The sequence below is a fragment of the Chrysoperla carnea genome, chromosome 1, assembly GCF_905475395.1.
Source record: "Chrysoperla carnea chromosome 1, inChrCarn1.1, whole genome shotgun sequence".
Taxonomy (NCBI): Eukaryota; Metazoa; Arthropoda; class Insecta; order Neuroptera; family Chrysopidae; genus Chrysoperla; species Chrysoperla carnea.
This window is the reverse complement of record NC_058337.1, coordinates 47775402-47847490: the sequence shown is the minus strand read 5'-3', so window position 1 is coordinate 47847490 and position 72089 is coordinate 47775402.

Here is a 72089-nt window from a genome sequence, read left to right as displayed (position 1 = left end):
ATAAGCTCTATCGAAGAACACGCGATAGAGACACATGCAGCTTAAAAAGCGATACAACTTTGGGTTCAGAGAGAGAATTTCGCTAGTTTATTGCAAGAAAGTTATTGGTAGCTTTTCCATCGTCATAGTTAGTGTTTCAGCGTTTCAATGTTGCTGTCCATTACATTAAAAATCAAAAATATTTGGAGATCTTTACTAGTTTCCTCCCAATTAATCTTCATAATGAAAAAGATTGGAAGCTTCTGCTCGAATAAATAATTTTGGTAAATAAATTCAATGTGTTCACCAATACCATAAGGGATTAATTTTATTAGAGAATCAGATAAAATGAGATGTGATCTAAACTATATACATATTTTGATCTATTACCTATTTTTAGTTATATTTTCATTAAAATGTCAAAATAAAAAATATTGTATGATCTGTGCAAAAAAATAAAACGTATATTTTGATAAAGTTGAATGAAATAATATTTTGAAAATAAATATTTATTATGAAGTTTGTTTAAACGAATCATAATTAACTCTTCTCTTATAACTTTCGCAAACAAAAATCGCGTGCCAAATTATTATATTGTAATTTATAATACAATATTCCCATTCCACCGATATATTTTATAAGGAAAAAACTTTTTGTCTGTTTATTTTAGTTGTGGTAGTTGAAGCCTCGTGCTTGCGTGTTTACTAATTGACTTCATACAAGACATACAGTTTTACAACTGCTGATGCATGCATTTATTTCAATATGTCTATCAATACAAAAGAAGAATGGTATCACTACTGAAAGACAGAGGCATACGATAAAAGTGTTTTTAACTTCTAGGCGAGAATTACTTTTACGTACAGTCAAGTGCAGTCAATATGAATTAATCCATGTTTATGGTTTGAGGACTAGGCGAGGAAATTTAACGCAAAAATGTCCAAACCGCGAAAATTTCCTAAGTAAGGTGGATTGAGATGGGGTTTTTTGCATTAAATTCTAGAAGGTAGCTTATAACCTTTGTGGATATTGCAGATTATAGGTATATAATTTCCGTCGTTTGTGCATTAAAATTGCATAAGTCCCACTTTTATAAAATGTGCATATGACATAGTAAATAATGATTACAAAATGAATTTTTTCAAAAGTAACTTTACGTTTCATGATCATTACAAATTGTTTAAGATATTAAAAAAAAATGAATTTTTTTGTCTCAGTTTTAATAGAATGTACATACATATAACATAGTAGGTTAGGTTAGGTTATATTGGCTGTCAACGAGAGACGCACTTAGGCTAAAGAGCCCATTGTGATACCATATATGTGTTTTACTACCTTTCCGCTGATAATTTCATTTATCAGCTCCTTAATTTCAGAGGCTGAGTACACGTCCTTCAAGCATATACCATGCACAACACCAGCCCATCACAACTATTAATTAAATTAATTTTGTTGCAACAGCGGGAATCGAACCCGCTACCCTATGCATACCGAGAGGAATTGGTTACGCCTTAACCAACTAAGCTAATAGGGCGACGTAGTAAATAATGATTCATTAAACGAATTTTTGTGAAATTTTGTTAATATCTTTACGTTTCAGGGCAATTACAAGCTTTTTACCAAATTAAAAAAAATTAGGATTTTTTTCATAAATTTTTTTAAGCTCTGCTTTTGATATCAGGTTGCCCATCAATTTTTGACATCGGATTCGTGTTCAGCGACATAAATGAGTATAAATTAGTAGAGTAAGTCACTGATTTTTCATGAATTGATTTTTGTTTGGCTTTATTTTATGAATGTAAACTCAATGCTATTTGAAAAATTCATTAAAAAATTTTGAATATACAATTTTTTTTTTCATCGAAATTAAAATAAGTCAAGAAAGAAGCGTGGATTAAAATAAAAAATAAATAAAAAAATTGTTAGAAAATAACAAATTTAAAATGTAGTATTATATTATTTTGTAGGGTGAATAAAATCAGATAGTAGTCAAGGAAGTTGACGCACGCGTTTAGTTCGGTGTGATGGGTTCGAGTCCACCCATTAGTAGGTATAGTTTGTATTTTAATTAAATAAAATTGCAATTTTTAAATATTCTGGGAAAGTTATATAAATAACAATCAGATAAAGAATAAACAATTTTCTCTTGAATATTATATTTTCCAAAAATATTTATCCAGGAAACAAACATTTCTAAAATATATTATTGTTTACAGTAATACAGATACTGGAAAGATCTATTAAGGCCGCAATATTCATTTTATATTATACTTATAGATAATGTATTTTGTCTTAACTTTAATTATTAGTATGAGGTGAAATTTTCGATTTTTTTATTTGTGTTGGGATTCTTATACAAATCTTAGTGTTTTTGCCTTCTAGTATAAAGACTAAATAAATATACGGCGTCTTTATAATACAAAAATAAACTATCAAATTTTTGTATGCCACCTTTGAAACGATATGAGGTTGTCTCAACTTCATCGCAAGATCAAATATGGTGAATTGTTACGAATGTGTTACAACCACCGTACGGGGTTGAGTGGTGAAGTTGACACAAATGCATTAGTTGTTTGTATGAAAGTCATATACTGTCTAAAAATTTTCAAATATTGTTGTCTTGAAATGCAACATAGTTTTAAACTATCTTTTTTTGATTGGTTCTACCACTTATAAATAATATAACAAAACACTTATGTGATTGTCACAACTACATGAGCAGGTATAAACCTTTTATTTAAAAGAAAATAAAGGGTTTATACCTGCTAATAGGCTTATCTAAAAAAAAGATAAAAGAAAGTGTCCTAAGTCTATCGCTTAACCAACTGCGATACCGCTGCTTGTTATATATATACGAAAAAATATGGTATATATTATAAAAACGATTAATAAGTTTATTTCAAACTCTCTGCAAGTTAGTATCAACAATCTTCATGTAGTTGACACAATCACATATAGACTAGACATGATAGATATGTGATCATAATAACTAAATCCTCTATTTAAAGCAAACGTAAAGAAATTTTCTTTTAATTCATCGATTCGCTTTATTTAAACGATTATATATTCCAACTGAGTACAATATTATTTTCCATCTATAAAATGCATGACTTTAAACTAAAAACAATCTCTTTCATAGAAGTAATGATTTTGTTTATTTAACTTCAATCTCATTCTGTTGTAAATAAAAATACTTAGCTGTACTTGTTCCAATCATTAGAAATTTGTTTGAAAGTATTTTTATTTTATTTCAATATGAAACGGCCAATTTCGGGTTGAGGTTGTCATTATTTTAATTTTTTTCAGTGTGACAATAGATTATGTTACATCATGGAGGCTGGTGTTTTAGGCCACTTATTATACAGAAAAAAAATACTTTTAATTTTAATATAATAAAACAATAATGTTCTTTTATGACTCAAAATCAGAATATTTAAATATATTTCTACATAAATTTTAATTATAATCAAATTTCATAATTTATTTTTCATAAGAAGAATTCACAAAAACATACGTTTATTAACAGTAAATTGTGCTGCCAAGATTAATCTCAAAAAAATGGAAGGCTACATAATGTAGGAACATAAAAACTGCAGGGAATGCGATGAATAAGAAGAAGGACAGCAGATGACTGTCCTTAAACAATCCTGTGTGTTTTTAAACAATCGAGTCTTTCAATCTTCAAGTACAATGTGAGGGTAGACAGAGGATATATTGTTTTTTCGTTTAGCAGCAACATTAGCTATTATTCAAATTTAAGTTTAAAATAACGAAGATATTATGTATGCATTCTTGATAGAATGATAATAATAAATATATAATAAATTCATAATCTGCATGTTATTTTATGATCTCAATAAGAACAACTACTGTTCTTTTATAAAACCATCTCTCTACTTTTTCTGTTACTCGCCTACATACCTTTTTCAACCACTTTACATGAAATATCATTATTGGCTCGTTTGGATTATTTATGATATAATATTATAATCCTAATAAAACCAACTGGACATCTTCATTGAGCACATAAATATTTATGTAAAGTATTCAGGTCTATGGTATTTTCAATATTCATATTTCATATTATACACGTTTTTTTTACTGAATTGATTTTGGAATGGATACAGTTGAAAGAAAAAAGAAAAAAAGAGCATATATCAAGCAAAAAAGATGCGATAAAACCATGAAACAAAAAAGTTAAATAAAATTTTTTAGGTTAAAATTTTAGGATTATATATTGTAGTTGAAAAAGCGATGTTGCTGATAAAAAATATTAAAGTACGTTTCAATAAATTTTATTATCGCCAATCGAAAGACCAACAGCGAGCTAAATAACTGATATAATAAAATATGGACTTTATAAACGAGTATCTCGTTTTTTAATAAAACAATTCTTCAATTTTACAGCCCCGTTCGGACAATTTCACACCTTTCGTGGATCTGGCATTCTTTGGTCTGTGCCAGCACGACAGGGGTGTAACACGAGCTCCAAAATGATATTAATCGCGAGTGAAATGAGGTTAAAAAATGTTCTATAATTAACTTTAAAGAATCGATAACATGCGCGTCCCTTGTTGGAAAAGAATATTCGGTTTCAAATTACTACAATAAATGCTAGTTTATTCTGAATGGAAGAAATTTTACTATTGTTCATTGAAAGGACAAACACAGAATTGCATTCAGGTTATGTATGACATGGTGAGGCGTCCCTAAGTGAATTTCGTTATGCCGAACGAGCTCAACCAATAATTTACTGAAACAAAGACTTGAAGAACGAGTTAACTCAGCTAACTCTTTCTTTTGGGAACTTCACGGTGGAAAATTGATATTCAAATTTCTTAAAGACATATATTGATAAAATATTAAGAGCTTCTTGTACATGATCTATTTTTGGAATGTCTTGTCATCTGTTGTTACCTTATTCGAGGGACACTAGTGACGGCTACAGGTGTTATAGAATGATATGTATTTTAGAGGTACTTTTGAACATATTTTGATTTAGGATAATACTTATTATCAAAATTTTGATAGCATCTGAAATAAAAATTAACAAATAGTAAAAACCTAATAATCTGTATGCGATATCAGCCAGCATTTATCGAAAATTTTATTAAAATATTTAAATGCACCATTCTAATAGATAACGATCATTTAAGAATTAGATTTAAAATATTTTGACAGAAATATCGGATTTTCAATTATTAATACATTTTTATGGACACTTTTTTCAATGCATCTAATTTAACTTACTAGAAGAGCGTTTCTTTGTAAATTGAGCAATCTGTTGTAAGCATGTTGTCTAAGAATTTTTATTAAACAAATCTAATTAAGGCAATATATACCCACCTGTTTAATAATAAGCAGTAGATTCACCAGAAAAATTTCTATTGCTTTAGAAAATATTGAGCATTTTCTGAAAAGTCCTGTTAAAGTTTTAGGGACTGTTGATACGGGGACTGTATAATTTGGTTTCTTTGGAGTAGCACAAAATTTAATTAAGTCAAGTTATTTTGCTGTGCACAGGGAATATTAGTTATCTATTAAAATAATATAATTTATCTGAAATATAAATATCTTATATATTATTTCTCTAATCTTTTTTTTCGTTTCTCCGCGATATCTTCCTGATTCCTTTATTAAATTCGATGATTTAGCTCTCATTAACTTAAAATGCCTAGCAAAAACAGGCTAGGGAAAGAATATTAAGATTTAATTTTGTTCATTATATAATTTGTATATCAGATCTGTAATAAAATTGCATTTTAAATAAAAAGAAAGTAAATTACTCATATAAACTGTAAACTGTTACAGAAGAACGCTTGTGCAATACTAAACTAATGTCGTCGAGACGCCAATGGAGGCAATCGAGAAAACTTCAGATCATTTGAAATTCCTTCAATTCAATTACGCAATAGTTTAAGGCATAGACTATACGTGTGGTGTAATTTAAAATATAGGGACAATAGGACTCTACACAAAATGCGAGGTCAAATTTTAACACCTTTTTTTTTAGTTTTATATCATGATATTAAAAAAAATAAACAGGTATATTTGATAATGTTGTAATATTTATAAAATAACCACATCATTTGATAGATTGCCATAGTTAAATTGATTTAATTAATTTAATTTAATGCAACCAAACGAATTTGATGCCATGACTGGCAATGCTTTTTGATCACTATAAAAACTTTAAATATATAAAAGAGTCAACTATGAAATAAATAATAATTTTTAGGTACATATATTTTATTAAATCAGCCCATGTTTACCACAGTTTACAGAGAAACGCCCAGAAACACATCAATAAGACTTTTAAAGAAATTTTTTCCATAAAAATAATTTAAACATCATTTTAGACATGTATGATCTTATTTGTTTATTCTCCGTTTTGGCTCAATAGAAGACCGAGATCTTTTTTATTAGTGTATAGGTACTCTTAATTCAATTCTTAAAATGTTATTTAAAAGAGTTTCATAAATATACTCCAGCTAAGTATAAAAATAACATTCAAGAAATGAATTTTTCTGACAGTAGATTGATTATCCAAATATACGGATAAAATGTTCAAAAACTTCTTTTATTGTAAGCCGTTCTAACTTTTATCACTAATATAAAAAAAAAATCATTAAATTACGTGTTTTACTGTTTTGTTTGTTCATACAAAAAAGCTCCATATTTCACAAGGACCGTACGTACGTATGTTTTATAAACGTTACATCCTCTGTTAATATTTTATTCAGTTTACTTACATCACAGAAAATTACATTATGTATAGACAATGAATGTATTTTAAAAGACACAAAGACGCTGCTAGATGATAGAAGTATTCCACATAGAACTCAACTAAAAACACAAATGTTTGTAGTAGATAGAATTTTGCTCCGTTACTATATTTTATCTTTATGGTATTCTTTGCAACGCCGTTACGTTGAAAGGGATCAAAAATATTATAACTAAGTTAATTGGGTTTGTTACGTTTATGATTATAGTTTTATGTATAAAATGAATACACTCACAAGTTTTGTATATTAAAACACTATCTGTAATTATGAGTAAAATCGAATCCTTTGTGACAAAACCTGAAAATGAACAAAAACGGATAATAATAATTTGATGTGTTTTTAGATTAAAATATACTGCTATTGTGTGACGCTTTTTCCCGATTATCGAAATTTTCTTTTTGAAACAAGTATCGTTTACAATGATACAATTATTATCTTGCCAAGGCCTGTTTTAAGTTAATTGCTGTTAAACCCACGATATTAAGTCTTCTTATGGATCTTCCACAAATTTATACAGGCCAGTGCGACAATCATAATATCAGTGTATATCCGGTAACTATAGACCGCAAAAGCAGAAGATATACATTGTAAATCAGAAATATAGGATACTGGGATTTCTCTAGGAAATTATATTTTTTGATTCAACAAATTACAAGCTTTATTTACATATTTCATGCAAAATGATCATAAATATTTAAATAAAAAATTCGTGTCATAAAAACAAATATTTATTTGTGTTTATAAAACAAATGTCGCACATGTATGTCGAATTAATTTTAAGTTAAAGAGGAAAAAATACACGTACGAGGTAAGAATGGAAAACTGAATATCTTCGTGCATTCGCGACAAGCATGATGTAAGAATTAAATAAATGCATTAATTGCAAGATGCAATAAAAACTTATAAAAATTTATAAAAATATTCATTCTCCAATTATTTGTGGAATAAAAATACACTTGTCTAATAGAAAAAAAACCAAAAATAGAAATAGACCAAATAGATTATTGGAAATAAAAAATCTAAAAAATCCATGCGTCACTCTATATTTATGTTTAACGCAAAGCACTTAAAAGTAGCTATAATCTTTTCCATATGTATAATTTTATGTTCTGTTTGTTTGGCTCATCCTGTAAACTTATTTGTAGCTTGATGAATTTTAGCAATTGAGGCATATTATTCAATTTCCCCTAGCCGTAGCTTAGGACAGGTATCAAATGCAATTTCATCATTATACAACGGCTAGTGATTGTTGGAGCATGGATATTTCAATATACAGTAACATGTTTAGCTACATAGGTGTCCGTTTGCATCACATATTTCTTAAAAAGTCTGTTAAATATACCTAATACAGGTAATACATTTGAAAATAATTCATCAAATTAATTTTGTAAGAATAAAGAATTACATCAAAATTGGTTTGTTTTGTTTGTTTGAAAAGCGGACCCATTAACCGACCGGCTGTAAAGTATCCCTTAGATAGGAGGTTGTTTAAGATTTGTTTAAAGCGCAAATTAAAGAAGCTTCTTTTGTACAACAAAAACACACACTTTTCATCGCAAAATTTGTACCTTTTCAACATTGAAATTTCGAACATTTAAAAAATAGTGAACAAAAATCCACTTACAAATGTAATATACATTCGATATTACAAGAGCAGCAGAAAGACCAGCCTGAAGTAAAACTTTCGCTTATATGATACAGGATTGAAAACGTCAAAAGTTGATACACAGAATAGATAGAATCTATAGAATTAAATTTAAAATATACTTAATTTCAAATATACTCGTACTTAATAGCCTGAGGACACATCAAATTTATCTCATTGATTACAGAAATAACTTATTCTTCTCATACGCCAAAAGTAAAATATTTTCAGTGGAGCTGTATAGTAAAGCATATAATTATATATTGTTGTGTACAAGAGACTCGAAAGTCATCTATTCCTTTTAAAATCAAATAGCTTTCTAAAATCAATTTTTAATATTTTCACTACAGATTCTGAAAGTTTGAGTCTCAGGAAGTTTAAAATTAAAATTTTATTACCCTGTAACATTAAAACGATACTTATATTGAAATATTGTAAGATTATATCGGTAGGTAAAGTGTCTTAGAATGGAAGACAATACTCTAACAAAATCCTCAAAAATTCATCCAGCCGATTGAAATGGTACATGGTAACTAATTAAGAATACCACAAATATGCGTGGAAAACAAAACTTATGAAGATTAAAATAATACATTGGAGAACGATATTTAAAATGAGTAGGTATCTTTTGGCCCACCCTGTTCTTTGAAGATATTTAGTCTACGGTACTATGTGTAGATAACATAGATGATGCGTTTGGTGGTATGTTAAAGCTGTTTTGGTACAACTTATCATATTATAAATCCCTAAACAATTAAAATTTAGTATTCACTTGGAGTGAAGTTGATTTAACCAGATCAAGCAGAGCTTTATTTGTAAAAATTTGTAAAATCCTAAAACATTTTCTTTAACTACTAGGTCAGGTAAAATTAGGTTCAAGGGCTTAGATCGCTATATGTCCGTTCACCACAAGATATTGGACTATAATTTACAAAAAAGTTATTTACCTATACTTTTTAATTTGGCTAGAAGTTTTTCCAGCTTCAATTACGAAATCATTATCTTATGGTGTTTTACCGCTGCTAAATTTTGTAGCTCCTTTTGTAAACTATATCACATTATGAATGAAAATTTGTTTTTCAACGCTCACGTCTAGTTAAGTACAGAATAAACCGTTTTTATTCACTATGGTCACTTATACACGGTGTTCTACAATTGACTGCAGAATTAGCTGAAAAAAAAGAAGGAAATGTTCTTTAACAAATTTGGACTTGAGGCTTTATTTACGAAATAATTAACCTACTCTTGTATTAATAAATTAGTAAAAATTTATTCATCAAAATAAATTTCAACCAATAAACCACTGCTTAAACAGAGGATGGCTTTATCATAGTGTGAAGGAGTTATCTAAATGCAAAATTACTTAAAAAAAATCGATTTGGCTAATTATATTATTATAAATAATATTATTATAAACAACTAATTCATAAAAAACCCAGTTTTATTACACTCCCTTTCTTTTTCAATTAATTTAATACGCAACCTATCCTGCAAATATCACATACCTAGCATGTATTTGATCGAATCGGATCGTGTACTCATGGACAAACCACACTATGTATATTGTATTGAAGTTGTAAGTTGATACGATGTATTAGATTTTGCTATAGAGATTTTGCTTTAATTTTGCATTTAGATCACTCCTTCACACCATAATAAAACACATCCTCTGTTTAAGTAGTGCTTTATTGGATGAATTTGTTTTTGATGAATGTATTTTTTTTTTAAATTGATTAATATAAAAGCAGGTTAATTATCTCTTTAATTAGGATTTAGATACAAATTTGGTAAAAAACATTTTCTTCTATTTTTTCTCAGCTTTTTCAGGAAGCGAAAGTTCTGCACTCAATTATAGAACACTCTGTATATAGCTCGTCACTCATGTTGATTTTTTTTTGTTTTCTATATTATGAACTTGAGTTCTGCCTCGACCAATCGCTTGACATTTCCCATTTTAAGACTATACTATCGTAATTTTTGTGAGATATAAAAAAAAGTTATTGTAATAAAATTGCTAAATATAGTTGATTAATAATTCTTTACTAATATTTATATTATTAATTATAAGGAGATAAAAGTTATTTGTTTATGTGCAGAGGATAATTTCTGGAACATTGTACTGAAAATTTCTAAATGATGTATAACAAACGGACTTCTTCGTTTCAGATGTTTGATGACAAAAGAAAAAGTAAATGAGTAGCTTCCACACATGCTTTAGTTTTTATCACTTAAGGAAAGCCAAGGTAGTAAAACAAAATGAAGAAGGAAGACGGGGGCTAAATTGGAGACAACGAATCGGGAGTGCTTAACGACTAATATAAAATTTAATAAATTTTGAAAATCCCATTTCTAGATAAAAATAGCTATAAATTTTTTAAAATATGGAGGTGATCATTTGTTTGTGGTAAATTGCTAACGATTATTTTTTGATGGTGAACCTCATATGCGAAATTTCCCAAGGCTCACACATGTAAAATAATATTATTTATGTAGGTAATTATTAAAAGCTTTAAAATATTTATATTTTGTTCGTAAATCGAGTTACGACCCTACTCACTTTACATAGTCAAAAATATAATATATTTTAGTTTGTTTTTCTACATGAATCCTTACGTACGTACCCATTTATATACGCTAGGGAGTAGGTGATATAGATGTAATGTAGAACCATATAGCACGTACGTTATACATTAAAGAAAAGTTGATACTATTGATTCAAACGACATTGAATGTAACCAATATTGCATTTGTATTGGTTCACTTATTGTGAAAACCATTACTGTTTATGTACGAAAATGGAAAAGTTTATAAAATGTGTATTGTGACTGGGTTCATGTACAATCATTATGTAAGAAAATTCGACGTAAAAATTACAAAAAAGCGAAGCTAAAATTTTACATCATCCGACCGCCTAGTATTTTTAAATAACCTTTTTCGAGTTGAAATTTCCACACTTATTGGAGCTTGAATCAAAGGTTTATTGACAGGTGGAAGGACGAAGGTTAACATATTGGCAAACACGCCACCTTGCAAGTGCAAAATGTAGGCCATATTCAAGATCAATACCATAATAGCACTCGATATAAAGAGCATTATTTGCAGAATTTTTATTTTATAAAGAATACATTTAATTCTATGCAGTAAAATCTTTAAAAATTTGGTATATTAATGAGTCTTAATTAATCATTCAGGTAATATATGTTGATATCAATCATACTGAAGAAATTCTCAAATTTAACTCAAGCAAGGCCTTTGTTGAGTTTATTTAGTACTAGTTGCCAGCTAGATACCCACCCGCTTCATTGGGCTTAAAAGTAAAACCCACCACTTTATAGCCTCCACCTCTCTTGATCTCACTTATCCTCTATCCATAACACGCGAAGGGATTGTTTTATACAGTTAAAATGTATGCGCAATTTTCAATTTTTTTAAGAGTAAAATAGTCATCATTCATTGACTATTTCAGAAAAGATGGCCATGAATAATTTTGCATTTAATATTTTAAATTTTTACAAAAATCTGTAAGAAATGGTCAAAAGTAGAAACATAAAAAAATATATCTTTATAAATTATAGCTCATGTGTTAATTCTGATGTATGAGCAATATCCTTTCGCTAATTTTTGCGTGAAAGCGTAACAAACAAACAAACATCCTTATAATATAATAATCGGAATCGGGATAAATAAAATACATATAAGGGACTGTGGTCAATGTTTTCCAGTCATTTAGGTGCAAAGTATTCTGCAATTTTTTAGGTTTTCTTTTAAAAACCGAGAACATTTTGTTTTTTGTGTGTGTGTGCCAGTTAACTTTTTCTTGACATAACAAATACATTACAAATTTGAACAATGAAAAAGAATACATATTTTTTGTTCAGATATGTTCAGGAAAAGTTTTTGACAGTCTATGAGTTGGTAAGCATTTACAAAGAAAGGGAAAACATTTGATGGTCAAACTGTATTGTGTGTTTCATGTTTGAAAACTTTCAAATAAGAGATAATTCAATTCAGTAACGTGTTTGGTTGTAGTGTTACGCAATGTGGAAAGACAATACATTTGTTGGCTTTCAAGCAGTCAATATGCTGACATAAGCAGGCTTAAAACGGGCACTTCTTATACCCTGAATTTATGAAATATATCAAGGTTCAGTCTCAAGTTTGTAACGATTAAAAATATTGATGCTATAAACAAAATTTTGGTATTTCTGTTTATAAAACCACATAATTAGTTCATTTTTGTATGTTCGTCTGTTTACCCGTCCATCAAAACAATTGCTCAAAAATTTAAAGAGATATTCAGCTGAAATTTTTACGGCGTTTTCGAGACGTAAAAAGTGACTTGAGTTTGTAAGCTAGCACTGTAGGTCAATTTATCATTTCATCATTTAAATCGGATTCATCATTTAAACCGTAACACATAGAACAAAATTAAATACAAGAAATAAAAGCTAAAGTACTAAAAGCTAAAGTACTAAAGTACTTAAAAAAAATGAACAATTTTCCTTTGAAACACTTTTCAATAAACATCAAAACATTACAAGATTTACATTTTCTCAAAAACTATCAAATTTATGCTGTAATGTTAAAGGAGTCAAATAGAATTTTCGAAAAGGTTTCCAGAAGGCCGCCATTTTATCCTACATAAATGTTTTTGTTTTTTTCAACTAATATAGTTTATAAAACAATACAAGGTATTTCAATACAGAGTAATTCAACAATTAACTTAGTCATTTTTTTATTTGCACTAGTTTATTAGACATTATGTTCATACATATGAACAGTATTTGGGAATTTTTAATGTATATATATCTATTTACTTATTCAACGACTGCTGAAACTCACTTAGAGCCTGGTCTAGTAGGAAAGCTAAAGGAATGGTGAAGTGATTTTCCCTATTGTCAAGATTGTTTCATCAATTTCCGATGCAACAAAATGCGAGGAATATAGAAGCAAGTCATTTAATTTGTCGGAACTCCTATTATGAATAATAAAACAGAAAATTTCCACCAATTTAGTTTCATTTCCACACATCATTTTCAATCGTTTTTAGCCAACCTAGACAGCAGGTCAATTTGCGATATCAAAGTATCTATTTTTCCAAATTCTTACTACACGATGTATGGCAAAATTTTACTGAAACGGACAAAAATCGAAATGTTGATCGACCATGACGACATTCCCATACTTTTTGTATTACTAGAATGTACATTGTCACAGTCAAATTATACGTCAAATTAAAAGACACTAAGTAATACCACAAAAAATATTTACAACATAATGAATAGAATTTTGTAATTTTTCTACACACATTTAAGTGCATTCATTCAATTCACTGTCTTGAAAGCCAACTAATAGCAAACGAACAATTGTTTAAAAAAGACAATAAAAACCAAATGATTGCTTTTTTTAAAAAAAAAAAAAAACTTTCTGTTTCCTTTTCTCTGTTATCAATAAAAAAAAATAAGTTTTCGTAGTCATTTGTTATATATATACACATATATATCGGATGTCAATGAAAACCTGTGACAATATTGTTAATTTGTTAACATTAAAATAGAATGGAGTTCGCACATTCCTACATGTAAAAGGCTTTTTAAAACTACAGATTCTGAAACTTCCTCCTGATAAAAACTCAATAAGAATGAAGTTCCAAAAATTCCGAGTTTTGGGATGTGTCAGTTCAAAGTACAAACACAACTAATAATACATGTCTTCGAAGACGTGTGTTTACTTGGCATAATATTTATCTGAGAAGAAAAATTAAATTCACTAGAAGGCCTTATTTTTATTTTTAAAGGTCTATCTAAAACATCGCCCCTCAGTTTATTCACAAGATGAACGCAAACGTTAAAAGAATAACACATAGTATACCAAAAGTTTCCGAAGAATTGTATTGTTCCATGATTATTGCGAAACATCGTTTCTATTTATATTTTGACCTTTAATTCATAAATTCTACCTATACCTTCCAGATTATTTAAAAATCAATTCAGACTCATATCTCATAAGGGAAGAACACTTTCAATTAGGATAAGGTAGATTTGTAATAATTTCTAAATCGAATTACTGGATGATATAATTATAACAAAGGCTACTTCTTGCCAAAAACATTCGTAAACAGAATAAGTTTGGAAGAAATTGATTTCAAAATTGAAATCTGTTTTCAAGAAAATGTCTTCAACAAAATTTGTTGGTTCTTTTTATACAGACCAACTTTTTAATTGAAAGTTTGCTCCACCAATCTCCATTAAACCTACGTAGTGTTCCGAAAATATTTTTTAAAAATATTATATTAAAAATAAAGATAAGGACAAATTAAAGAATGGAATAAAATTATCTCCTTTGAATACAAGTGCTTGAAAGATTTTTTTTTTGTAAAATTTATTTTTCAACTACTCTTTTGGATCAATTAAAAAAACATCCTGTATCTGAGATGGGCGTACTATATTTTGTTTTTCCCGTCGACCATTTTCTTTTTAATAAAAACCAACAACGACTACTTTTTCAATATACTTTCTTCAAAGATTTTTATTACTTAAATTTCTAAGTAACTTTTTGAATATAGAATAAACAATCTTTTTGTTTTGTTTTTACAGGGGTAAACTTAAATTACGTACATACAAGTTATTATGGTGTAATTGATAATAATAAAAGGAGGTACAAATGATTCAAAAAATTATGGAAAATTGTGATCAATACAACTATATGCTGCAACAAATATAATTATCAGGCATATTAACCGAAGTTTATTAAATATAATTAATTAAGATACAAAAATTAATTTGTATGTCAATCAACGTTGATTAAACATTTAATTTAATTATCCATTTGAGACACAACAGTTTAGTTGTCAGTGTCATCATTCAGTCGCCGATATCAAAGGCACGTTTTATCTTTGTCTAATAGTAAATGATTTTCCCCACAGTAGATATCCATCTGACTAATTTTACTACTAATAAGTTAATAACTCATAATTACACTTAAACCTTATCTACAGACTATATATATGTCGAAGCCAACTAGCTTAATTAGCCGTTCATTGTCGTGCATATAAAAATAATTGCATAGAAAAATCAGACTTTTATCTCACTCGATTTGTTTGACAGTTCTATTTTTTTATTCAACTGACAACATAATTTTCACAAAATTAACTAAAAAATGTATTTACTTTAAAAATGTATATACCGATACAGTTTTTAATGCTAAATGCAAAAAATGTATATCCAATTGCATATTTAAATTACGATAATTCTGCTTTATTTACGATAATTTACCGGTACGATAAGTTCCTCACTTCAGGTTGTGAACACTGGGCCTAAGCATCAACCAGCCGGTTAATTAAATGTTGTATTAGACGTTACGGTTGAATATCATATTGGACCGCTAGTAGAACGGCGCTCTAATTAAGCTATTTGGCTGGGACATATATAAAGTAAACCATTTTAATCTTAAAAGAGTATTTTTTAAATAATTTAAAATATAAAATATAACATATTTCGTAGATGTTTTGCAAAAACAATACTCCACATTACTCTTAGCAAAAAATAGGGACAATTCTACTAATTTTATGTTTTTCTCAGGGAATGAATGCTATTAGTATGCTTAGGGTAACGGGTTCGATTCCCGCCGTCGCAACAAAATTAATATAATTAATAGTTGTAATGGGCTAATGTAGTTCATGGTATATATGCATTTTATATGCAAGAAGAAGGTGCACCCAGCCTCTGAAATTGAGGATCTGATAAATGAAATTATCAGCGGAAAGGAGGTAAAACACATATATGGTATCAGAATGGGTTCTATAGCCTAAGTGTGTCCTTCGTGGGTAGCCAATATAACTTAACCTAACCTAACCTAGGGAGAACGGGATAGAGTATCGAAAAAAGATTAACCCCATTCAAAACGAATCGTATGGTGACATTATAATACTCTAACCTGCGTGTAGCTCACACTTATTGATCTACACTAATATTTACTTAATATTACACAGTAATAGCAGGTAATTTTTGAACATAACTGAAGTAAAAGAAACAATTTGTTTGCGTATTAAAAATAAATTAATGTCAATATTTGCCGTAGATCGGCAGCTTGTTGACAAGCTGTGTTGATCTTAGCTGAGGTCTCGATGGTTTCAATATCCAGAATCCGGATCGAACCCGGGCGGTTGCATGTGCTTTGGTATTTGTTTCTATAAAAATGTAATAAGAGCCTTTCCTTTGAAATTTGTCTTGAGTTGTTTTACAATTTTGTCTATTGTTTTAAATATTTAATACTGATTTCATCTTCAAAGTCATAAGTAAACCTTAAAATATCGTTTCGAGAGTAAAAGATGTTTTCGACTCGGCCATCAAGATTATTAGCACACTCCTTGAAAATAGAACTGAATACCAAGATCATTTTTTCACACTAATGATCTTCATCAATATTTTCTCGCAGACCAAAGGTCATTCTCCATTTGCATTGTCTTAAAATTTAAACACTAAACACATAGAAATGACTATTATAAACACTGAAACGCGAATACAAGATACTTGAAAACATGAATATTTAAATAGGACACCGTATATAAAATACATGAATTCATTTATTCATTCATATATTACCCAATATTATGCAAATAAAAATAAAACTAAAAAATTTAAAAAGCCATTTTTATTAATATTTTATTTCACGTATCAAATGATATGACTAATCATCATTGAATGTATTTTAATCCAGTAAAAGTAGTACAAAAATGTGAAGGTTTAAAAATCATTCTGACTAAAAATTTAAGTTTTATGAAAAGTTTCTCTATTTTTACAAATATCTGAAGAAAGTCTGATTTCAAAACAAAGCGGTAATATACGTATGCAAGCACAGATCCCTATCCCCATTTTATATTGAAAAAGTGAAAGTAAGTAAGGTCGTTTGTTTGTTACGCTTTCACGCAAAAACTACTGAATGGAGTTGAATGAAACTCTACAATAATGTTGCTTATACATCAGAATCATACATGAGCTATAATTTATAAAGATATAAATTTCAACTCTTACGTAAGAATGGGCTTATCCCCTCCGCCTCAAATAATCGCATGTATAGATTTTTAAAACTCCTTCTCCCAAAATGCTTACGTAGTTAATAAATGACCCCTTAAAGTTCAAATTTTATTAAAAATTGAATGAGCATGCTAGTAGATAAGTCTAACCAAAATCATTTTATATCTTCGAAGTAATTTACGATAGGATAATTTTCTAAATAATCACAAAAAATTGGAACTTAACCTTTCTTTAATAATAAAATAAGATTTCCACTAAAAGCATGTTGGGTGGGAATTTTTATGAAATGATAATCTAATTTGACTGGATTAAAAAAATATTGTAGACATTAAATAATGCAAACAAAATGATTTGTATAAAACCTGAATGTATTAAACAAAAGCCGATTGAAAATATTTTGTATCAATAATAAGTATTTTATTTTTATTAAAATCAGATTTTAAATTATATTAATCCGATTAAATAAAATATATTGAATAAAGTTGACATAAATAATAATTCTTTAAATATAAATACTGCAGTCGGCAGGTAACAATAAAGGTAACTACCTAGAAACTGTTTATCATAAATTTCACTAATTACAAAATAGAGTGTATATTTCTTAAACTGAGTACCTATAACCTCAAATAAAATTTTTAGTTTTTATCAAACATTAATTCCAAAACTCTGCGTTTAAAGATAAATTTTTGAAAGTATTTTTATAATGGTAGAATAGAAACAGTTAAGGCGATGGTATTTCAATGATAGTGGAGTCAAAAATTTGTTTTCATTTGGTTACCTCGGCCTTAAGTTTTTCTTTTTGAATAAAACTGCCAAATCATTGACGTGGCAAGCACATGCGTTTGGGCGCTTTTCCAAACAGAGGCAATGTTGATAGTCTACAATGAAGCTACGATAAACAGGTATAGCCTCAGTTTGATAACCATGATCTACCATGTATATTTCCTGACTTAAGCAAGACAAGCCAGTTTTGATATTAAATATGATTTATATGCAACTAAGATTATTTTTCACGTCTCTTAAACTTTTAAGAATTTTTGAATTTTGTAAAAAAAATGCACAATGAATTCAAAAAGTTATTTCAGTTGAAATATACTACTTTATTCACTCAATTCAGTCAATAGAGCACAAAAATCAAATTTGGTTATAAACAAAATAGTCATTTATATTAATTTAAAAAAATGTTCCGTTCATATTTTAAGTTCAAGGATAAACTACAGACAATAATAGATTTGGTATAAGTTCTGTAGCATTGCATATATTACCTACAGTGTAATGTATAGAATGTGGCGTACACGTCGGAAGCATGTCAAAGAATTCAGACATATAAAAAATATAATAGAATGCTCCACAAGAAAGAATGTCTTCTTACTATAAATATATACAGGAATCATGATTTTTCATGCATAGCCAGCTTGGAAAGTTGAAATAAAGAAAGTGGAAATAAGCTTGAGTTAAGGAGATTGTTTATCAACATTCGGTATCATTGAATTTCAAACTGATGAACATTCTTCGAAGTGCCAAATAGTATCAATTGCCAGCTGCAACTCTCATTTTATTTGTACTTTAATGCGCTCATAAATGGATTTTATGCTACAGGATTTTCTGGCGTTTAATTAAGAGATTCATCTCTTCTGTAAGACGCAAAGTGTTCGAAAATCATCACTCAATTATCTATCGGTTCTAAACATGGCAGCAATGTTATCTGTATTTGCTAGGTCTTGTGCTTCTGTTTAATGATCTAGCTTAGTCACTGCCCTTACAATCCAATAGACCACATAGAGAAGTGTAATGTCTCCGTGGTTATTATCCTTTACATTGAGTATCCTTTGATGGATTGGTAAGACTTCATTAATCTAATGTTTAGATTTTAATTTATCCAGGGCCAAATTATAAATAATGAAAACTAATCAGATACCTGATTATTTCGGCTGTGTTAACCTTTTCTCCGGGTAATTAATTATTCTTAACAATTTTAGTACTTTTAATACCTTCAACTACTTCCTTCGATGATTAATTCGATAGATCTTGTGTCCATTTCTTATTTTTTATTTCCCATAGCTACCAAAATTTTCCATGGAAACGGAGACGTAGCCACAAAATAAAACACATCTACTAATACAATTGTTGATATAATTATCTCGTTAATAACATATTTTTTAGAAAAACTTTATTACCCAAAATTTTATGCGATTTATACGGAACACTTTATACAGTTGGTTTTCTTCAAATATTATCTCCTAAACATACAAAGTCTAAATAAAACAAAGTCAATTTTCATGGATCAAGTTAGTTAGGTTGAAAATCATTAGTCGTAATTTATTCAATAGTTTAAAAGTTTTTGTGGAGTGTTTTATAATATTTTTAACGATATTGCTATGACATACGTACCACTTATATCTAAACGATGTTTATACAAATGAGAAGGTATCTGCGCATTCACATCTTACAAGATATAAGGTACACACATATATCATGAGTATAATGACAATATGCTTCTTAGTTTAAGATATTAAAATGAGTTGTAAGTACGGGTGTAGATAACATTCTTTTGTTTTTGAGTATAAGTTTTTTTTTTTTTTTTTTATTTTAATGTCTGAACCGGAAGAAGTCACATTTCTAAAAGTAATATTAAGATATTTTTTGTTTTAACACTACAATGAATATTTTAATATTTCAACAGGTTTTTGTATTTTTTATATTCATTATTCTGTAGTAGGTAGGTGGGTACCTACTTTAAACTTTGTTTCAAGTGAAACATTCAGATATCTTTTAAATATGACATTATCATTTATTTATGCTTCTACTCTAATAAAAACTACAAATAAATTGCAAAATATGCAAACTATCTCATTGATTGCAGTAAAATTATAAAGCCGCATCACATCACGAAACGTAACCAAACATTTGGAAGATTTCGTCTAACAGCAAATGCCGAGAAAGAAAGAGGAAATGAGTTGCCTTAGTAATAATAATAATTGGATTTAGCCTCCGTTTCTCAGACAACATCTATAACAGAGGCCACCCACACCATTGGTGTTATCTTTATTTATTTGTTAAACTATATCCGATTATACAATTAATTTTATAATGTGGGTGGAGTCGGTTACTTCGTTCTTATCCAAGCAACGACAGTGAGATCAATTTACCGCCCCATTAACTATTTTTGTTCACACTACCGCTGCCTAGATTCGAATCCGCAACCTCCCAGCTAGTAGTCAAAGCAAGAAAAAGCCTTAACTCGCTTGGCTACTGTGCCGGTTTGCCTTAGTAAAAAAAAGTTTATAGATTTATATAAAGTCGAGGCTCCTCAACAAGTTTTTTGTTCGAAATGTGGATCAACAAATTGACTGAAGCACTGTTGATTTCAATTGCTGAAATTACTTCAAACAATAGTTTTAGCTTAGGTCGATAATTTATATCCATCCTTACCTGGAGACATAACAGTAACCTGGAGACAGATTAAAATTTTAACTATCTGCCATTTTAAATACTGGTTAAGTGCAGAAAACTGGATTGAAATTGATAAATTAATTCCATACATAAAAATCCTAAAGTATAAAAGTGTTATAAGGACGCTTAGCCGGTTACTGCCGCTAATACTTTTAATTAGAAAAATTGAATAATTGTTTTATTTAATAGTTTCTTCCTGAGCTTTCTTAGGCGCAACGATTTTTTACTATTCAAAGGTGTGAATCGTGTGCTATATATGATCCAAACTCAAAACGTTAATATTCGATTCAGATTAAGCAGAGTATTATAGCATTTAATTTTTTTTTTCTCGGGTTTATAATAGCTTTATTTATGAATTCCTAAAATTTCATAATTTTTGACCGTTTAGATCGCGAGATATTTAAAGACAAAGTTCGCGATTTTGAGGGTCATGTTCCATTTAAAGCATGTAAAATGTCCGGTCTCTCCAACTATTTTTAATGATATTATTATATATTGAAGAAAAAGTAGAAAAAAATGTTTATACAATAAAATTCTAAAAAAAAAATTTAGAAATTAATTTTCACTTTCGAGATATTAATTTTGACGTAAATTGATCGAAATTGGGACGTTGGCATAATTATTTCCCATTTTAAACGGTCAAAATTTCTGAAACTTTGGGAATTAATAGTAAGCATTATTAAATTCTTAAATTTAATTTTTCGTTAAATTCTGTCGAAAAAAAAATTGTACCATTGCTTTAACATAGAAACTGCAAATACCATGCTGGAACATCGTTAATCATTTAAGCATTTATTTTTACTTGTTTGCAGACTAGTTTTACTTTCCAAAATGTAAGCAATAATAAATTTTAATCTATATGCTGAACAATTTGATATCTGACTGTTGCATTCATGAACCATAATGATACCTTTAAATAATGATAAACACATAAGAACCACACCTGTTTTCTTGTTTCTTTATAGATGTTCTATTTGTTCGTTGTTAAAGTTGTTCATTGCCATTTGTTTCACTTATACATCAGGTAATGAGGACCAGGTGCATAAAAACATGTGTCCAACTTTAATTTTTGATCAAAGTGTTTTTTTATTCGTTTATTGTAACATTTCTTGTAAGAAGGATGGAGTAATCATGTTCAAATAATTGAGATAATTTAGTAGAGTCCGTTCACTAAGGCCGACCAAGACAGAGTGTAGATATGCATGTATACAAATACACACTCATATTTATACTCTCTCTCTTTTTCGGTCGACTTGAATTTCAGTTTGAATAACCTCTATAATTTCGTAAAGCTGCAATTAACTGAAGATGGTGCTAACTTCACACAGCTTAAAAAACCACTCGCACCGGAAAAATTGTTTTATTTGAAAATGGGAAATACTTCGAAAAATATCGTGTTAACCAAGGTAACTTGTATATACATTTTTTTATCCTTATCCTTATCACAATTCTAATTATTCATTGAAATGAATCACCTAGTTATGAAAAACACACAAAAATGAATTATTATTTTTTTTAGTCATCATTAAATTTCACCTTGATATTAATAAAACAGCTCATATAAAATTAATGATTTTATTTTATAAATAATTAATAGATTAAATTTCTTTGCGTGGATATGGTCTCTTAAAAATTCAGTAAACATTAACGTTAAAATTTTCTGAAATATTTGCAAGTAAGAAAAAAGTCATTAGTTCACATTTCCCTGAACAACTCCACCGGTGGCCATTGAGTGAATAATACAAAAATTTTTTATTTAAGTATGTGCTATCAAAATATGATGGCTTTAAAAATTATTTTTTTTTAAATTAGTTGATAATTAATTTATTTGAGGTTGTTCAAGGCACAAGAGATATTTATTTTACGAAACGTTGAGTTCCTTCAACTGCAATACAAAAATATTTTTTTATGATAGGAGTAACACAGAACTTAGAAGAAAACAAACAAATAAAGGACATTGCAGAATTCTTATGAGGAACTTCGGAATTAGAAGAATGGCTTTCGACTAAGTTAACTGAAAATTTGGTGGAAGGTAGTTTTTAGCATGCTGATTAATATAGTCTATCAGAACAAAGTTGAGTAGCTTTTGAGATATATGAAGTCAAAGATAAGACCTACCTCTGTAGGAATTATATTCGAGTATTTTTAAGATTAAGCAATCAATTAACGCGCATAAAGTTCATTCACGAGTAAAAAATTTGCATATTCTATTCCGTTTATTTCAATACTTGCCAATGTCTGAAATTAAGTTTTTCCAAATTCAAATAAAAAAATGTAAGCAATTCAACATTTATTTTGAGTGAAAAAAATGGAGAAAAGGTGAGAGTGTAGATAATTTTAATTGAATCTATCTCATCTATTTTTTATTGGATTTTTCCGTCCTACCGAAGTCGTATTCAGCAATGATTCATTGGGATATTTTACTGTATATTCATGCCTCAAAAACCCTAGGTACCACAAAATACTGGCTACATGAACACAGGCGCCTATGTTTCGTACACCCATCGGGCATGTGGAAGGAATATCAGAGTGGAAGAAATGAATAGCTGGTGTTTTACTACATTCCAAAATCCCAAACAGATTCTTATTCTTAAAAATCTATCTTCAACAATGTTTCCAGCTATACCCTCCTGTATATAGGGTGCTATATAATTGTCTGCAAAAGTTTCGCTTCCTGAATAAGCTGAGAAAAAAAAAGAAAATGTTCTTTACGAAATTTGGATCTGAGGCCATATTTACAAGATAATTAATCTACTCTTATATTAACACATTAATAAAAAATATATTTTTAAAATAAAATTTATTCAATAAATCAGTACTTAAACAGAGAATGTGTTTTATCATAGCATGAAGGAGTGACCTAAATGTAAAATAACTACATGAGATTTTGTTATAGATTTTTTTTGTAGCAATTTCGCATTTAGGTCATTCCCTCTTTCACACTATGATAAAACAAATCCTCTGTTTAACTAGTGTTTTATTACATGAATTTTATTTTCATGCATTTATTTTTTATTAATTGATTAATATAAGGATAGGTTAATTATATCGTAAATTAGGCCTCAGATCCAAATTTGATACAGAAAATTTTCTTTTTTTTCCAGCTAATTCTGCAGACAATGATAGAATACCCTGTATATAAAATATATATCAGGAATACTAATCTCAGTCCCTAGTTTGTAACGTTTAGAAATATTGATGATACGGATAAATTTGTGGTATAGGTGTTCATAAAAGCAACTAACTAGTCCATTTCCGCTTGTCCGCCCGTCTGCCTGTGAACATAATAACTCAAAAACGGAAAGAAATATCAAGCTGATATTTTTACAGCTTGTCCAGGACGTAAAAAGTGAGTTTGAGTTCGTAATTGGTCAACATAAATCAATTGAATTTTTCAAATATCTTTCAAAATCTCTCAAACAAAAGTTACAATTACAAGAGCCTTTCACGCAACCTCCATCACTTAAACCCTTTTTATATTAAGAATTCAAGAAGTTTTTAGTTATAATCTTAAACTGAAGTTTATTGAGGTTTTACTGTATTTATTCCAATGACAAAATATTTTGAAATTATAAGACCATACATAAGAGACTAAATAATTTTCACAAGGTATACTTTGTATTTATAAAGTTTAGAAGTTAAATCACGTGCTCATATTCCCACGACATTAATATATTATCCACGTACACCGCCCGTCTCCTTTGTCAAAATGTAATTCTTAAGTAATGTATTTAATAATATGACTTAAGTTTAACTCATTTTAATATTATCACTTATATGTATAGTACAGCTAAAACAATAATTTTAATTTTAATAATTTATACTTCGATATCGCACAAAGAAAACTTATTTTGATCGTACTTAGTGTAATTTATTTAGTCAAGATGAAATTAAAGTTATTTTCACATTAATTGTGTGACACCGTGATAATATTCTGAGAAATAATACGACGGGCATAATTTTAGAAATTTTTTTTATGTTTTGAATAATTATCTAAATCTCTGGTGTGCAGATAACATCTTAAAATGATGTTATCTGTAAAATGATGTATTCCTAAAAAGGTTAATATTCTATTTTAGAGAGGGATATAGAAATGGTTGATTGTCTAGCTATGTCTCTAATTCGAGACAAATTTAATGAAAGGTCGGATCATTAACACGGAGAGCATAGGAAAGGTTGTGTTTTAACAAGTTTTAAATTCTAGAAAAAAAAACTGTCAGAAATTTAAAAAAACTTACTGATTTATTTGTTGGGAGTTAAAAAAAAGAAAAACCAAAATGGTTAATCATTGTTGAAATATAATAACGCAAAGTTAATCAATTTTATTGTTGAACAGAAACTCCTTAAGTCAGTGTATTGTGGTTGTAAAGAGATAACTATATTAATAGAATTATAAACTTCTTTTCGTATAATATATAGTGTGATAAAAATTGAGTGATAGAGACAGAAATTACACACTATTTCATTACGACCTTACCGCGGACATAATCCAAAACTTTTTTACAATATTGTAGGGAGATAAACACTTTAATATAGAATAAAATCCTTTTTGCAGATACATCTTTTTATCCATATACGGCAGATCTACGTAATATCATTATTTTAATTAAAAAGTTCAAGCAAAGGTGTACGTCATAAAGCAAGTTAATTATTAATCTACAGCAATTTCCTCCAGGGCAAAAGCAAATATTGGTCCAATTTCATTTACTATGTGAGTAGATAAGCCTCTAAAGAGTGAGAAAGAATCAATTTTATTTTTGAAAATAATCGTTGACTTTTTTTCCTAAAATAAAATTACAACTTTATATCAATCGATCTCCATTAACACAAATTTATTTGGTAAAGCCTTCAATTTAATTATTTTGCTGTACTATTAATAATTTAATATTCATATATTATTTACAAAACAGTAATGCTTACGTATCCCAAACACAGAAATCTATTAACATAATAATAATTTTTAACCTTAGTTCAGATATGCATTCAGGATCTATACGGCATATTTTTTTGACATTTTTTTTTTATTTCTTCGTTTTATATATTCCTTCTTTTTAACTGCGAGGGGTATATAAATTTTAGTCTAAAGTTTGAAACGCTTAGAAATATTGATGGTATGGTTGGCTTAAAATAGGTACTAAACTATTTCTAAATGTCCCTCTGTCCGTCACGCGTCAACAAGTTAACCCAAAAAAGATTATAGATGTGGTGGGTCTGGTGTGACCCTTGAGATACAATAACTTCCCAGCATAAGAAATAGTTATAAAAAAACAAATCAAAATTTGAACACATTTGTATGTTTATAGGTCACTACAGTATTTTAATACTGAATTTACTAGTTTTACTTTTTTGCATCATATTGCCGTTAATACCCTTCGATTGACACTTCAACGAATTCGATATCATTTTTTGTTCGCACGATATCCATCAGGGAAAATGACAACAACAAACACACACGCATACTTTTTCTCCAGATTATGTTATGATACTGTTTAAACTTGAAAATTTTAAAATATGTTGAAAACCGCGATTTTTATGATCGGATCCATTACAATAACTTTCCTATAGCCCAGGAAGTTAACAATCTAGCGAACGTTAGTGTTCCATTTTGTTTGAACTTTTAGTACAAAACACTTTCATTTTTGTAATTTGAACATATTTCTTTATCAGATAAATAATAGGCACACAAAATGTTTATGAAAAAGGTAAATCGAAACAACAGAGTTGGTGTACAACTTAAGCAATAAACAAAATTATGTGAAATAAATGAAAAAGTTGGGGACATACTAATAAAACTCATTAAAAATTCCCTAAAGGATTAATAGGAATAAAATATAAAAATTGGAACTTCATAAATTAAATACTCAGATTATAAATAAAGGATAACAGTAATGATAAATTGCAAAATAAAATTAATTGCTATATATGAATATTTAACAAAGAGGAAGGGTTTTACTGGACTATGTCTAATCTGAAAAATGGATCGGGACTCTGGTTTGGACGCTACTCACATAAATTAACGTTTACTGACGTTTACGTGCTCATTTCTGCATCTTTTATCTTTGCATCTTTTATCCATATTATAAACAGCATCCGCGGAATCCAACTTGGGTAAGAAAAAAAGATCCTTAAATAGTTATATTGAAGTAAATGTAAATGAAAGTTATCAGAGCAGGCTTTAAATGCTTTTTTTGAGGGGGGGGGGGTTTCGAACAATTGATCAAGATTGACTGAAGCATTTAAAAAAAATGATTAAAATTTGATGGTTATTTGACAAAACCTAGTGTTTCAGACAGGAAAACATAAGATTACAGTAGACAAACCAAGCATTTTATTATGTCAACGAACATCAAGTTAAGAAATGCTTATCTTTCGCTTGTAAATCTAAATGTCCTGAAAGACATGCCATCTGAATCCTTATCATTAAAATAAATTACGTTTCAAAAATCTTTTTACTTTGAAAATGATATTACCAAAACGAGATTTGAATATAAATCTCAATTGGAGTTTTAATACAAAAACCAGATTTGAATATAAAACTTTACCTAACGATTATCCTTTTTGGTAAGCCTTTTATAGGGGGAGAGGTCGTCGTAAGAGAATCACCGTATAATATGGGTATTTATTTATTGAGCATTAGTACCAAAAATAATGAAATGAGAATACAAACATATTTAAATTTATTATAAAACCAAAAAGACGCCAACACCAACAATATATATTATTTCTTAAAGCCTCGCAGGTAAAGTGTTTGATTAATAAAATTATACTAGTATTAAAGTGATAAGAACAAAGAAGCCAAGTCTTTTATAACTATTTGTATCTACTTATGAACCCCGTAGCTATAAATACGTTGTTATTATTCTTCCAGAAGCAGAAATTGTCTTATTAACACGCAAAATGTAGCAAGATCAATAATTTTTAATTACTTTTTATTACGACGCTAATCAAATATTACATACATACTTTTTATTACTTAATAAATTAAAACAAAAAATTATTTAACGATCGTTTGAATCATGTGACCGTTCAAAACGGCGAAAATAAACGAAAAGATTTTAGCGAAAGTTTGTTAAAATAAAATTTATTATAGTATTTTGCTGCATTATGTGTTTGTTTTAATGTTATCAGTGAATTTTACAAATTAACGCTTTTCGATGTTAAAGAAAACTGTGTTTTCTAAACTATGGTCGTTAATAAAAATATCTTTATGAAAATATTACACATTTACTTCATTTGAATATGTGAAAATAATATAAATTGCGGAAGATAATGCGTTATAATGGAAACTTTTATTCAACTTAATTGTGCAATAAATAATTCATGTTTATTGCTAGAGTATTTGCTATTTAAGATATCCTGTAATTATAGAATGATCATATTTATAGGCGTACTTACAATATGAATATTCATATCTGCACACTTACCTGAAAAAGACAAATATAAATTTAGTGTATACATTAATAATTCAAATAGTAAAATTACATATTTAAGGGCAAAGTACAATATGATAGATCTATAGTGGAGTAAGAAGTAGTCTAAGAGCTGAGTGGCTTTTTAAGTGCATATTTGAGGCACATTGAAAATAGTAAAGTTGATAACTTACTATCAACTGCGAATATGTGGATTGTGAAATCAACAACCAGCTGGGAGGTCGGGGAGGGGGGAGGGGCGTTAGTGACCTATGCAATTTTTAATTTGCAATTTTTCCTATGCAAAAAATGTTCTTGAGGTACTTTGAAACTTACACTAAAGTCTTATATTCAATTAGACGAGTTATCATCGCCAAGCATGATTTGATGGGGGCTAAAATAGCCTTGCAGATGATTTAAATGCACTATTTAAATCATCTGCACTATTTAAATCATCTGTTAGGCTATTATAGCCCCTATCATATTATGCCAGGCGATGATAACTCGTCTAATTGAATATAAGACTTTAAAATGGTGTACGTTTCAAAGTGCCCCATGAACATTTTTAGCATAGGAAAAATTCCATAGGTCACTAACGCCTCCCAACCTCCCAGTCAGGTTGTCGATTTCACCATCCACATATTCGCAAGTTATCAACTTTAATATTTTCAATATGCCTCAAATATGTACTCAAAAAAGCCAGTCAGCTCTCCAGCTAAAGGTGTTGTTGGATATGCGGGAAATAGATTATTGTTTACGAGAGTGATTGTGGAATAAAACAACCATGAGTTTTTATCTATAATGCAAAATGATTTCTCTGTTTGTATACGATTTTTCAGGCAAAAGAGATGACTCATTACCCATTGAATTCTCGAAATTTAGTTTACTCAAGTTAATACGCAACGGGGAATTTGCTATTTCTCTCACGGAAAGCCATGCGATCACATTCCAAATAAGTACAAAAATTATATAATGAAACAAGGTTTGTGAGAGAAATTTAAAAAGCCCCCGACAAATTTTTCGGGTATGGTACTCCAAACTCGCACTTGAAACATATTTAAGAACACTCTCCATTAAATTACCTAAATCACATTGTCCTAAAAGCCTTTCCCAAACTGAGTCGATTTTTAAGATCAATGACAATTTTTTAGTTTTTTCGGATACGGAACCTTAAACTCGCACTTGAAACAAGAAGAACAATCTCCATTAAATAACCTTTCAAACAAACAAAAAAATCAAAATCGGTTCATCCATTAAAGCGCTCGACGAGACAGACATAGCAGTTCACTTATAACACCCCCTTTTTTAGTTCGGGGGTTAATAAAAATTGTCGAATTAAAATTTTTGTTCACACGCATCGTATTTCAATATCAACTGTATTTCAGTAACTATTCTATTGCCAGATATAAGCTTCCAACTACGAATATGATTGCCGAAGTTTGTATCCCCATATCTCAAACGCTAGGGAAAAAATTCAAATTCGAAATAAATTTAATAATTTGGTCATGTGCGGACCGGACTTTGACACGAAGGGTTCCGTACCAACGTGCAAGATAAAACACTATATACTTTTGTAAATGAAAAAAAGAAAGTACGGAATCCTAAACTTGCACTTGACCACTTTTAATTATAAAATACTATGTACTTTTGATTAAATATTTTTCCAAAAGAAAAAAACTACAGAACCGTTCGGATGCGGAACTTTCTACTCACAATTTACCAAATTTTTTAATTAATTTGCTTTGTTATAGCGACATTAGTAAAGTATACTCAGTTAAAATTTCAACTAGCTATTGCGGTTTATGAGATAAAACCGATGACAGATAGAAGTCTTAACAATAGAGTTCTGTTGATTATCCTTTGAGTACGGAACCCTAAAAAATTAACTAATTCAAGATATGCAAGGTAAAAACATCATTACAAAAATCCATTAAATTTAATCAGTAAATTGGAAATATTTATCAAAAACATTTTAAATTCATTATTGTAAAGTTTTTATAAAACTCTGAAAACAAGCAGGATTAACGACAATTATTTTTCATCGAAACAAAATAACATATGATGGTAGGTATTACAAAAAAAGTTTTACAAAGATTCGAGTTTGGGGGTGGTGTTCCACTTCGGTGACATAAATAGTTGTTCGGTGACACAAAATGAATAAAGTGTTTACTTTGTCGATTAAGTTTTAAATATTTTTAATTATAAATCAGTCAATCATTATTTTAATTTTTAAACAGTCAATCAATTATTACCAAATATAAATAATTAAAATCCCTGAGAAATGTTTAGATTAAATATTTATCTTATACCGGGTGACTCCAACTCCACCTCATTTTTTCTTAGGCTGCAAAATTTTGAAAAAATTAAATATTCGTATAATCATTTTTATTTTAGTTTATTTAGATTTGTTAAGTACATAATCCAACTTTTGAATTTCAAATGGAGCGCTATTTTTTTTTTGCAGATTTAAAAACTATAATTTTTTTTTCAAAATTATTTATGTTTTTCGAAAGTAGTGTCACTTTTAGATGTGAAAATTTTAGCATTTTACCATATTACCGTATTTTTTTAAAGAATCTGTTCTTTAGTTTTAGCCACGCTTAGATAAGCCTTAAGAGTGAATTTCCACGCTTAATTTTTAGTAGGAAAGAAGTTTCTTATCTGTAGTAGGAAGGTATTTATTAGCACATGTCCAGTTTAATAGTCAATGCGATATTCTGACTAGTCTCCACTGATCTTTTATTGGGGGATGTCTCAAAAATGAAACATGAATAAAAAATACTATTTATTAACGAACTACCAATAACTCAAGTTCAATAGAGCTCGAGGAGGCCGTTATAAGTGCTGCTACAAATCGAGCGAGGAATTCCAGATAGGACCTAAAGCTTGCTCAGTTTGAACAGATTATTTATGCAGTAAAAAAAATTTTTTTCGCTTAAAATATTCTGTATTAAATATGGCTCTTTTATTTTTTCAAAATTTTCCATCCTGATGAAAAACTATAAATTAACCCACCCTGTATAATAAAATACGGTTTTTGATTACAAAGTGTCATTATAGGACTTTATAATTAATATTAAAACCGTCACGTTATTAACTGACAATGAGAAAGATGTTTATGGTTATCTAAAAGACATATAACAACAGTTTTATTTAGTACAGTAAAAATCCGTTATAACGACATTGAAGAGAGACGAACAACTATTCTTAGTCGTTATACGCGATAAGTACATTTTTATATTGAAATGGATTATATTTATTTATTAAGAGAGTATGTGCATGTGCACATATGTTGATTTGGTTATTGCTGACTAATTCTAATAACAATTGGTTCCTATAACCGACCTATGTGTCAAGTTCAAAAAACTATTATGAAGTTGTTTTGTCTAACTGAAAAAGTAAATAAATGTATCAAAAGTAGAGTATGTGCTATTTGCAAGCGTTGGCTTATATTAAAAGTGTATCGTTTTATATAAATTCATAGATTATATAGGGATTTATAGGGACCAATTAATACTATCGTGGTTAATAACAAGATAAAGATAGTTGTGACAACAGATCCATAGTACGATAAAATCCCTCTACTGACTATAATAACAATTGTCATAGGACGACACTTTTGAATGACGCAATCTAGGACGTCTAGGAAAAGTAACACCTTGATAGCACATAAGGTATAATTTTTTTTTTAATTATATAAATTATACTGTATTTCAAAATTGACATTATAGTATACAGAATGATCTTCGCCTTGCTTACCGTACAGTAAAAGGTGTGCCAACATTTGAGGTAGTTGGTTGGGTCTGTTAGGGATATTTATCGAAAGAATATAGACATTTATCCCAACAAATAAATACATTGAATATCAAATTTTCATATCACCAAATGTTTCACATAAAAAACATGGTGATTTCACTGAACTTTTTCGCTTTTTGACTTAAAAAAATACCGTATCATTTTACGTAGTATCACTTTACAATTTTTTCTTACAAATCTACAATCGCAAGTATGACAACAACACTTTGCTTTCATTTCTACACCGTCGCCATGATGGATTTGACATAAGCAATTACCTCAGATGTTGGCATGCTTAAAATCGTTTGACGTTCAGTCTACATAAACAAGTGAAAAAAAAAACAATTGACTGATTGAGTTAATTGTTGAAATACCTTGTATAGACAGTGTTGATTACTCTGTCACATTACACATATACCTATACATGTCACACATACATAACAGATAATCCCACATTAAAACATACTATAAAATTTGCATCTTATGTGCCCCTTCGTGAGTAAACAGTGATGTTTACAAAAAAAATGTTCCAAACAAAAGTTTTTATTTTTTAATAAGGAACATTTTTTATATTTAAACTTTTGTTCTATCTCTAACGGTTTACAAGATGGGTCCGACGGAGCCAAGACTCAATTGACCTATATTGCTCATTTACGAACTCGACATCTCTTTTTACGTCCTGAGTTCACTGTAAAAATTTCTGCTTGATATATTTTTTCGTTTTTGAGTTATCATGTTCACAGACGGACGGACAACCAAAAATGGACTAATTAGATGATTCTATGAACACCTATACCAAAATTTTTTTCGTAGCATCAATATTTTTAAGCGTTACAAACTTGGGACTAACCTTAATATACTATGTATATTTCATATAAACATCGTATAATAAATAAAGATCTTCAACAAACAATGTCATATATACAGTGCAAATTTAGATTTTAAATCTAGGTATAATTAATAACAAAAATATATATTCTAGGACCAACAAAATATCTGAAGATTATTATCGGCGCGTTATTTATATAACGCTTTTACACTCAATGATAACAATAACACACAAGTCTCTTTTAAGTCAAAAAAAAAGAAGTTGTACCTTAACCCATCCATACGCTAGCTGGTTGCGGAGTTTCTTTCGCAAGTTATGTCCTTTTGGAAGATTTTCGGAGATTTATTTCATTCGAAAAGTGTGCTGGAAAATTACCATTTATAATCCTCTCTTGTAAATTTTTAATATCTATATTTTCTCGTAAATAAGACTTTTCGATTATAATTTTTTGTCTTTCAAATTATGTGTTTAAACCCTATTTATACGCCACTTCATCAACGAATTCAGTTTTTAAAATACGTGAAAATCAAATTCCAATAGCGTTAAAACTAGAGGCCATAGGTCACATAACCCTACAAATCAAAATAAATATTCTTTTTTACATTATTGTTGCAATATTTCGTTGAATATTCTTTCAGAAAATCTGTTAAAAACAATACATCTGTTATAAACTGAAAATGGCTAATGATTAATACAATCATATAAGATTGTAATACTTGTCATCAAGGAAAAACTTTGAAAAGCGAAAGAAAGAGGGGAGAGGGTACACTTCTCACACATCTTGTTGTTGAAAAGCGAAAGAAAGAGGGGAGAGGGTACACTTCTCACACATCTTGTTGAATGTATACATTACAATAAATTATATATTGTACAATAATTAATTATGTTGATATATTATGAAATAAAACAAATAAAATCTAAATAACTGACATTCACCTTTGTTCAATTATTATTTTATTATTATATTATTTTATATTATATATGAATGACGTCAACTATTTATACTTCAAAATGTTTTAATTATTTTGTTATTTTAACTGCGTGATAAAATACATAAAGTAGGTATAGTACTGTACAGAGTAACACAGATTGGATGTAATAAGTGTTATATTTTAAGGTGATAAATTATTATGAATTTTACTGGAACAATGAGTGGGTTCTGCTTGCTTGATAATATGTATGAATGTATATTAAAGTATGTGATACATTCAACCCTATGTGAAGTTAGCACCTGTAAATACGATTTGCCTTTGGTTGTCATTTAAATGACCAATCTTGCAAATTTTTTTTGGCGAAATTAAATTTGTGAATGTAGAATAAGAATCAATTTTAGTTTTTTTTATAATTTTGTCATTAAGGAGAGGTTAAGTTAGGTTAGTTTATATTGGCTGTCCACGTAGGACACACTTAGGCTATAGAGCCCAATGTGATACCATATATGTGTTTTACCACCTTTCTGTTGATAATTTCATTTATCAGCTACTCAATTTCAGAGGCTGAGTGCTTCTTCATGCATACATCATGCACTAACACCAGCCCATCACAACTATTAATTAAATTAATTTTGTTGCAACGGCGGGGATCGAATCCGCTATCCTAAGTATACCGCGGACGTTATTGGTTATAGACTCAGTCTTAACCAACTGAGCTAATAGGGCGACATAAAGGAGAGACTATCACCTTAAAACGGCTGCCACAAATAAATAATTTTAAAAAAGAGTTTTTTACTTTTAGTAAGTATGGGTAGTGGAAGTATGTATCTCAATGTCACAAAAAATGCTCGTTTTAAAACATTCTAAGTGTTACTATTATAACATAACATATGATGAGTACGCTTAGAATGTTTTAACTGTGGCACTTTTTTTGACAGTGAGTGTACATACAGAGTTGGTTAGATTTTACGTTAGCAAAAAGGGTAAAATGTCGTAGGATCCATTATTATGTTACAATGAATAGATAGACAAATACAATTAATAGTCTGCGGACTGAAGTTTGGGAGTTTTCTATCAAGGTAGCGACCTTAACCATTAATCAATTATCAAATAAAAAAATATGGACTAGTCTAACTTCGCATTAAGGTTGACCTTCAATATTTACTAGTGCGCTTAAACCACGAGTTTCGCTTAGCCTGTAACGGGCTGGTGATTCTTGTTTTTTATTGATCGTATGCAAGATCAATGAGATCCATGGTTGCCATCTCGTGCATATTACTTTGGTTACACAAACAACCAATAACCCCCAGAAAAGTGGATTGATAGACGTCAAATGGTTGTTCTTATTTCATCTCCATATTCCAACTTTAATATGTAAGAACAAGCTCTTACATAATGGTTCCGATACCGGGAATCAAACCCGAGCCTCCTGGGTGAAAGCCAGGAGGCTCGGGCACATTCCTTACATTGAGGTCTTTCATAAAACTAAGATACACTTAAAAAACTAACCTATGTTCAGCTAGATTGGATCACGGGAAAAGGGTTAATAATCGCTCCAAAGTTTCTTCGACAGACAAGCAGAAATAAGCAGACACGTAGACACTACTATTTTAAAGAAAACGAGTAAAAAAAGTTTAAAACGAGATATTTAGACATGGAAGAAATGTACACAGTTAACATCTTACTGATATCTTAGTGGGTTTAAATCACTGGGGACGTTCAGAAAGTTAGAGAACATCGATTCGATCCCTGCTCAGATATAATATTTCAATAACATCAAACATTGATATTAAAAATGAAATTGAATCATAATTTAAACTAATAGACAGTTTAAATTTTCTAATGGAGTATTTTTAGACGAGAATGCAATGGTTTTATTTTTATATTTTTTGATTGATTCAAATTTTATTCATTTTTGATGACTCATTGTCTATCAAATTATGTTCAAAAGAAATATGCTCGTATGAAAAATACAAGACAACACATTTGCATACAGTGTAAAGCATTTATACACATGTTGACCATTTCGATTATAGATTACCTACTTGAATTGTTTTTATCATTTTTGCTTTTTAATTTATTCGCACTTTTAATAATCCGTAAGCGCATTATTAAAACTTTCAAATAATTAAAGTTCCTATTCGATTATAATAATTGTTGACTACCAATTTCATTTTTTCTACCACTCTTAGTTTCAAGTTTAAGCAAAATCTTAATTTTTTGCAGTAACTTATATTTGAGGAATTAAATGAACAAAGTTCTTTAGAAAAAGAATCTAAAAGCCACATTTGACGTCAATGTTAGGAAAGGTTTTGCTTGTAAAACTGATATTATTTTTCAATTAGCCAACAACGTTTTTTCAAAGTATTGAAGTGGCATATACATTCCCCAGATAGTTAGTTATTGTTTAAAAACTACTATATGTTGAGAGGAATACTGTCACCTACTTTAGGAAACAATAGAATATAAAAGATAAATAAACGTATAGAACTTCGTTTATATAAACTTTTCAATCGTTTGTATAAATAAAGAGCAAATATAATCCAACTTTATCTACTTGAAAGAATGTGAAAAAATAAAATAAAACAAACAAAAAATTGTTCGGAAATATGCATTTGGGAATCCATTCTTCCCATTATTATTTCAAAATTTATACTGTAGATGACTTTTATTTTATATATATGGTCGAAATCGTCAAATGCAGGTTCAGGTCATAATTTAAACAAAGGAATGAACAAAAATTACAAAACTAAAATTTTTTTATTTGGATTAACTTCATACAGTTTTCAATTTATTTATAAACTAAGAGCAGATTTTCTAGATAATAAAATCTCAGAATTGGACACTTGTTAAGTCTATTATTAGACTTAATTCAGTACCATTAATTAAACAATGCCGAGATGAGGTTCGACAAAACTAGAATGTCTTTTGCATTGTATCGAAATTTCTCGAAGGTCTTATTATTTTACTGATACTACTCTTGAAAAAATATAATTAAAAAAATCGTTCTGTCTATTGAATTAATAAAGAATCAAGATCGAAAACGGTTTACAGATTAAAAACCTATTCGAGAATATTTTTAAGATCTCAGCGCCGCGATAATAATCAAGTGAAATTTACCAAATTTGAAAAAACCCCAACAAATTTTTTGTGTACGGAACCCTAAACTCGCACTTGAAACGTTCTACATTAAATTACCTTTCAAACGAAACAAAAAAATTAAAATCGGTTCATTCGTTTAGGCGTTACGAAGCCATTGGCAAACAGGCAGACGGACACACATACAGCGGTCAAACTTATAACGCCCCGTTTTTTGGATCGGGAGTCAAAAAATGAACTTTTCTATTGAAATATTGCTCTCCTAGACTTTGGCGTGTTTTGTGATTTTAAAAATACTTTTGATATTACTTTTTTGTGTATTCGGATACTGTTTATTCGAATTTTGTACTTTATCGTGTTGTGTGTTTTTCTTAAAAATTTTGTACTTGATCGTGCTGTGTGTTTGTTATAAATTTTCTACTTTTAATTTCAATGTGATACTATAATTAGGAATCATAATTATGGTGAAGGCGTAGGTACATCTGTATAATATTCTATGTCTATAAAGTGGCCTATAAGAAGGTTCCAATTAAAATCGGTAGATAGAGTCTTCCTTAGCAGGATTGCCCCATAAAGAATGAATGATAATAATACATCGCTAGTCTCTTGAATACTCATCTGTCGTCAAATTTGGCCTATTGTTTCTCAACAGCTTAGAATAATGTTCTGGTGTGAGATCTCGAAGTTGCAGAATTTTTGATATTTAAGGTCGCGAGATATCCAGCTGTAAAGTTTGCGACTTCGAGGGTTAAAGCATGTAAAACTCACTGTCCTCCCAGTTATTTTTTACGATATTAAAAAATTATGCCGGCAGAATTGAACAAAAAAAGTAGGAAGGTTGAAAAGAATGTTTAAATAGCACTATGTCGTTTCGTTTTCCAGATATTAATTTTGGTGTAAATTGTCAAAATTGGGAACGTAGATATTAGTTATCTAGTTTTCAAACGGTCAAAATCTCTGAAACTCTAGGATTTAATAGTAAGCCCTATTCTTAGCCTGTGAAAAATATTCTGTCGAAAAGTGGGTTTTACCATAGTTTTAGAATAGGAACTGCAAATACCATTCTGGTAATACTTTAAGTTCTCAAAACAATTCTTCTAAACCGATCAGTAAATTTCGTCCATAAATATCTTAATAAAATTCACAGTTCTGAGAAAAGAAATTTTCAAAAACTACAAGTAAATTTTCAAAGTATAGTTCTATAAATACTGTGCACTAAGACTCATTTACATCGATGTCTCAAATGAAAGTGTTTTCCCTGAGGGCTAATTATATTTTTCACATTAAATATTCGAATATACAATTTATTTCGAATATTCTGGTGTTTGTTTTATTATCTGAATAACTATACTACTAGTTATATTTTGACCTAGCATTTTTGTAAGGGGATACAACAGGATGAAGAATGATTGTATCTTATATAAATGGTAAAAAAAAAAACCATTTAATCATGAACAAAAGCAACTAAATAATGTTAACATTGCATTAAAAATTCTCTGTTTATATTATGTAACAAGTTTCTTTTTAATTTATCCTTCTCGTTCTCATATTTACTTAATCGAAATAATTCATGCAAGATTCTGAATTACGATTAAAATAATTGTTACTCACTCATATAAAAATCAAAACGCGTAGTATTGTATAGTCAATACATAAATAAGCTATGTCGACATGACTTTCAAAGAGCAGACCAATAGTTTTTTTTTCGCATAAGTTATTGTCTTCATTCGGAAACGATTGTAAGAATCAAATTCAAGATCTTAGCGCCGCGGTAGTTAAAATGAACTTTTAAAATGAACATTTTCATTGAATAACAAGTGAAAACAAACAATTGACTTAATTGTTGAAATACCATGTAAAGGCAGTGTTGATTACACTGTCGCATTACACATTCATACATGTCACACATATATAACTGATATTCCTATATATAACACATATTATAAAATTTGCGCATAATTTGCACTCTCACGGGTAAATAGTGATGTTTTCGAAAAAATGTTTCAAACAAAAGTTGATAATTCTTGTATAAGGAACATTTTTTACACTTGAACTTTTTGGCTCTAAGATTCTTTTTTAAAGAACTTTGTTGATTTAATTCCTCAAATATAAGTTACTGCAAAAAATTAAGATTTTGCTTAAACTTGAAACTAAGAGTGGTAGAAAAATAGAAATTGGTAGTCAACAATTATTATAATCGAATGGGAACTTTGATTATTTGAAAAGTGATAAAAATAACTTAAGTAAGTAATCTATAATTTACTTACCAAGGTATTACCAATTTTGTTTCCCTCCTCTCTATTTGATTACCAATTTAATGAAATCAATTCCACATAAATTAAAATTGTTTTGTGGAAAATCGTTACAAAAATTTTCCAACAGGTCCTAATATGCATACATTTTTGTAAATATAATTGTCGCATTCAATATAAATATATACAAGTATTACAGAGTTTTCGAATTCGTCTTTTGAGGTGAAAACAATAAATTCATATCAGAATTATAAAAATATAAAAACGCATTTAATTATAGTGGTAAAGACGTAATTATTTTTGCATGATTCACATGAGTACAGTAATCATTTATAAACATAAATGAAGAAAAAAATCCTTGATTATACCATAATTGGAAAATTTATAAAATAATTGTAATAAGTATTTGAAATTGCTAACACTTCTTCGTATTCCAAAATAATGAACAAACACACTCACTAATACTATACAAAGCATTATCCTGATTTCAAATTACTATTAGGTTAAGAAATAAACATATACATGAAAATACTAATTAGAATCGAAATTGGTTGAAGATATGTCCTCATTATGCTTACAATACACAGTGTGGGCGCAGCGCATCGTTTTTGTTTTATGATTTGTACAGGATATAATCGCAACGAATGTATACAGGTTGTATGTTATTAAACTAAATACAAAATTTATCAATACAGTGTTCGAAAATTTTTTAATTTTCCAATTGTTTGTAAAAAAAAGTACAGCAATACTAATTTCAATAAAAAATTTATTTGAAGCAATATTAAAAAATAATGGCAATTGTACATTATTACAACTATACCCTATACAAATGAAATATATCAGACTATTTTAAGTTCAGTCCCATGCTGGTAATGCTTAGGTATGGGTGCTCATAGAATCACCGTATTATTCAATTTTCGTTTGTACGTCTGTCCGCCTACCTGTCCGCGCGATAACTAAAAAAAGAAAAGAGTTATCAAGCTGAAACTTTTCAACTTTTATAGTGTATTCAGGGCGTAAACAGGGATTTTGAGTTAAATGAGCAACATAAAGGTAATGGAGTCACGGGTTCACAACAAGACCCGTAAAAGATAGAAGAAGAAGAAGAATGAAAGTTTAAATACAAAAAATGTTCTTTTGTTTGAAATCTTTTTACGCAACCCTCATAAGGCTGAATGTTTTATTTAGAACTATACAAAAAAGTTGAAAATTTGTGGACAGATTCAAATATTTTTATCTGCAAAAAAAATTCGTTTTAAAGCATGTAGATTTCAAAAAAAAAAAAATTTTTTTAAAAGTGAAAACAAACAAATTTTGAATGTCAGTGCTTGCACTATTTTTTAAATTAGGAGAGTTTAAAGGACTAACACAATTTATTTAGTTTTCAAATATTTCGAAAATTTTCGAAAGTATATTCTTGAATTTTTTTGCGTTTTTCGAGCACAAAAATTTCAACTTGACATCTCTTTCCTTTTTGAGTTATCGTGTTCACGGAATGACGAAGAGACAACCATAAATGAACTAATTAGGTTATTAACACCCATACCAAAATTTTCTTCGTATTATCAATATTTCTAAGCCTTACAAACTTGGGACTTAACATACTTTGAAATTTATTTCATATATACAGAGTATGAAACTTTCTAGAAAATTCTTTAAAAAATTTTTATTTTTTTTAATTTTGGTATTGGCGACCGGAACTTGTTTTTGAAAATAAACGTATTTTTAATAAATAAGGCAAGCAAGCACTGATATTCACCACTGTCTATACAGGGTATTTTAACAATTAACTCAATCAATTATTTCATTCTTCAACTATTTTCATTCTTTAAACAAAAAGTCAAACATTAATATCTTTCATCTGGAAAAATATGAACATAAAATGAACAGTATTTTATAGCTCATAATATACGATGCTGTATAGGAAAAACTTATACTAAAGGTCAAATAATAAAGATTGCCCTGAACGTGCCTTTTATACACATGTCAACGGTTTTAAAAACACAGGATGTTAAAAGTTTAACTTTTATTTTTGATTTAAACCTAATTTTTCACAAAAACGATTTTATATACAGTGAGTATACAAAAGTTTAAGAGGTCATGCATTTTTATTTATGGAAGTTTCTCACTTGTGTAACTGAAGCAGGTACCTAAAACATGCATGGGCAAACGTGGCTTAGAGAAACCACTCAGACTTCTGTAACTAACATGCGAGTAAGACAGTGATAACCCTAACCAGTGTCAACCAATAATACGAGTAAGATAGAGAGACAACATTATTTTTCTACCTTTTTTATATCTCATTACTATTAGAAAAACTGAGATAGGTAGAAGAGTAGTATATCCGTCTCGCTTCATCCTCTATGAGCAATGCGTACTTGCATAAAAAGATACACAATAAACTGTATGACACGCAATAAACTTATAACAATGGTCCCTTTGACTTAAAATAACTCGCCCATACCTGACCTAAAACATAAAAGAGACAAATTACTTGAATAGTCCAAGCAAAAGCATCTACAAAGGTGCATTTTATAGAAAGGAAATATATACGAGTGGAGCTTGTCAAGAGATTGTGTGGATTGTGCCTCTATTGCCGGTGCGGCATTTTCACGTAAAATGTACTCTTTGAATTCAAATGTAATAAACGCATCTCTCTTCATCTTGTAACTTTAGTTAAACTTTCTGAAAAATCCTTCGACATTCTCATTCTGAATTGATTTTGATTTGGTGTAAAATTTTCGGTGCTCGTGAGACGAAATGTTCTAGACTATTTGGCGAACTTAATTTTTGTATAAATGAATTGAATTTGTTCCAAAATATTGAATCAATTACTTTATTTTATTGCATTTGTATATTAGTCTATTTAAAACAATAATAAGTTGTTAAGTGAACACAAATTACAACTGTATTATATTGTTTTAGGTCACGGAATACATTGAAATTGTAGATAAAGGAGTTGTATTAAAAATTAGTCCCGTGGCTCGTATTCGTACATTGTCATTGAAAAACACATCTCTAGAAATTATTGTGTGGCTGAATTGTGCTTAGCCTAACTACATATTTCATTATGAAATCAATAAACGGGATGAACTCTATCATGGAGGACGGAAATTTTTTATTGTTTGGCGTTGATATATATATCCGTTTTTTTTGTTACTAACAAGAAAGTAATCGAATAGCTAATGAAAAAATCTTTATATCCTTTATAAAAAACACCTGGTGTCCGTAGTAGGTTTTTCTGTAACCGAAAACAGAAATTGTTTTAATCTTTGGAGAGGAGTGGTCCAAACAATGAACCTGTCAAGTCCACTCGCCCGGAACCTGGGTACTGAGTAAATTTAGTTTTGCTTCCTTGTAAGTGATATAACTCGGAAATGATGGTCTTTAGGATACTGGTGCGATGGAACTTTTTGTTCCTTAGATGTTTTTCTATAGTTTAAAACGGATAAAAACTCAGACTTAGCCGTCTGTCCAAAATGAACAACTTTTTTTCAGACATATAGTGAAAAATGGAATTGTGCAAAAACTATGCACAATATATAAATACTATAAAAGGCCGGATGAAACGTACCAAAGCTAATTTTGTTCGTACAGGTTTAAGCTAGAAGATAGAGGGGTTAATGTTATTATAAACAGTTATTTGCAAATAAGTAAAGTCAATTGAAAAATAGCGTTTTTTCATTTTTTCGATTTTTTATGCAAAAATTTGAAACAATAAATTTGTTTTTTTTTCTTTATGGGTTATAGAAAAACATCTAAGGAACAAAAATTTTCATAGCACCAGTATCTTAAAGTGTACCATTTACGAGCTTTATCGCTCACAAGAAAACAAAACAAAATTTCCAGTCGAATTTGTTTAATAACTCCAATCCGTTGTTTAATAAATCCAAGTTCCAGGCGTGTGCACTAAGCAAGTCCAATGTGTGAGTACCCCCTCCAGACATTACAATAACTTCTGACCTGTAACCGAAAACAACACGTTAAATCCGTAACTCTATTGGCCTATAGACGAAGTCATACTGAAGTTTGCAAAAAAATGTAATTTTTAAGATGTGGAATATTGCGTACTCCATTATATCGAGTGCAGGATAAACTGATTTTAGTATTTGTTATTCACCAAATTTAAACTTGCACGCCTACGTAGAAACGTTCTATTTGCAACAATTTCCGTGAATGAATTTTTTTTTTTTTTTTGCTTAAAAAAGTATTTTCAATTTATTTATGCAACAAATAACAGAGAAAAATCATTTTTCGAATCATTATAAAAGCAATCAAAATAAAAGCCATCAAATAATTTTTTGTATTTCTTTCTAGTTAGCATGAAGTTCTTAAGGCAATCATAGACGTGCAAATGCTATGTCCGATCTCTCTGTCAAATAAGTAGTTTAAAATGCTTATGTCATCCGTGTTCATTGGCCCATTTTAAATTTAATTTTTTATCATTTCTTTTACGGTATTCTCATATTTTGTTTAGAAATGAAAAAAAAAAAAAAATCACCGATACTACCTATTAAACCATACAAGCATTTTCAGATGTGTATTTATCATTGCCCACATTGTGACGGGCACCTAGAATATATGCTTTTACATGGCAAATGCGAACAATTGTAATGTTTGAAATTCTTAACTGAAAAAAAAAGTGTTACAGTCCTATCCGGAAGAAAAAAGGAAACTTCACATGTAAGTAGAATTTGAAAGCGTACTTCAATATAAATTAACATACATGTATACGAACATTCGAAGTTGAGTAAAAGCTTGTTAATACGAGTTACACTACGGCAAATAGTTTTAAGCTGATTATAGGTTAAATATCTACTCGGTTATTCGCAACATTCTTAGCTACGTTTCAAGTAAATGTTCTCATGATTTAGAAGAACATCACCTGTTTTATAGTTGTTATCGGGTAGGGTTAATCGGTTTTATAGTTGTCATCCATTTTGGAGCTAACATACAACAGACAGATACACAGGCACACAGGCACGTTTAACATTACACCTCCTTTTTAGCCGGGGATTAAAAATCAAGCCGCAAGAATCAATAAAATTAAGTGCAAAAAACTTTCATTAATTAATACAGAGAATAAAGAAATTTCCGAAAAGTTACCCGGGGCTAAAGGTCACAAAATACGATTTTTCACGAATATTTCGTTAACGGTCACTCTTATCGAAAAAATAGAGGCTGTTAAATTTGTATATTAGAAAAATTTCTACAAATAACATACAATTTCTTTTTTTAGTGAACCTAACGGTTTTTAAGAAAATAAATGAAATAAAGATATAAATGAAATAAGCATTAGAAAAAAATTGGACGATCAACTTAAAAAATGCTCCATTTCCATTTTCGCTCTTCAATGAGATTGAAATGCGTAAAAATAAAAAATGCAGATACCGTTAAGGAGTACATACTGTACGTTAGAACTTTTTGAATCGAATTTTCTTAAAAACCGTTAGTCTTTGATGTTTTTTTTTTTTTTTACGAAAAAAAGTAATTTGATGTTTTTGTAGGAAATTTCCTAATATACAAATTGATAACCACTATTTTTTCGATAACAGTGATCGTTTGCAAAATATACTATTTTGTGAACCCGAGAAATTTGTAGCGGCTACAGATCGTTTTGGACCCTTGGAATTTTGTTAAGAACAACAAATAGAAGTTTCATGCAGACACTGATCATGAAGACACTGATTGTCACTTTAAATCATCGGTAACTTTTGAAGAAAATATTTCTTAGTGTTTTCACAATTTCTTTCTGAAATAACGTTATGTATGGAACTATACTTTTACAATAAAAATCTTTAAATAATCTTAGAGCTGTCATATCACAAAAATTTTGTTTTCAGTCCAAAAGTCAGGTTAGGTTATATTGGCTATCTACGAAGGACACTCTTAGGCTATAGAGCCCATTGTGAGACCATATATGTGTTTTACCACCTTTCCGCTGATAATTTCATTTATCAGCTTCTCAATTTCAGAGGCTGAGTGCACCTCCGTCATGCATATACCATGCACTACACCAGCCCATCACAACTATTAATTAAATTAATTTTGCGGGAATCGAACCCGCTACCCTAATTGATTACGCCTTAACTAACTGAGCTAATAGGGCGACAGTCCACAATAAAAGGCCTTTTTTTTTAGTTTCTTATAGATTTTCTATTATTTCCTCGCAATTACTAGTATTTTTATTTTTGAAATTTTTCCACTTGTATAACTTTAAAAAAAATTATTTATTGTTAAGCTGTTCGCCAAGGATTTGTGCAGTTGTGCTATTCGTATGCAAAAAAATAACTTTTTTAATAGAAAAATTTCTTTTAAATTATCTTGTCGAGTTTGTAAAATGACAAACAAAGACTGAATATTATTACTATTATTATCTTTAGTTCTAACTTTATTGAGTTACATAACAAATTAAAAACACAATGTATATTCAGTGAAGTTTATAATCCAGTTTAAAGGCTTTGTTTCAAACTTTTGCTATAGTTGTCGGACATTGTCATCATTTTAATTATTTTAATATTTTTTTCTTTATATTCTACCGGAAATTACGATTAATATAATTAACATCACTTATGATTTATTAAAATATTTGTAACGTGATGTGTGTTGATATAGATAAGATAGTGTAGGTATTATAAATTTAATTTAATTTTTAAATTTTTGTTTTGTCTTTGTAATGCAAGCAAATGCAAGAAAAACTATTGTTCAAAGAAGAAAAAAGGGAAACATCAAAGTTCACATAATGAAAAAGTTATTTCGAGCAGCAGGTTAATGTATAAGAAAAAACACGTTTTTTTGCCATGTGGACTAAAACGTACAAAATAATGTTAATAATATCAAAAAGCGTTTGGCGCTCTCTATTTGTATTCTTTTAATTAGTTTTTTTCACAAGATTTCACCCTACGAATTTTTAATAAATATTGTTTTTTAAATTGTAAAACTCTTCAATTTCTATTTCCAGGCCCGGATTTATCATATAGGCATTGTAGCCCCTTCCTATGGTGGCAATTTTTGAATGGTGCCGATAAAAGGGACGTGTATATTAACGGATGTTTAAAAATAGTGGTGAAATACTCGTTGACAAAAGGCGGACAGTTTTTGAATCCACCTGGGACGCCAAATTTCTAACCTCATACCTGTCTATTTTGCATCGTTTTTTATTATTTTAATATTTTATAAAATCAAATTTTACGAAAAGTAGAGAATGAAGAAAATTCTACCCTTCTCGGCTTGCAGCCATGTGAAAAACACACTTTAAGTACAAATCCAAATACAATCGCGTTGTATTTATTTGAAGGCCATGGCTAATGAGTTAAATATTTCTTCTTTTACCTTTCGTATTGGAAATAATTTAAAAACTGTATACATTCAGAAAAATGACTAAACTTTTATATGCAACAGTTACGATACGGAAACGGTATGGAAAGGAAATGGAACAAATAATGTGAACACATTCACATTATTTTATGTAATGTAAACGGAACGTATAATGCGAATGAACCTTAACATGTGCTTTGTTATTAAATCAAAATGTTATTCAATTTGCTTTGTAAACAAACGCAAAAATTGTTGCTTTGAAATAAAAAGCAACAAATACAATAATAGTAAATATCAAAATGAAATTATTTATTTATTTAGTTTTTTCATTTTTATAGCCTATATGCGCATACTTTTACAATGATATAACAACAATATTATAGTACACAGTACGTTCAGTTTTATTTTGCTTATGCCCACTCTACAGTTAGAGTTGGAAACAGTATGTCAGATTAATCGAACGAATAATCTATTCGGATATTGATAACTTAAGAAACTCGGATATTGGTAACTTAATTCTTTTCGCGTTTGATTATATAATCAATTACTAAGTAATTTCGTAATTTGAATACTACCTAATATAATTACTAATTTGAATAGTAGAGGTGACGTTAGGTGACAAATTAGTCAATTAATTCGAATGGTTATGGTAGGCGAGATTCATAGGAAAAGTCCGTGCGAGATGAGTGCGTAAAGATAACCATAACCAGAATCAGAGAGGAGATATAAACTTTCAAAATAATTATCAAATAATTCTAATGATTCCATGTAGGATTAATTGAAATAATTCTATGGAGGCATGACTGGGTCCACTTAGTGACAAATTTCGTTGACCCACCTTTTTTCGGAGGAGAGATAGATGATCTCTTTCGCGAAGCCCACAAAATTTTTGATAGAGCGGACAGGATAGTCGTATGTCAAAAAAATCTTTTTATTCCACATTCAATAAAAAAGTGTCCATTGACCAAGCAATTTTTTGATTGTTAGTGTCAGGATCGCTCATTAAATGCTGGCTGACAAATGCTGATTTAAAACTAAGCTTAAGCCATCTAAACGAAATAATTATGGCAGTTTGTTTGAAAATGAACATGAATAGCACATAAAAGGAGACAATACGTTGACAAAATATTCGTCGCTACCTTCTCGGAAGTTATTCTGAAATCGTAGGCTTTCTTCGGCACGCGTTTTGTATATAAGAAGTCCCGGGATCGATACCAATATTTTTTTTTATATACAAATTAATAGTTCGATTAAATAAGTTCAATATTTCGTAAATACTTTGAATGTTAAATATTAATTTACAGAAAATGGCCAGAGAATAATTTATCGTTTAATTGATTTTCTACTACTGTACTAATTCCCAAAACTTCCAATTTCCTAATAATTACAGCAAAATAAGTTTTATTTTTCTACTCCAACGATTGGCGCAAACACAAGATGGTCATCATCTTTCAATCACAATAAATCTTGCGTTGAGTAATCGGAGCCCTTACCAGAACTTCCTTATGGGAAGTTAACTAGCAAATTATAGGTATTTATATAGGTTAATGAGATGCCTTTGCACACTTAACGGTATCATTGTATACTTGCATTATTGTTATTACTATTATTATTATTTATGGTAACTTATTATCTATATCAGTTGATAATGATAGTTTTCAGATTAAGGCGTACATTACATAGTTTGTAACATATTGAAAACTTGGGGCGAAATATTGTTTAGTTCTATGATTCATATATTATAATGTATTTATACAGTGTGTCGCATTTAAGATGAAATATCCTAATATTTTCGTTATTTATTGGACAATCGATTTGAAATTTTGCACAGAGTGATGGGTCACATTTTTTAACATACTTAACAGAAATTTGAACTTAAAATTTGGTCTATTAAAAATTGACAAATAGGGTCGATCCTAGCGTCAGAGATGGCTAGAGATATCGAAAAAAATTATTCGAATAAGTTGCTAAGAATATTTTTTTATACATGTACACCGATTTTAATGACAAAATTCGCATTCTTCATTTTTTCATTTATAAATATTACAAGTTTTTTGAAATATTTGAATACATAACACTATTAAATTATCGATTTGCTCAATTTTTACATTCCATAGCATACTAGTAATAACATTAAAAAATAAAGTTTTATAACTAGTGTGTCAAGGTATGTAAAAACTGGACAAATTGATAGTTTAGTTTTATAACTAGTGTGTAAAGTTATTCTGTGACTACCGCTTTATCCACCGAGCCCGACTCGACGTCGTTCCATTAAATGGAGCACGGCGATTCGGGAACGGGGATAAACGGTGGCGACGTTGTGATTATGTCAATGAGACATTACCACACGTACTGAATCATTGTACCATCCATTCAGCGGCGTGGCAACGGCGGCCATATTGCCGTCCAAAACCGTCTAGCTCGCGGATCGCGTTTACCCCCGGGTACTGTCTTAAATATGAATAGACAAGTACCAGGCGTACGGAGAACTCTTCGTGCTGACCTGGTGGTCCTGGATGAATAAAATTAAAAAACCTACTAATACAGTAACCTTGTCGTTTGAAAGTACGGAGTAGTCTGCATCAAATCTGGTAGTTCAGATTTTTTACAGACTTGTTTATAATGTTGGTAACTAGTAAATAGTACAAGTTTGTGACCTCGAGCGCTGAACGCAACTTTGTCAAAAATCGAAAAATCCGTGAAAATTTTGGCGCTTATAATCCTAAAGGACTATTTTTTGATAAATCCTTTACCGAACGTCTTTAAAGTAGACAAAATTTGCTACAATATGAGATGAGAATGGACTCTGTAGATCCAATACTTCCCGAGAGAAATTTCAAAATTTATCGACGTAGCTTTATACATCAGAGCTAACGTCAAATCCGGTAGTTCTGTTTTTTAGCAGACTCGTTTGGGATATTGTCCCAATGAATAATACAATCTAACTTTTGAAAATATTGTGTAACCCTAACGGCTAGTTTTTAAAATATGGTGTATCAACTTTCTCATCAATAACCAATGATTTACGTTGAGTATAATTTATAAAACAACCACCTTACACAGCGAACTTCTATCAGCAGATCTCACCTAACAGTAAATGAATTTCAACTTTAAAAGTTTCAGTCTCACCTTTTGTTCACAATTTCATGGGTTTTAGAAAATAAAATATAGCACTCATGTGATTTGCTGACAATGCAGTATTTTTTGTTGCCGAAATAATTTTGAAAATCGATGGTTTAAATTAAGTGGTGAATTCATAATGGATGGAATTTTAATAGTTAAGTATGCTATTTGAGGCCGAGACGAAACCAACAAATCAAAGATAATCAAAATTGGTCCAACTTTTCTTGAGTGATAAATGGTCAAACTTACTGCACTTTCTTTTATATATTAAGTTTTGCAATGATGATCAGCTTCTAAACAGACAGTCAGATATCAAATTTTTTCTTTCAACTGATTTCGAAAAAAATTTTGTTTTATTTTATTCGAAAACAAAATATTGAAAATCAGTCTTTAGCCTACCTGCATTCTCATAATAGATTTTCATTTCATAACAAATATTGGCTTGGAAACAGCAAAATCTTTCGAGAAACTTCAGAATATGCAAGGTACATTTAACTCTAAGTACTACATCTTATCCTTTGTAATAAACCAAATATATAAACAAAATTGAATTTAAATAAATAGATAATGTTATACGTGCACGCAAAAAATAATGTACATGGGGAGTATTTTTTAATGCTCATAAAAAAGTGATATCTATTTACGTATCGAGTAAATTTAAATTCACAACGCTTCTTTAATAATCTTCGTGAAACATTTTCTCGATAATACAGTAACAACAACAAGAATACTACATAGTAAATACTATGAAACAGATCATTCATCGAAAAGCATACAGACAGACATGATAGTGGGTATTATTGATTAAGCTTTTAAAGTTTAACTACGATATATTCCTAACGATTACTCGTATAATGATCGTCGTACGACTAGGATCGAGCCGAGCTAATGTAATAGTACAACCATATGCAATAATGATGATAGATTTTAATAATGATATGCGTTAATGTATGTTTACATTAGAAAATGGCGTGGTTTTATAACTAACATGCTGCTGTTGTACGAATAGTTCGTTTGTACGCCATAGTACGATGGCTAAATGCGTAGATGGCTGGTATTTTTAAATTACTTATCCCTATATATTATAAATGTGAAAGTAAGCATGTTTGTTTGTTTGTTTGTTACGCTTTCACGCTAAAACTAGCGAATGGTTTTTAATGAAACTGTACAGCAATATAGCTGATATATCAGAATAACACATGAACTATAATTTATAAAAATATATTAGAAAAAAACAAAAAAATTAAATTTGATATTTACCATAAATTAAAGAATTCTGTACAAATTTAAAATAGTAAATGTCAAACAAATCATGGCCAACTACTCTGATATACTCAATGAATTATGACTATTTTTCATTTAACAAAATTGAAAACTGTGTATATCAAGAGAGGGTGGAGGCTATAAAGCGGTGGTTTTTACTTTTAAGCCCAGTGAAGCAGGCGGGTTTCAATCTAGTATAGAATATTTATCTCACTGATGTTCAATATTCAAGTGCGCAAAAGTGGTCCCATTAACTGTTCATAATAAGTTTCTGTAGGCACTCAAATATAATTTTTATTTTCTAGTTACCAATTAAGAAGGGAACAATTTCGGGTATACCACCAGAAAATAAAGGTTATTTTTTTTAAAAGGTATCAAAGATCATGAGTTATGAAAACTTGGTATATCGCTTGTGGTATCTAGGCGTGTATTAACTTCCTCTATCCCCTTCAAGTCACCATGCAGAAATACATCCCTATTCATTATAATATATTTATATTAGTGTATAAGCAGGATGTGCATTCCTATTCATTTTTGAAAGAAATTCTGACTTTTATAATCATTCCCAAGTCTAAACGGTTAAATTTGTACTGTCGTGGAAATTTTGCAGGCTATCTTGGTGAGCTCCCAAGGACCATAGGCAATCTTGCCGTGAAAATATTAGGAATAGAAAAAGCATACAAACAAAACAAAGAAAAAGTCGGTAACGCTAAAAAAAATAAACAAATTGCCCTATTATTTTCTCAGAGTTTGTAATAACAAAAATAATATTCATTTTTCGGAATTTGTTTATTGATGAAGAAAAGGTACAAAAGAAAATTTGGTCGTCTTAAAATACGCGCAATTTGTAGTGAAACTCCACACTTAGCCACTGAACTATCTATTTCTCTCGCATCATACTCCTCATTTCGTAGATCACATTGAGCTATATACGTACGCTGTGCTACATATAACGCTGCTCGCTGTTCAATGCTGTGTGCTGTGTGCTGTATGTTAGTATGTAGTATTTCGTCTATGTGTCTGTCAGATGTGTTAGTTTGATTATTATTACTATTATTATATATACGTTGGTAACATGTGTCGAGTATTTAAAACCACATATCCGACTATGGTAGATATGATATATGAAAATAAATAGCCTATTTACTCGTGCTACCTAAGTGGTTAAAAGTATGAAAATAAAATTCACAAAAAAGCATTCACATGACCTCTTAACCGTACGGATTTAGGCTAGAAAAACGGTCCATGACTACAGAAGGTTTGGCACTTGGTTAACATGTACTGCCCCAAAACTTTTGCATAAGAAGATCAGAGTGATGGATAGTATCAAATTCTATGAAGAAAGTTATTTTCTGGTTTTGGATTTGATGTACCATTTAAAAGATAGGGCAGAGACAGAATATAGGCTGCAAAAATTCTTCTTAGATTTTTTGTCGTCTCGTTTATGATATATGGAAGCTAAATACCATTAAGGAACTTTCTTAGAATTTTATTCTCTGTACCACTTTTCTTCTGATGTGGTAGTTTTTGGCCACACTGTATGTCAGCCTTCATATCTGTAATTTAATATAGAATGTGGAAGCACGCTGAGAAATATATATTTTTTCAAATTCACCTCAGGGGGTGAAAATCAGTAAATTCTAAATGACTGCTTTTCTAGACAATCTAGAAAAGAATATGAAGAATTAAAAACTGTTGTATGGTTGAATTGTATTTTGCTACGTTGACCTTTTTTAATAGTTGAATGTAGAGAACTATGATATACAGGAGTTGCAAAAGTAGATATATACTTAACTATATTATTATTTAATAATAATTAACAACACATAATAATAAATGTTGAATAAATGTATAAAATCTTAAAACATACCAACATCGATAGTAAAAACAAAACTTAACTCAAAGCAATGTGTACTTGTAAATACAAGGCATTTTCATATAATCAAGAGCTCACCCACTCTATAAGTGACTAGCAAGTCGTCGCCAAAAAAATGCAAATCATAGTTCTTCTTTGACTTAAATGTGTTGTAAGAAGAAAGGTATTTACAAAATTTAGCACAGTAGCTACATAGTGAACAAAAGGAGGAGGTAAAGAAGAAAATAGAGATTATCAAGAAAACCAGAATGGTAACAGTAAAAAATTGCTTTATCAAGGTGGCAACGACATATATGCAAAAATTTATTTGATAGTCGATTAATAAATTCGAACTTCATGAAAACGGTGGCACAGAAATTCTTTAAAGATCCTCTATTTAATCGTATATAATCAGAATGGTTCACTCCAAAAATCTAAAAATTTAGTAAGTAAAGTACAACATTAGAATAAAAATAAATTTGAAAATACCAAAGTAAGCATCGTCAATTTTACCGATACATGTGAAATAAATAGTTTATGTGATCACTATAAACAAAATAAAAATAAATCATGCTTCAAGTTTAAATTTAAATTTCTAAAACCAGATGTATTCAATTTTAAAAATATTTATCAATTTTAAGATATTATTCAATCAAATTACTAAATATGAATAAAAATACTGTACTATGAAAATACTACGAAATAATTTTATAAAGTTCTTAGTTCGAAGATGACATGGTCCCATTACATTATCGTAGGCCACAGGCATTTTGACAACATGATATACTTTTTTTAACCATTTTAATTTTTTTTGCCGTTTGTCGAAGCTATCGTTCTTTCCTTTTTTTTTTTTAAATAAACATCTTTTAACAAAGTTCATAAAAGTAATTATTTCATTTTTTTCAAGCTTCCAAAATCTTATCTCACAATAACATTGCAAAATTTTTACCAAATCAACTTTTAAATTTTTGGAAAATTTTACTCAAATTATGTGATAAAATATAAATAATCTATGGCATTAAACTCATGATTAGAAAACGGCAAACTATAACAGTTGTTACAAGCCAAATATGTGGCAACTTTTGGGGAAACTCTCATTAAAATACGTAAAAAAATAAGCGGTTAAAATACTAAGGGAAGTTTAACGGGTATAAAGTGCAATCTACAACAATTTTACATGCAATCAAATTTTACAAAAAGCTTGAATTTTTATTTAGTAATCTGTTTTTTTGTGGCGAACCGCAAAAATTCGTTATATAAAACAGATAATATACCCAGGTGGACATTCGAGTATGTTGGAAACCATATTGATCATATATGTATGTACATGTATTCAGCTCTGATTTACTATTTGTATTTTAGAATGAAAATAAATTTTTTGAAAATAAATTTAGTCGTAAAGTTTCTATTGTTTTAAATTTAAAATTCGTACGCAGTATATCCATTTTTTATAAATTTGTCTCTTGGGACCCGAAGAACAAATATTTGAATGTATTATACACACTAACATAGCATCTCAATTATAAAAAACAAATTTAAATATTGATTTTCAATCAAAGTTAATAAATTCGTTTCCATTTTTCTTGTACATTTTTTTATATGTAGATTTAATTCGAATATAATTTTCCATTTATTCAAGTGGCATACTATTGTATAACAAAATTCCTTTTGTACTTTATCATCAATTTCTAAAGTAACACAATTGTCCTTAATAAAATACGACATGAATGAATAAAATAAATCGATTATATGTAGTAAAACGCAAATAAATCCTCTGCTATTTGTAAAATGTGCCATTTCAACAAAATTATCTTCATGAAATCACATCCGTTACATATACAAAAAAAAAAGTACGAAAGAGTGACATTTGAGATAAAAATAGAAAACGAATATTTAATGATTAAAAAGCATTATAACATTAATAATACTTCGTATCATTTTACTAAATTGGTAAAAATGAAAATCGATATTTTTACAAATAAAGTTGTTATATGCTAAACAGGCATTTTTAGATGTAGGTATACAAAATTGCCAAACATTTTTCTTTAAAAAGTCAATTTATCAATAGTAAAAAATTTTGTTTTGAATTGTATTTCACAAACCAAATAGCTTCGACTTAAGTTGTCTGTAACTGTTTGAAAAATGTACATCACTTTTGAATAAAGAGTAAGTACCTACATGAGAATCGAGCTCGTTTATTAATGTACATACATGCAAATAAGTAAAGTACCTACTCAGTGTTACAAACTCGATTTTTGAGGGACAAATCATTTACATTTTCATAACATGAAAATAAAATTCGTTATGATACAGAATGATAATAGCATTACTGAGGTTATAAGAGTAAATTTATTGTAGTAAATTATTTAGAGCCTTTTCACGCTATGTGAAGTAATGCAGTATTTACGATTGTATCCAAAGCAAGTCATTTAATCAATTTTTGAAAGAACAGGTATTATCTCCAAACTATTCATACCGTTTTTACGTCTCCAAATTAGTATGGGCTTCTACAGACGATACTTCAAAGATTACATTTAAGATAAAAATACGTTTAATAAGAAAAACAGTTTAACAAAATTAAAACAACAAGTCATTAAAGATATGGTAAAAAATGTACAAAATGTAATATGGTAAAAAATGTGGATACCTGATGGCTTAAAAGTAGAGAACTTCCCACTGAGGTAAAATCTAATATTGAAGTCAAATTAACATACTTTCTCTCATCATATTCTAAAACCGTTGCCTTGAGATATCGGCAGTGCTAACATAAGTGACAAAGTTTTCAATTAAAGCTGCACTATCCATAGGCAAAAAGAGTGAACAAATCTATAAAAATTGTACTAAATAAATACAATGATTATTTAAAAAGTTTTCAGCTAATTTTTTCCAAAACGGATTGGCATAAAAACAAACGACAAAAAACGGGCCTTCTTATTTATGGGAGTAGGGGGGTACAAAAAGTGTTATTTTACTTTACAAGGGCGTCTTTCGGGTTATCTTCAATTTTTTAAATGGAGCTACATACTCTTTGTAACATAATTGGTTCTTTGTAGACAAAAAAAAAGACCTCTATTTATCATTTTCGATATTACAATTGGTTTTTTTTTATAAATTAGCTGGAAAATAAACAAAAAATCACCAAACTTTGCGTATTTCATTTGTCTTACCATCTATGTCGATATTTTATATGGAAAATTTTTGCTGTCGTTTGTGATTGAGAGTAGTAGGTTCAGTGTCTCAAATTTGTTTTTAACCGAGTTCACACAAAAAAAAGGTTTTCAATTCGACTGTATTTTTTTTAAAATGTTTGTTTGTTGTTATTCAGAAGAATATGGAATTATTTTTTTACTTTTTAGTGCGTATTCATTTGTTTTGAACTAATTTCTTTTTTGAAGTCGGTTTTGTTTTTTCATAAAAGTTTATTTACTAACCATTTTTAATATGTGTAGTTCTACAAAAATATCTGATATAAAGATAATATTGCATTTTTATTGAGCGCAAGTATACATGGAAGTCGAATGATATTTACATGAAACTTGAAAACTGCCATTAAATAGTGGTTTGCTTCAGAAAATAAATACAAATTATTTCTATTAAATATGCGTTTGTAATTTTTCGAAGCTTACATACACAGCTGAATTCAATTATTAAAAATATTACAAATTAATTGAAGTTCCTAAAATAAAACATAAGGGAGCATTATTGTAAATACAAACAAATATTTCTATTTCTCAATGTAAATCGAATTATTTTTCCATTAATACAAAAATGATGTAATTTAAAAACTGGCATGGCTTTCAATAGGAAAAAAATATTGTGTGTAAGTATAATTTAAAAAATGATTCCCCTTATTTTAATTAACTTTGTTCTCGGTTTATACCTACGAGTTTGTTTTGAAATCACAAAGTGAAACAGGTCATGGTATTGGCAATTAACTGACAAAAAATTTAAATATTATTCTCAGAAATAATAAATTTAGTTACTTTTCTAGGTTTACGAAATAAAATTCTCGATACATAACATAAATTATATAGAAAGATCAAACATATATTTTGCTACGAATTCCAAGAACGTAAACTTTTTTAATAATAATGAGAATTTAAATTGAACATAGAATAAGCTTTATGTTTCTTGTCTACGATATATCGAAAATGTCTGATGCTTAACTATGCGACACGTCAAAGTGTGCCTTCTCAGAACGTTGCTTGTGTGTCAAGGTATAAACCGTGCTATCGTCACAAATCTACTATTTCGAAATCTGAAAAGGGAATTTTATACACATAAATTGAAATAATATCTAATAATAATAGCACAATCATCCTAGATTTTTAAATCGCATTTTTGAAGGAATCATTCTTCCCGGCTTTTTGATTACGGTTAGGTGGTCAAAGATAAATTTGAAAAGGCGGGATGCTAAATCTTGGAAAAAGGACGCTACCTTGGTTTAAGGGGGAGTTTGTTATTTTTTTCAATAACTCCTACACTATTGATTTTAGCAAATAAAGTGCCGAGATAATTTTGTAGAGTATAAAATTCTCTATAACAAAAAGATCCTATGTATTTTTTGCGTAAGTCACATATTAAACAATCTACTGGAAAGAGCAAAATTTGAAACAAATAATTTTGAAATTTTAGAGAATGTTATTTCCTACAAAAATACTTTCGGCACTTTTTCCTAAAATCATTAGTGTAACTGTTACTGTAAAAAGAAAGTCACCACTTTAAACCAAGACGGTGGCCTTTTCCCCAGAGGGGTAGCATTTACCGCATTTACTGAAAGTAACATCCCGTCTTTTCAAATTTAAACTTATCTTTAACCATGTCGGATAGAATTACTGTAGGTAATATAAGCCGTTTTATTGCTTCAAAATTGAAATACAAAATTAAAATCAGTAAACACAATAATAAATAAACGGATTTTTGCCAATAGTTTGTAACTGGAACGAAGAGAAAATTTATACCCAAAAACAAAGTGTATATCTAATATGGTAGATCGGGTAATTCTAAAATATCATTCCAATAAAACTTAAAATTAAATTACCAAATTAAAATATTTTTATCGTCTTGTAGAATGGAAAGAGGAATGTCTTAACAGAAACACAAAAAAATTTAAATCTTAGAATTTACTAATTTAACAACGAGGGATATAATCGGTGTAAACGTATTAAATACGGTTAGTTGTTTGTATTGACATTAAGTAGAAGAGATCAACACCACTCAATAATGTAGTTTAAATTAACATTAGAGTACGAATTCGAAATGATTTAAGAACTAAAAAATGAAAACGGTGATTACATAACATGACGTAATTTTCATATAATCAGTTAAACTAAAATAATAAAGTAAAATTACAAAATTTCTAAATTCAATGCCAATTAGAATTTTTTTAATGAATGCAATATTACTTTATTACAATAGGTACTGATTTAGCAAACGTTTTGGGACAAACTTATTAAAAAAATACAGAAATTTACGAAATTTACTTTTAATAAATAATTGCTATTTCTGAATCGTTATTTAGCATTAAACGACAGTTGAAATGTTTTCAAATGGTGATGGCCGTTGTGTTGTTTATCTTGCATTTTTAAACGTTGGCATTGGCTAATTTTACTTCTGCTTTATATTCTTTAAGTTACAAGAACAACTTGATGACATCGAAATCATATTTGACACTTACAAGTGATACGCATATCAGCATTTAATACCGCACACTTATCAATGCATTCCACAACTTGACACCCTATCGACTTGTAGCTGCGTCCCTCCTAAATCGTCATGACTCACTCTATATACAATATTACAGTTACTGTAGACTAAAGGACTATCTGTCTACCCTAAACTAATTACAATCATTACTTCTTTTCTTTTCAATTATTGTTTATCTACATATATTTATTTATTGCTTCACATACATCTCTACACATTTATACATTTGAATAATATGGAAACCGTTACTTGTAGTGCTGTCGTTACAAGACGAAAAAACCCTATACGTTTTGAGCACAGCTTTCAAACTTTGCATATAGTTTTTGGGAACTATAAAATTTAATACCATCCGGTGTTATCTTTCTTCGATGAAAATAACAGTTTTCAAAAATAGTTTCCAACCAAATTCTCCTAATTCTCCTAAATCCTAAGACTCAATATAAATCAAACATCATTTTCGAATATTTGGATCATGGCGAGTCGAATGAAACCACGGCCGAGCAACCCGACACTTCGTTAGGCCGAGAGATCCCATTTTCGGTACATTTTGATCATTATTGGAAAGTAAAAATCATCGATATACATAGTGGAAGGCATGAAATACGAGGATTTCAATCAATGTTGGTCGAATAAAACCACTCTTTTTAGGACCCGACAACAAGTTTTGTCTACGGGTTCCATTTTTTGAAACATATACTTTATTATAGTCCATTTTTTGAAATGTATACTTTATTATGGTTCGAGATATGCTGTAATTATGCGTTAAAAAATTACAGCATATCTCGAGCAAATATATATCCCATCGTTTTGTTTTTCTTTTGAATGGAACCTCCAAGCCAACCTAGGTCTTTGGTCGAGTAGAGGGTGGTTTTATTCAACTTGCCGCGTACGAAATACGAAGAGCCAATGCTTCGCATAGCTCATGAGGGAATAAATCCATTTTCAATATTATCCGAAATATTATATTTTGATTCTTAAAATATTTAAAAAAAAAAGGCTGCCATTTTGAAAAAAAATGTTTCTATAAATCTCCGTCGCTAAAAAAAATTGGATTACAAAAATTTCATTTGACAGTTTCTGAAACCTATACGCATTGTCTCAAAGCTGTAATCAAAAGCGCAATATCAAAAAGCATACCGACCGCACTACAGTATTATAAAATATACTAGATATTCCACCAAAATTGTAAATCTTTTTTATACTTATCGCATAAATGCTTACTGTAAACACAATATTTACGTAAAAACAAAGTCATTATATGATTTATCCAATTATCCAATGGGCTGATAGGAACTTAATGGACTTTATCGTTCTAAGAAGAATGTACTTTAGGGTTATTGTTTGAAAAATGTAAACATTAACACGTTAACTTTTTAAAGTATTGTAACTATGGAAAAGGTGGGAAACCCTTCAAAATACGTTTTGAAAGACAAAAAAACAACGTAAAAAAGGTATTTTTTTCGATAAATGATCCCATGTAAGCTTCATGGGTATCGGTTCACAAACCTTTCCGAGTAGTTTGAGCCATTTCGTTTCCGAGTAAGTAATGTGCACTATACATATAAAAGTATTGCTAACACAAACATATATATACGTAGTGCATACATATATTCAAACGTATATGTTTATGACATAAACATACACTAAGCTTGTTACGAGCGACGTGTGTATACGTTAAACAAAGAGGATGATTCTTTTGTATTTGTATATTCTACACTATATCGATCTACATATTTCACTGATCAGGCGACAACTTCATTTCAGTGATATATCTGCTTTCTATTTTGTTTAGAAATGTCTGTTGGGCCATCACTTACAAAACCTTACTTATAAACTTAGTTACTTAACAAAACATTGGTTCTTGGTTTTTTTTTTTGTGCTATTGAGTTGAAATTGTCGACCGGTAAACATTCTGCAAATGCCTTTAACAAAGATTTTCATGAAAACAGTCATCATTGTCCAAGGCACTTGCAATTTTCATAAGGATCATACCTTGGATTTATTCTGTAATCATACAGAAACAGTATATTTATCATTTTCCGAGTAATTTGAGTTCCAATGTAGAGCTCAAAAAATTAACAAACATAGAAAATCCGGATTATTAAGAGCAAAAAATATCATATTGGTGGAGGAATATGTACGAATGCGAAAATAATCATCCTTTAGGTTTAATATATACGCAGCCATATACCCAGTTATGGCAAGACGAGTGTACCCATTAACCTTACAAAATAAAGCTATATTCGTTGAAGAAGGCAAATAACCAGTAATCATCCGACGATACACAAATTGGGAATGATACACGGCCTACTATATCGTGCACTTAACTTGGATGATTAAAGGACCCCGGACCACAGTAACAGTTCATTCATGTTACTGATCTTGACAAAGTGAGATTGATTCCGAATAACATTTATACGGAGTTTTTAAAAAATTTCATAGGCAAAAATAATAATACTAACTTGACTAAAAACAACACTTAACAACGGAGAAGATCAAATACGAAACGACAAAAATAAACGGCAAAATAAAAACTTACTTAATTCTTCAAAATTATAAAACTGCAAACTTACCTAAAACAAACAAAAAGACAATAAAATTAATTAAAATAATAGATATTCCACATACAATGAAAATTGCATAAATAGTTAAAGATAAAATTTTTTTTGGTATACACATTAGAAAATAATCGTTAAGACTCAAATATGCACAGATTGTATGTGAAAAGAGATTGTACATGCGCAGATTGACTACGAACATAGTGATTATAGAATAGTACATATATATAGATATACACTCTATAGTCTATTCATACAATATAATACGATATACTATGTTCGTATATTCATTTAATTGTTCCAAAACAAATTTCTTCTTCAAAACAACTTTTTTCAGTTTTCAAAATAATACTTTTAATAAAAGCATAAGATAAAATTTATTATGAAATACCACAAAATAAGTCTCGAAAGAATAAATTTCATTCATTTAAATACGTATATTTTTATAATCTCAATCTTATAGTATCCAAATTTTGGTTTAAAAAATCAATAAAATTTATATGCATGGCAGTTTCATTATTGACTCGGGGGAAGGAATGTAAGAGTTTCTCCCATTAAAATGTTTTTGTTCATCGAAATACTTTGTACATTATAAGGGTCTGCCTACACAAAAGTTCTATCAATTAATTTATAACTATTGCAAATGTATTTTAAATGAGAATTGTTTTTAATTGTTAAATTTGCTACCTCTAGCGCTAGTTTTGTTCTGCACCCGACGAATAGTTAAAGATATATTTTAAACAACACTTGACAAGTAAACAAGCTTTTTTGGGATACCATTTAAAAATAAACAGGTTTCGTTGTTTTTGGTTATGCGTCTTTGTGCTTAACTAAAGTTAGAGGGTTAGAAGCCCGTGAAAAAATGGACTTATTTATTTCCCCACATTGTCGGAATCTATTGTGAATATAACACAAAAGCTGGCCACCGACAAGTACACCGTAAATAATTATACTCGACAAAGAACGTTGCAGTTTGGAATCTAGTTGTTCGTTGGAATGGACAGTATTTAAAATGAAATATTCAAATAAAACAATTATTTAAATATAACGAGCAGAAAGAAGGTATATGTAATAACAGCATACACAGACACATTATTAATTTAATAAAAAAAGTAAAAAACCTGTCCAGTTTGTGTATACTTTTGTGTTCTCGGTTTCTCTAATGTAAACAAAAAGATATTAACCCAATTTAACTTTTCTTTGTACCTTGTAATGTAATGTACAACTAACAATTAACATAATTTTAAAGTGAATATCACCAACTATAAACGTCCAACGAAGACAATTAAGATAATATAGAGTTTATGAAGTGTTTTAATCGACAATACTTTTTATATTCAAGGAAAGTACCACGAAGAATATAATGAAAATAAAAATAAAAAATTCAAAACATTATTCTAACAATAAGAGGAAAAAGCTCGCAGTGGACATATATAAACGTGCAACTAAGAAACAATGATAAGTATGAATTAAAATTATGACTATAATTCCTACTTTAATATTATATTTTCAACCTATTTAAGCGTTTAATGTTTGCTGTACACTGTTTCTAGGAGTATTGCCAACTCAGTGGGATAACCATTGAAACTACTTTTAACTTTGATCTCTTTTTAGTGGGCAAACATGTTTTATAGTTGTTTAGAGTTTTTCAATTTTTTTTTTTTTGGGAAAGAATAAAAATGTGCCTTTCTATGCTGCATGCCGAGATAAATAGAATAATATTAAATTTTACAATACAATAATGTTAAATTTTAAATAACAGTTGGGTTATTTGGTAGTTCTACAAACTAACGAATTTTCAGCGTCTCAACTAAAATATCATGATTTAAAAAAATTTTTAACAAAAAGAAAACCGACTTTAAAAGAAAAACTTATCCAAAACAAATTATTATGCACTAAAAAGTAAAAAAATAACGATAATATAATGCAGTTAAAATTATTGTTATTTTTGGAGTCGGTGTCAACCAAGGAAACAACTTTGTTAAAATTTTTTATTTTTTATTTTGTGATTTTTAATGAATCTGAAGTGCACTAATTAATTTGTCACTAAAAAAAGAATCATCGAAATTGGTTGGCGTGATATTGAGTTATTCGTCCTGTTGTCGTGCATACTTAATGCAAATTTAAGACTTTTATGATTTTCTCATGGATGCCGTTGTCAAAACTGAAGCAAAATAGGACCACACGGGAAGAACCAGCTTTGAAATAATCAAAATCGGTTCGTCCAGTCGAAAGCTCTGAGGTAATACACATAAAAAAAAATTACAGGCGAATCGATAACCTCTTAGTTTTTCGTTTGAAGTCGGTTGAAAATGAAATGTTCTAATTTTTTGTAACATACTACATTTTCACCTTTTTCTGATTTGCCACTAAAATTAGTTTCTTGACGTAATTGCCATTCAAAACGTAAATTCGTAAATTATTAAAAGTTCCTATTCAATATACGACTGTTTAATTTACATCTTGGCATAGTACAACTCCCACGAGTATGAGAGAGTTCGTATGTATGCATTAAGCAATGCGTACAAAAAGAGCTATGATGGGCATATTTTCTTGCTATGAGTTGAATGTAGCTTCGATTCGCGTTAAGTTGTACATAGCACACACAGCAGCAATAGAACCATCGTACAGCTTAAAAGGAATCGAAGATACAGTACTGATAAGAAACATATAGCACCTATAACATCTCTTAACGTATCTATGTCATACTCGTGGGAGACACCTATGCCAAAATGTAAACTAAACGTATGGTATATAAAATAAATCGCGAAAGGGGAAGGGGTGGTTATTACACATCTAATAAAAGAAGATTTTCATCATAGTGTTCATCTTTTCAAAGGGAATTTTTTATGTATTATGGTGATGGTGATTCAAATGAATTCAGGGTGGATCGTTCGTTAAGGTTTTTCTGATGAAATAAGAGAGAACGATATCTTTAAAAGAGAAAAAATATTTTAATCTAAATAATAGTATATTACTTAAGTAAATCTGCCAACTTACAACAGAAACTACCATTGTCCCTCGGTCTATACGGTCTATACTGTTGCATCAGCATCTCATGTTCAAAGCACACAGAGTAAATTGAACAACGTTGCCGCTTATCCACCTCACCTTTGAATTATACTAAAAATTCGTCAAAAAATAATCTTTATTTATTGTTTTTTCGTAAAATAAAAGGTAAATTACATTCTTTGATTGATAGTAAAATCAAGAATTATTATGCTATCAGTCAAACGACATGGCCTGTAGCGTGATCACAAAATAAGTGTAATACACATAAATGAAATAAAAAATGTGCAAAAACTGGCTCTGAAGGAGCTGAAAACTTTCTCAGAAGTTTTTTCGTAATCTTAAAATCGATCTTTTTCAGGCCAACTATATCTTACCTCTTGAACAGAAAAATTTGATCAGCAGGCCTTACAACATGAAATCTTAAGGAAAGTTCGAAAATTATTTTTTACATACTTACTACACTTTAATCATAAACTTTTTATATGGTACAGTAAAAAGTTTAACTTACGTAGATACTAGTTCACATTCAAAATTTTGAAATCCGTTTCTGTTCAGCACAACTCAAAAGAAAAGATGAATAAGTATCCTGTTACGTATAGATTGTCAAGTCACGCAATTTTAAATGTGTATAAGCAACAATTTATTCCGACAATAGAGGACTGCCATCTTTATTTCTGCACGATATCATAAAGCCATATAAATCCATCATCTTTATTTTGACAGTATATTTCATTCAAAAATTTGCCGACTCATTATCATTATACTCTTTCCACCATCTCACTTGATGGTGAAAACTTTTTAACCTTTCTATCAACAAAAACAATCATATTATCGGTTGTCGCATTTTTTAAATACACTGTAAAACTATATGTATTATCGTCGACTCATAGGTCTATTAGTTTCGGTATACGAAGCAGAAAAAATATAGTAATCATAATATAATTTTAAAAAAGATAACAAAATAATACTTTTCTACCTCTACAGTTATTTTTTATTTGTATTTTATTGTTTTGTAAATACTAAACAAACGTTAAAACTTTTATAATTTGATTTTTTAATTGCTATAATTGTTCATACTTAGGGACCCTCCTATCGTTTCAGTGTGAGATTCAATACTAGAATATATTTAGAATATAATTTCATACTTATATAGGTAGTAATAATATATTATTTACCACATTTTATAAAAATCAGTTTTAAAACTTTCAAAATTTTGTGGCTTTTTTATGAATGACCTTTAAAAATTACAAATTTTTTAAGTGTCGTTTTTGAAGTATTGCGGGAATAGCGCAATTAGGAGCTGTCTTTCAAGTTATTAATGTTGTACAATGTTGAAAACTTGTTATCCAAAGTATTAAAATATTTAGATTATAAAAACTTCATTTGCCAAAATATGATAATCTTGGAAAATTAATTTAGTCTTTGGATTATATTTATTTACGTTAAGTACAAATGTTATGCTAATCATCCAGAGACAATTAAGACTGTGAAGGGCGCAATTAAAGTACCAAGTGAATCTCCAACATATAAAGAGGTTCAAACCATTAAACATTGAAAATAGCGGTGTTAAAATGGGCTTCTGCATTTCAAGCCGAGGTAATTATTATATGAAATACATTGCTATTTTTAATTGGAAGGCTAAAATTTTTTGAAAAGTAGGTACTTATCTATATAGGAGATGATATTATATACATGAGATGATCTTTATATAGGAGAGAAGAGATAGTATCTAATGGGGAGATCCTGTGCCTTGCCTTTGAAAATCGAGAAAAGCCTATATTCTTAAGTTGAATTTAGAGAATATAATCCTTGAAAACGCATTCTTTGCTGAGCTATACCAGTTTGTAACATCAATTTCACAAGTCATACATTCGGTCTGTATTCAAGTACATGGAGCCAATTTAAAGGAACGTAATAAACCAAAACCTTTCCTTTTAAACGGTTTCGTTAAGTAAGAAATAGAGATAATAGTGCTTGAATCTGAAAACAATAATTGTATAGACGTTTCTAACCAAGTTAACGTTAAGATTTAAGAATAAAAGACACAGTAAAGTTTTTTCGGAATGAAATTTAGAGAACTCTATAATTAAATAATGAACTGCCTTTTTGACAAAAAGACGCATTGCCAGTGTAGATAATACAGGTACTTTTCCCTAATAATTGGTATAAATATAGGCATATAGACAGTATAATTAAATAAATGACAAATTTTGGTTTTTTCGAAATCCTAATGCAAAGTATTGTAGGTAATAATAATAAAGGACTGCATTTCAGAAAAAGGACGCATGTTCAGTCTATATAATTATACAGGTATTTCCTATAATAGAATATAAATATAATATTATATGGCTTAATAAATTGCAAATATTAATGGCTAAATAATTATAGGGTTCTCAATTGCATTTGTTTTCTATACGATAATAGTTCTCATGCATCTATTTTATTTGAAACATTGATAATAGCTATAATGTTTTTACACCCCTTGTGTAAAGTTAAGGGATTATTATAATGGGAAAAAAATTCAGTGATCAATTTTCAACAGAAATATGTATGTACGTTTCTTGTATATCTCATAAAACAGTTAGCCATTGTAAAGATTTTTGTTTTTAAGGATTTCCAATTTTTTTTTTTTTTTTTTTTTTTGTCTAGTAAAAATGTATCGACTTGATATAAAAAAAGCGGTCTAGGGGCGACCCGAAAGGTCCACACGACTAACTTCCCATTGTAAAATGATATTTCTCATATTTTCTTTTTATTAATGATATTAGTGACACAATGTAACCTTATCAAAAGCTGATACGTTATTTGACGTTATCATGTTTTTTTTGTTTTTGTTTTTTTTTTTTTTTTTATTATTATTAAAATTAAACTATTGCAGATCCCCTATTATTATTATTACTTTTATTATTTTATATCGTTTTTATTATTATTATTTTTTAAACAATTTTTTCATTTCATCTTACCCCCGATGACGTTAAAACTATATAAATGATAAGTGATAATAATGGCAATTATACAATTTTTCATTCGGTACAAAAAACGGCTTGACCGATTTTGCCCAGAATCTAATCAGGTCTAAGTTACATAATTATGCGTTAAATGAAACTGGTCCCATGTCAATATCATCATTTGTTCTCGAGATAGGCGAAGCAAATATTGAATCCGAACATACATACTTACATACATACATACATTTAAAAACCATACTATTCGATTCTAAAGGCCTAGAAACAGGGAGATATGTCAAAATTTTTAATTTGCAAAATCAGACCCATTACAATAACTTTCCACTGGGAAGTTAATTATCAACTTATATGATTTTTTCCAAGAATTTCCAAGTTGAGTGTATACACCATCAAAGTAACCATTCAAGTTTATTGGTAGCTTTGTCCCATTTATTTGATTAATGTAAATACCCTTTATTATTATTACGGTACAGATTGTCAATTCATCAAAGATCATTCATAAATAATAATGGTTGAAGAAATAATGGACCTAAATAAATTATAAGTATTATATGTTCAACTTTCAATCAATAAAACTTGAAGTATATTAAAAAAAATAGAGGTAAAATAAAGTTTTAAAATTAAAACTAGCAGACAAAACATATAAAACTTTTGAAGTTTATAAAAAAACTAATTTTTTTCAAACTTTTAATTGATAGATATCATTAATTGTAAAGTTTTTAATGAGTATACTTTTTTGTCCTTTTTGTATGATGCAATTAATAAATTTATGAAACAAAACCGTTCACAGAAAATGATGATGTTTTTAAAGTACCTACCATGAACCTACATAACCATCTTGAGCTCCACAGCTACAGACTACTTTTCATATATAATATTATATAGTCAAAGTACTTTGTGTAATCATTCAATGAGTTTGGGAAAAACTATAAACTTTTAAATGAAAAAAAGGTACAATGTAATATAAATAAATTTTTCTAATTGTTAATCACGACAAAACTTTTTAAATAGGTTTTTCAATTCAGAATATTTATCAAAGAAAAATTTTTTTATTATTTACAAACCCCATTTTTAAGTGGATGGATGTATTTACTTCATGGTTAAATTGGCAGCGCCCCATTGTCAGAGTTAATATAAACTTTCGTTAAAATAAAGATTTTCATACAAAGATAGAAATACTTGTTTACTTTCTACAAATATTTAATAATAAGAAATCTGTAATTAACAAAACGACACTTTTTGTTTTTTGAGATTAATTACTTCAAACGTTCAATATATCACGGGCGGCGAGAAGAATTGTTAATTTCATTTCGGTCATGACGTTTTAATTTTTGAATTAGTTTGGTGCAAACACAAAATTTAAATATAAGTATTTTAACAATTCCGTAGCTGATAGAATCAAAATGATGAGTTGATATCTTCTCGAGAGAGAAGTCATGTAAAATTTTGCCAGACAAAATTTCGGAAGAAGCTAGTTTCAATTACAATATTCTTAAGTTTTTGAATGTCTCAAACATTCAACGATCAAGCTTAACTTACTATCCAGTCAATAATTTAAAACCGCTTAGCGTACACATGTATAGACCTGGGAGGTTAAGAGATCAAATCCCAGAAGCACAGTTCTCGCTCAACTATAATTAATATAATTTACAATATGTAATGTGATTATTAACGGCGTGATTAATTAGTTAAGCTATCGTTTGTATGGATAAGAAAGAAATAGCCAACTATGCTTGATAATTAAAAAACAATGACTTGGGTTGAAGTACAGTCATGTACTTGGCCGTTGATGTTCTTTTAACAAGTAAATATTTCTTGCATTAATAATGATTTGAATACTTAATTTTAAAAAATATGTATTTTACTGGTTAAAAACTGAAGTTTAGCAAGTAGATAAATATTTCCTGAATTAACAACATATTTTATTGCAGCTAGTACTTTTTTCTTTGAATTTAGATGAATTTAATAATTATCAAAAAAACGATACGAGATAATAATTGAACGTTCTCTCCCTAAATGGCGATTAAAAATAAACTCAAAATTTTCCATTTTGAATGACATATAAGTCAAAATCTAAGGTCTTACAAAAAAGATAAACATATTTATTTTTCAAATGAATAAATATTACGAGTATTCTGGTCTAAAAATGTCTATAATTTTTTCTAGTATGGATATTTTAGCTTTGACCTTATTGAGTATTGGCAGTAACAATTTAGGGCGAAGGTTTGTTTTTTAATTAAATTTTGTTTTGGCTATTCACATAATTTCGATGACGTGACCTTTGAAGGCGAATGCCTTCTTGGTGGCTGAGGAGGAGGCGTATTGCTTGCTGCATGGGAGTGTCAAATGGAGCATAATCAAGGAAGTATTATGGAGGTTCAAATGGTAAAATGGGGGAAGATGGGCAAAGATATTATAAAGCCAACGAGTAACGTATAGTATATTCATCTGTATATAGAGGTAAACGACGTGCTGTACCGAATATAAGCATGATGAAAAATAAAATATTTGCATTTTAAAGTTGGCAATAAATATATTTATTATATATAAATAAATAAAACATTAATTTAACGTTGGATTTACTGAGAAAGCAATAAGCAACAACAGGCGCTTATATATCGAATAAATGAAAACTTTTACAATTGATGTGTTTATTATGTTAAATATTTTGATACTTATAGTATTAAAAAAGTTTATCCATCAATCTTATAATTTTCTTCCATTTTTTAGCCTGTATCTTTTATTTTTAAACAAAAAAAAGTTATTTGTGTTGAATAGTTGAATAACTCTATTCATTTAAGTAATTTTTTTGTTTTGTGAAAAATAATGTACGGATTTATATTCCAAGAGCTAGGCCATCAAATTTTTATCATGATGCATTTTAAGTAGAACAGTAGCACAGTATGTACTCTTCACGTAAACAAAGATGGCAAAATGTGATCCATTTGATCAATTTTCTCACTTTATGTGCATGGGTCACATTATTTCAAACAGCTTGATATCTAAGGAGATTCAAATGGCAAGTTATTCTATGGAACAAAAACCATTCGGCAAGAAAACGACTGAAAACACTATGAACAAAATATTTCAATATTTTAGTAAAAAATTTATCGGTTGTAAAATAATATAGCTAAATGTTGAAGTCACATGAAGATCATGAACTTTTTAAAACGAAAAGAGAGTGGAATCCGTATAGTCATCTTTTGTCATCAGTAATTTAATGGGCAGTTAGCATATACCAAAGAGTATAAGATAGAAAAGAAGCAGAAATATAATTTTAAGTGACATCTGGAGTCTGTGGCGATAAATTATTAAGTTAAGTTATTATTTTTGACTACTTTGAGGGGGGTGGGCAGGCTATTAATTTATTTGAAAGCCTTACTCGGTAGAGGTGGTCTTATGGGCTGCTTTTCGTTTATCCCATACTCCTTGATATATACCACTTGCCTTATCAACACAACCAGGGCAGACTTTACCATGGGGTTCAAGGGTGCAGAGTTTTTTGAGGTGCCAGGCGACTTAGCAGCCAATTTAGACCTTATTACTTCAAATATTAAATTTATATTCCAAAAAACCCACGCGGTAAATTAAATGAAAACTTGAGGTTGTAAGTAAGTGAGTGTACATTATTATCTAGCCGACCAACAAACACAATAACAGAAACAAAAACATAACTTTTGAATAGAAATATAATTGGATTCTTTTACAGTGTAATGTTAATTGTTTTTTGCAAGAAGTTTGTGGAAAGTGCTTGTTTTGTGGAAATTCATTTAACGTTTCCAAGGTTAGTAATGATCAGTTCCATTTTTTAATTAAAAAATGTTCATTCTTACCGTATTCACGCAGTGCAGAAATGAAATACCTACTTACCTTAAACTTTCTAACAAAAAACATGACCGATTTCAAACGCATAAAATCAAAATTTAATTACCTATGATCTGTATGCGAGATATTTTATTGTGCTTTGTTTGTAATTGGTAGATGGCAAAATTTTTGATTTGGTGTATTACATAAAACACCATTTCAAAAACTCAAAATTTGACAGGTACAAGGCCCCGATTTAGAAATTTGAATGATAGAATAAGGTAGGTATAAAAAGTTTTACAATAAAATCACCTTTTTGAGAGCAAATATTTTATTTTATTATAGTCAGTAACTTTATAATCATTCAACAATTATGTGTATAAAGTCATCCCAATCTAAAGTCATCAACTAATCTGACTCTATGGTTAATAAAGAAAGTGCGTTTAATCGTTCTGAAACTTATAATAATGGTTCGCGTGCAAACGGAATAGGTCAGAAATTTATTTCCCATGCATAAAATAAATTTCAAAGTATCCGCCAAAATTTGCCACCCTAGAAAATAAAATGCCTGCATGGTAAATCCAGGCCTGACAAGTACTCTCAGTATATAAAAAATAATATATATTCATAAAAAATTCCCAGTTTACTAAACTCTTTAGGAAGTTGAAAACAGTGTTATTTACAATTAATTATTGAACTCTCAACCCTATATTATATTATATTTTTGTTTGTCTACATTAACAATGCAATGATGGCAGACTTTAACAATATAAAGATGTCCATGGACTTAGGGAGTATATTTTTTGAAACATTCAACTTTCAATAAGGTCATCCACTTTATGCGGGTATTAATTTATTGTTTATGTCGTCTTTTCAAGTAAATAATGAGTAGTACAAAAATTGGTACGTTTAAATACTCATTGATGTTGACAGTACTGTAATCGTATAATTAGCAGAAGATTTACGGCAAAAGGACCGCCAAAATTAGAGGATATAATATGTTATCTAAAAATGTATTGGATTTATTAATGGGTAAAATTCCAGTTAAAATATAAAACCTTGCTTTGAACACTTCATTTCAGTATCTAAGATCGTACATTCATTTCTGAAAAAAGTTTGTATACAAGGTTTGGTTAAAATTTTACAACTGGCATGGACGATCGATTAATAACACTAAATTTTACAAGATTGAAATAAACAAGGTACGTTCTAAAATGAAAAATGATGCTAATTGATAAGCTCAATCTGCGTTTGCACTCAATAAAACTGTGT